Source organism: Streptopelia decaocto (genome assembly GCF_964273445.1).
Source record: "Streptopelia decaocto genome assembly, chromosome: 19".
NCBI lineage: Eukaryota > Metazoa > Chordata > Aves > Columbiformes > Columbidae > Streptopelia > Streptopelia decaocto.
The window spans coordinates 6,713,565-6,785,210 of NC_138674.1; the positions used below are offsets into that span (position 1 = coordinate 6,713,565).

The following is a 71,646-nucleotide window of genomic DNA, read 5'->3' on the forward strand; positions in this document are numbered from 1 at the left end:
CTCTCCACAAACCAGGAGGGAAGAAATAAATGTAAATAAAGCTCATTTTATATCCCATACAGTAACAAACCTGAATGCCTCTGCTTTTCCCCAGCAAAATATTGTGCCTGCTTTTACAGTCTATGACACAGAATTGGTCACCGTTTCTTTTTAAGTACTGAGCTCAGTTTTATCTTGCAAAGTGTAACTTTAGCGAGCTCTGAGCCTGAGGCTTTTCAGTTTGGCTGAACAGTAGTTCTATGGGTGTTGAGAAAGGAAGCGACATTGTATGTTCCTTACACTTTGCAAATTTTTCCGTGCTTCTCCGCTCTAAACACAGCGGGAATATTTTCTGTTCCGCAAGGATGACAATGCAAAAGGAAGCTACAGAACACACCGTGCAGAAGAAAACACCCCTGAGAATGCCGTGAGCTGCAACGGCAAAGCAGCATTTCGTAATTCTGCCTTCGGCTTTTAGCAAGGGAACAATTAGAGAAGAAGAGAGGAGAGGAAGTGAAAGAGGGGGAAAAAGTGGAGAAGAGACGGGAAGGGAGAGGGGAAGGGAGAGGAAAAAGGAAAAGAGAGGGAAAATAAAAGGGGAGAGAGGAGAGGCAAAAGGGAAAGAAGGGGGGGGATGTAAAAATAGAAAGAAGAAAAGTGAAAATAGACAGAAACCCAAGGCAGACCGGAGAAGAACGGGCGGTGACGGGCGGCGCAGCCGCAGCGCTCCCGGCCCCACTGCGGCCGCCCCCCGCCCCGCCCCCACCCCGGCACGCGCTGCCCGAGCCCCGCGCCAGCAGCGCGCGCAGCCCCGGCCCCGCGGGTCGTGCGGAGCTTTCGCTGGCGCGGAACCGCCGCTCCGCTCCCGGGGCCGCTCCGCTCCGCTCCCGGGGCCGCTCCGCTCCGCTCCCGGGGCCGCTCCGCTCCGCTCCCGGGGCCGATCCGCTCCGCTCCCGGGGCCGCTCCGCTCCCGGGGCCGCTCCGCTCCGCTCCCGGGGCCGCTCCGCTCCGCTCCCGGGGCCGCTCCGCTCCCGGGGCCGCTCCGCTCCGCTCCCGGGGCCGCTCCGCTCCCGGGGCCGCTCCACTCCCGGGGCCGCTCCCGGGGCCCCTGCGCTCCCGGGGCCGCTCCGCTCCCGGGGCCGCTCCGCTCCCGGGGCCGCTCAGCTCCGCTCCCCGGGCCGCTCAGCTCCGCTCCCCGGGCCGCTCCGCTCCCCGCCGCCACCAGCACCGCCCGCGGCCGGGCCGGGCAGCGCAGAGACACCGGTCTGAGAGCCGACTAACGGCGGCCACAACGGCACTACCGAGAGCGGGGCGGGCGGGGGGGGAGAGAAGGAGCAGCGTGTGCCCCGCGCCCCTGCCCTTCTCCTAAAACCCTCAGCCGCCCCCTGCCCTGCGCGCCGCCGGCTTCCGCACACAGCAGGAGTTTAGAATAGAGCGCGCTCCTCAATTAGCTTTACCATAAATCTTTTAGGCTCTTAAATAAATAAATAAATAGCATTGCTGCCTTTCGCCCTCCTTGTGTTTTTGTTTTTTTTTTTTTTTTAGCGTGCAATTCTTCATCAGTTTCATTCCATCAGACTTTCCCGACAGCACTAAGAGACCCGTTGAGTCCGGATTCTGTTTTTTTTTTTTTGTTTTGCTTGTTGTTGGTTGGTTGGTTGTTGGGGGGGTAGTGGTGTTGCTTTGGTTTTATTTTGGGTTGGTTTGTTTGTTTGGGGTTTTTTTTCATCTCAGCAGCAGGCGACTTTCAAACTTTGTGCAAGGCTTTGGGTTTGTTTTTCCTGCTTTCAAATGGCGTTATGATTTTAATCAAAATGGACGGGTTTCTGGAGAAAGCCAGAACAGAGACGCAGGTAATGGAGAAAACAGCCCCAAATCTGTATTACTATTGCCTAAACAGCTTGATGTTGTCAGGGGCGAGCAAAAGAAATACAAGTGACAACCGAGTATGAGAAACAAACATCCTAACAGGTTTTCCGGCTTAAGGAGCCCTCCTGCCCCTGCAATTTTCCCCAAGCGTGGGGCAGCATCACGGCCCCCAAGCCCATACAAGAGGACTCCCCCAAGCAAGGACACAGCCCCCTGGGTGCTGACTGGGGCTCCTGCACACCAAAACCTCAGAGGAACCACGGACACCAAGGTTTAGTGTTTTGTTATTCAAATATTTCACTTGTAAATCCTGAGGGGGAAAAAAATGGAAAATTGTGGAGAACTAGACAAGGTTGCAGGATTGGGCCATTTAGGACAAATAAGACAGTGAATTCGCCCAGGGTCAGCGTTATCCGAGCGAGGGCACCGGTACGTGTCCGTGCTCCTCTGGCCGTTCCACGGGCTGTGATTGCAGCGAGGAGCCCCGTGCAGAGCCAGCGGGGCCGACTGCGTACGGGACCTTCCCCAGCAGGGACAGGCGGCACCTTGAGCCTCCGCTCTGCAGGCGCAAAGCCAGGAGCAGCCCCAGCTCTGCCGTGCCGCACAGAGGGACACTGCAGTGACAGACAAGCTCCTGCCAGGAGGAAGGGATGCACACACTTACTGAAAAGTACAAATTAAAGTCCCTCTCCTTGGCTTCAGCCTGTCCCACTTCTTTTCCACACCACCTACCTGCACTAAAACACATCAGCAACCGGACGCTGCTGGAGAAGGGGCCAAACTTGAACACAAGCCCTATGGGGAGAGGCTGAGGGAGCTGGGCTTGTTTAGTCTGGAGAAGAGGAGGCTCAGAGCTGAGCTCAGCACTCTCTAGAACTACCTGAAGGGCAGTTCTAGCCAGGTGGGATTGGTCTTTTCTCCCAGGCATCAGCAATAGGACAAGGGGCCATGGGCTTCAACTCTGCCAGGGGAAATTGAGGCTGGAGATTAGAAAGCAATTCTGTGCAGAGAGAGTGGTCAGGATTGGAATGGCTGCCCAGGGAGGTGCTGGACTCACCGGCCCTGGAGGTTTTTAAACTGAGATTGGACATGGCACTTAGTGCCCTGATCTAGTAAACGGACTGGAGTTGGACCAAGGGTTGGACTGGATGATCTCTGATGGCTTTTCCAACCCAGTCCATTCTGTGATTCTGAAACCATGAACCTCGAGATTGCTCACCACGTGAACAACTCACCGAGGTGAGAAAGGGCTCCTGGAGCAAAGTCCAAACCTGCGTCTGGTCCAGGGTGGGAAGAAAAGTGAGGCGGCAACTGCCAAAAATGCGGCTGGATCCTGGCAGCGTTTCCAGCGCAGGCTGGCACAGGGAGCTCCGCAGAGGGAACATCGCGCTCCTCCCCAAGTCTTTCTGCTGGCCCTTGAGGGCCAAGCAAGCCGAGCACAGAGCTGAGGTTGGGGCGCTGGTGGCAGACGCCTTTGGGAGCTCTCACGGCCAGGGAGACCCCTCCGGGCATGGAGAGACACCACACGATTGTTCTCAGCATCAGAGCCGTGCTCCCTCTGCCTTTGTCCCCTCCTCACTGCAGCATGGGAGCAGCACATTAAAACAAAAAATCAAAGGGAAAACATAATAAATAATAATCATCTGCAGTTTTAATGATAAGCTATTTAATGAATTATAAAGTACCTATAACTCAAAGTATGAGACTGTGCATTGTCAAAACTGGCATTAAAGTGTATGGAGATAATTAAGCAATAATGACCTCCACAGAGGGCTTTTCCTGGCAATTAATGGCCAGTCAGGAGGAGCTGATGGCTCAAGGCACAAGCAGGGGCCATTAACCCCAGTTGGTCATTAATACCCAGGAAATGCCTGGCACTGAGGTCATTATTGTGAGTATACGATAAAGTAAAGGGGGAGCAGTTATTAATACCTGGATGAGGAGGCTGCTCGGAGAGGTGATGTTTGCAGGTACTCAGGTTCATGCCCGACCAGCAACCACCTCCAGAGCTCCCAGAACCAGCCGAACCAGGAACACGCCCCCGACACAAACCCACTCTGGACCCCTGACACCAGCATTGGGGGCTCTGCCAGCACAACCAGAGCCCTCAAGACATCTTTGCAACCAAAGAGAGTAAAAGCAAAACATCCTGCCAGCAATGCCAAATCAGAGGGTTTGTTTCAAACCAAATTTTGGATATTGAATCCTTATGCTTCTCGCAGCTTCAGATCCCGAGTCTCAGGCTCATCTGTCTATGGGGCGCACAAGTCACACTTTTGGGACCATGACAGCCAAAGCCAGGCCCTGGTACAGCCCTGGCCACTGTTCGCAGTGGGAGCCCCCCAGGCTCCACTAACAACAGAAGAGCAGAACAGGCTCCTTCCAGCCCAAAGCTGCAGACATCTCTCCCCAACCCCATCATGACTGCAGGGGGATGTAGAGGAAGAGAAGTGTCACCTCCTGGTGGGGCACGAGGAAAGCTGACACAGAGCTGGCCCTGCAGCATGGACCCGCATCCTTCCTGCAGCACCAGCTGGCACCGGCTCAGCCCCTCACCGAGGGGTCAAAGCAGAGCCCAAGGCCAAATCGCTACCTGTCTCCCACCCTTAGGAAGGCATGGAAGGATTTGGGGAAACAGTCCCCTGGGATAGATGCCCCAACACTGCCCCCCATTCTAACCAGAGGGAGGAATTAACCTGAGCTGGTTTGCTGGGACAGTGACCCCCAGCTGCCCGCTGCTCCCAGCCCCACGTTTCCACTGGTCTCCCCGCCCCCCTCTCTGATACCCACGGAGGAGCCTCTGGAAGCCCAGAGTCACCGTTATGGTCTCCCTGGCTGGGGGAGCGCGGGGTGTCTGACCCCCAGCCCCGCACACGGGGAGGTGGGAGCACAACACCCCCCCAGCTGCAATGATCCAGCCCTGTTCTAAATGAACCCGCGAGGGAGCGAGGGGACTTGGATTTTCCACTATGGCCTCTCTGGTCGTTTATTTACCCCAGTGCCATATTCTTGCACTGAAAACGCATAAATGTACTTGGAGGTGAGAATCGCAGAACATTTTGCCCTGTAGGATCAGAGCGTATGTAAATTTTCACCTACACAAACAAATCCATGATGGTTGTAAATATTGCCAAATTATTCTGTGTAGCGATCGGCGCTAATCACGCTGTCTGTGAGAACATAACAGCGATGTTTGTTGGCAAAATAAAGGATCCCTTGTAGTTTCCATTAATTAAGAAATGGTCTGCTGGTGAGAGGGGCGAAACAAAGCTCTGAAGAGAGGGAGATGAATGAAAAGCAGTGGGAACCTGGCAAACACAGGCCAGATGGGGATGTTTTCAAAATCAGTGTATTCAATAGATGTCAACATCCAGAGAGGCTGGACGGGCCCCCAGATGTACTGATGGGAAATGGCTCATTGGGCCAGTGGGAGCCAGACACCAGGGACCACCACTAGTCCCATGTTCTTGGGATCCCTTGCATTGTCCTGTTGGGTTTTTGTACACTCAAGACCTTTGCAAGCAAAAATACAGTTTCTGAATTCTTTCGGTGCTATTTAGGAGCTTATGAAACAGAAAACATTAAAGGAGTACATATAAAATGTGCGGCTGTCAGTGTACCATGTGTGTGTTTGAGCCGGGCATCGTCTCCGTGGGACGGGAGCAGGTGCGGCTGGGCCGGCGATGCTCCCTGAGGGCGCTCGGTGAGGGACACCCAAGTGCCCCATAGCGACCCACAAGTTCCCCATAAGTGCCCCATAAGTGCCTGTGAGTGACCCCCAAGTGCCCCATAGCGACCCACTTCGTTATGGTGTGTGTGGTGTTTAATGCAGGTTAGTGTGGAAGGAAACATTTCATCTAAAAACCTGCAGGAGTGAACTTGCTGGCCATTAAATACAGGAGAACAACCATGCTGGTGGTCAGCGGCACGGTGTGTCAAAGTTGGCTATCAAATACAGGAGAAGAACCTCACTGGTGGTCAGCGGCATGGTGTGTCGAAGCTGCGCTGCCCTGGCTGAAGGCAGAAATGTGCAGCAGCCAACGCTCCCAGAACAGCAGGTCGGTGCAGAGAGGGCTGATCCAGAGTTCTGGTCCAGCAAAGCGTGGCTTTGTCTTAGTACAAACCTTCAGCGTGCTCAGCAGGATCCCAAACCCCACAACGCTGTGATCGCTGCAGCCGCGGTATCGCTAACCGAGGTATTACCAAGCAGGTTTTCTTGATTTGTGAGCAGCAAGCCCAGCAGGTTCTGGTTGGCACATCTAACTTCTGTGTGAGGAAGCCGTCCACTATGTTCCAAGAACCTGATGGGTGAAGTGAGCTGCTATGTTGTTCTTCCAGCACACGTCTGGGTAGCTGAAGTCGCCCATCAGAACCAGCTTGTGTTGCCCCAAAGCTTGCCCAGGTGACTCAAACGTCGCTTCGTCAGCCTTTATCGTCTTGGTTTGGAGGTTGGTAGCAGATGTCTACTGTGAGATCACACTTGGAGATGACCCCTTGGATCTTAACCCAGAGACACTCAATACAGCTTCCACAATTGCCACAGTCGTCTTCTATACATTCCAGGTTCTGCTGAACATAGAGTGTGACGACTCCTCCTCTTGTTCCCTGCCTGTCCTTATGAAGCAGGTTATCACCATCCATCGTGATCCTATAATCATATGAGTCATCCCACCCTGTTCCAGTTATTCCTATAATGTCATAACTTTCTGACTGTGCACAGAGCTCCAGTTCCTCCTGTTTTTTTCCCCAGGCTGTGTGTGTTTCTATACGTACACTTAAGGTGGTTGATCTCCTGGTTCTCCTCGTGGGAGGCAGCTGAGGAACATCTGTCCCTGCTCTGGTTGGCCTGGCCTGTTCCCCAGTTGGCTGCAATCTCTGAAAAATACCCATTGCTGGGCTTAGTGCAGGATAAGCTGGTGGCTTTTGGCCTGGCTGACTTGTTAGGAGCTCATACTAATCCATGGTCTGTTTGAGCCCTAAAATCAGTTGCTAACGAGGAGCAGGTTAACACGGGTGCAGTGAGGGGGTGGGTTGCTCAGTGAGAGCGGTGCTGCAATCCTGCCCTCTGGTTTGTGCTCAGCATTCTCAATGACAGCAGAAAGGTCTGGAGGGCAGGGAGGCAGAACTGACATGTTATACAAGCGCTGGAGAAAATACTTGATCTATAAAGGGTGCAAAACATTAATTTTTAAAGAGCTGTAGAGACATCTTCATTGCAGGGTGGAGTTCTCGGGAGGAAACATCTGATGCTGAGGATCATTGTAGTGCCCTTGAGAAGGATGAATTTGAATGAACAGAAAATGAAGCCAGACATATTCTGATTAGAAATAGAAGCCTTATTCTGAATAATGAGAATAATTAACTGCTGCGAGGAGCTCATGAGAGCAACAGCAGGTTTTCCAACAGTGACTACACCCGTATAGAAGTGTGCCCATGTGGAGGATGGAAGTTATTTGGTACAAAGTTGTTTTCTCAGTGAAATATTTGGGTTCCAGAGTGGTGCAGGACCAAGAAGCACCTGCACGACTGTTTCAGCCTCCAGGTCTACGTGGGAGGTGTCACGGCCCAACCTGACAGTGTTCAAGGAGAGACTGGACACCGTCCTCAGACACACGGGGTGAGCTGTGGGGTGTCCTGTGCAGGGACGGGAGCTGGAAACGATGATCCTGTGGGTCCTTCCAGCTCAGGACATTCCATGATTCTGTGATTCTAAAATGCCCCAAGTTGTGTCAGTCTGACCTGGGGGGCCTCAACGTGCTCCTCCCCAAATCCTGTTGGGAAGGACTCTGACCCTGCGAACTGGGAAACATTAAAAATAAAATTTCCTGTATCTTCTAGTATAGGGGTATATGTACATGTGAACTCTGTCTAAAGGGACGTAGAATGCTGTCGTTACACTCTGGCAGTGTTTAAATCCTACTCAAATTACCACGTTGTGTTTTTCGTGTCCAGAGGAAAAGGAGTTAGGGAGGCAAACAGAAGTTCTGGTGAATAATGAGCTGGGTAACCAGGAGCGTTTTGGGCTCTCAGAGCGTCATTCACCAAACAAAGTGCAAGTATTTTAGCAGCATGTTTGGAGCCATTTCTGCGTGGTGACAGAAAATACGGTGAAGGGATCAGGGGCACAAGGAGTGTTCTCCTCGACCCTTCCAGCTGCAGGGAGTGAAGAGGCAAACACAGGAGAACCCGGCAGATCAATATGTGGCTGGGAGACCAGTGTCACCAGCAGAATTGGGTTTGGTTTTGTTTATTTTTGGCTCACGGGTCAGTTTCCATCACACCGGGGCTGCTGGTGACGAAGGGGACGCAGCCCTGAGGGACACCACTTGTCACCGGTGTCCATCCAGACCTTGAGCCGCTGACCACGACCCTCCGGATGTTGTTATCCAACCAGTTCCTCATCCCCCAAACAGTCCACCCATCAAATCCATCTCTCTCCAGTTTAAGGAGAAGGATGTCGTGGGGGGCTGTGTCAGAGCCCACGCAGATGACACCCGCAGCCACCATGGTTGATGCTGTTTGTGGACTCTGGGTGATGCCAGAAACTCTGCAGATATCGCAGGCACCAGCTCTGGGTCCGGCAAATCGCCCCATTGGTATGAACGATGTCTGAGGGGGAACAGCAGCCTCTAAACACGCTGTAACTGCTGCATGTGCTTCCTGGGACAGTCTCCAATCCTCACAAGCTCCAGAAATCAAATTCCAGGAAGAATTATGACCATCCTTAGTGGGGAAGGAAGTGTCAGCGTGATTGGGAGGCGGGGTAACTCCTGCGGGGAGTTCCCATGTGGTGTGATGAGCTGACATGCAATAAGCACTCTGCAACTGGAGCAGGAGGTTTGTGATTAAAAGAGAAACTTTTGTAGTTTCAAAAATGCATGTCGACATCAAATAACCTGAAAGCTTTGAGGAAAAGGCCAAACAAATGAAGCTGTTCCAGTATGCACCTGGATTTTTGTATTGGCTCCATGAAAGTCAGCTTTGAATTTTGCAGGTGCAGAAGTTCAGCACCACCCTGGGACTGTGAGAATTTTTTCCGAGCATCACATAAGAAATAAAGCATGGGATGCTAAGACAAATTTACCTCCTTTGGTCTTTGTTTTGAAACAAACATCAACTTTCTCAGCTGGGCGAGGGAGAGGTTTGTTGTGGTAATGGAACTGTAGGCTGTTTGCTCTGTGCACATGGAATTAAATTTAATGGCATCCACAAGAATGGTGCAAAGCGTATCGAAATGGGCATAGGTTGAGTAACCCTTACCTGGGCACATCTGCACGGGGGCAACCCTGGGGTTAAAAATGGGTGGGGGGATTGAGAGCAGCAGGACTTGTGGTGCTGGGGTGAGAGATGGGCCGTGACCGGCCACGTGCACTGGCAGCCCAGAAACCACCCGTGTCCTGGGCTGCATCCCCACCCCGCAGGCAGCAGGTTTGGGGGATCCTGCCCCTCTGCCCCACTCTGTGAGACCCCTGCAGTGCTGGGCCAGCTCTGGGTCCTCAGCACAGACACACATGGAGCTGCTGGAGAGGGGCCAGAGGAGCCCAGGAATGATCCGAGGCTGGAACAGCTCTGCTGGGGACAGGTGAGAGAGCTGGGGTGTTCAGCTGAGAAGAGAAGCTCCAGGGAGACCTTAGTGCAGCCTTTCCAGACTTAAAAGGGGCCAATGAGAAAGATGGGACAGACTTCTGAGCAGGGCCTGTTGTGACAGGACAAGGGGCGATGGTTTTAAACTAAAGGAGGGAGATTCAGGCTGGACATGAGGAAGGAATTGTTGCCCTGAGGGTGGTGAGAGCCTGGCCCAGGTTGGCCAGAGAGGTGGTGGATGAACCATCCCTGGAGACATCCCAGGCCAGGCTGGACGGGGCTCTGAGCACCCTGAGCTGGTGCAGATGTCCCTGCTCATGGCAGGGGGGCACTGGGGAGCTGGGAAGGTCCTTCAGCCCAAACCCGTCTGTAATTTCGTGATTCTAGGGCTGACCCTGTGCATGGGTTGCGCTGGCAGCAAACCCACAGTGGGACCCAAAGACTGGGGGTCAGTGTGACAGTTCGAGGTGCTTCGTGTTCCTGCAGCACCTGGCAGGAGGGGGTGTTTGCTGGAACAGGGGAGCAAGCTCCGGAGCCGGGAGGGCGGGTGCTCGGGAGCTTCGCCCTGGGTTTGGCGATGCTGACCGGCCGGTCATGTGGAATGGAAATGGTCCTGGAGCCCCTGAGACTGGGGTCCCCATGGTGTGGTTTTCTGTTGGAGCGATAAAGGACTCAGCAAACACTTCGATTCAATGTGAATCACGCTAAAGCCATTTATTACAGAAACAAGCCTCCTTATATATGCAACTATATTCTAATCACGCGTCCACGCTCCAAGCATGGATTCGCTAAATGAGTATCGTGGGCTGTCCGTGCGCTGGAGTCTCACTGATGATACGTCCGATGGTTCACGCCACGCCAGGACCCGCTGGTTGAGGACGCCCCTCTTTCTCACAGCAGGTTCTGTTCTCAGCTTCCCCAAGCGGCCTTGAGATTCCTTTGAGCCGGACTAATTCAGCAACAGATCTTGATCCATCAAAACCCCGCCACAGTTTTCCTTGTGTCCTGGGGACTTGGTTGGGGACCATGGGGGCGCGGAAGCCTGAGCTCAGCTCTGACATCACTGCTCACTCTGATATCAATTGTGCTGTCACAGCACAGTGCCGCTGCATGGGCATTCTATACGGCAGGAGGCTGCAGTGGGACGGGGAACACGGGGGGACTGCACGGGTGGTGAGCAACTGAGCAGCCGTGCAACATCTGCAGAGGGAGGTGGTCCTTGTCCCCTGTCACTGCTCCCTCCTGCCATCTGTCACCATAGCAGGGGTAACCGCCACCCCCCGTTTCCACTGCAGCTGTCACCCCCTGTCACCTCCTGCCAGCACCGCTGCTTTTCAACAGAGCGACGCGCAGCCCTGGTCTCGGAGTCACCGTGCCCAGAAGCAAAGGGGCAGCAGAGACTGGTCAGCCTGTTGTCACCATGGATGCCTCAAATATCATCAAGGTTACTGTGAAGACGCTCAAACAGGAGGAGAAGTTTGAGGTTGCTCAGAGCAGCACCATCCAGGAGTTTAAGAAAGAAGTTGCCAAACGTTTCAAAACATCCCCTGATCTGCTGGTCCTGGTATTTGCTGGGAAAGTCCTCAAGGATCAAGACACTTTGAGCCAGCATGGAGTTCACAGTGGGGTCAACATCCACGTTGTCATCAGGTCCCAGCAGAAACCACAGGATGGCCTGGCAGATCAAGAAAGAGCGATCGCCCTCATGCGACCTCCCAGCTGCAGCAATTCCAACTTATTCTGCTTGGGAAGCACGGGTCATCTGCAAAACCCAAGCTTAATCCATCACGACTTGTCTGAGCTGTTGACCTCCAGCCAGGAGACAGTGGCACAGACCATGGCGGAGCTCTTGTCCAGGATCCCTGCGTCAGGCCTGGGTCTGAACACCGTCAACAACAACACATTTCTGCTGGGCTTCCTCCTCGGGGTGACGGGCGTATTTCTCCTGGGCCTGGACTCCACAGACACGCTGGACTTGGAGAGCAGCATTCCAGAAGAAGAGGTGCCCCTGCACAGCTTGCAAAGGGAGATGCGGACTGCTTTGGGGCAGGATGTCCTCGACAACGCCGACGTTGTCAGGGACCTCCTCATGTCCAGCCCTCGGATGCAGCAGCTGGCTGAAGAAAATCCCGAGATTGGCCACATTCTCAGCGACCCCCAGACTATCAGAGAAATGCTGGAGGCCTCCAGCAGCCCTGCCGTAAGGCAGGAGATGATAAGGAACCATGATGTGGCCATGAAGAACCTGGAAAGCATCCCTGGAGGGTTCAGCGCTCTGGAGCAGCTGTACAGGGAGGTTCAGGAGCCCATCTTGGATGCTGTGCAGATGGGAAACAGCCCCTTTGCTCCCCAGGACAGTGACCCACCCGTGACGGGAGCCAGGCTACCAGCCCACACCGAAAACCGGAGGCCATTACCCAACCCTTGGGCTCCGCGGTCCAGCGGGGTCAGTGGTGACGCAGGGGACTGCGATGGCCCGTTCGCCATCAGCAGCACAGGTGACAGTGTCACCTCGCTGAGCTCGGGTCCCGCGGCAGGACCGGTGGTGCCCAACTCGGGGCAGGTTCAGACCACGGCTGAGCAGCTGACAGGAGACCCAGAGCTCACGCACAGCCTGGGGGGCGCGGTAACACACCCCGGCAGCCCCGCACAGGCGCTGCTGAACGGCGCCGAGACACCGCGTGACGGGAACTCTCCACGTGCAGAGCAGCAGGTGCAGCAGCTGCCACCGGAGCTGCAGGACGCCGAGATTTCGCCCCTGAGGAGCCCGCGGGCGCTGCAGGCGCTGCTGCAGATCCAGCGCGGATTGCAGACCCTCTCGACAGAGGTACCGGGTTTCATACTGAGTTTGCAGGACCCAAGTGTGCAGCTGGATCTGGAAAGCAATGGACGACTCGTCACAAAGCAGCGAGTCTGAGGACAGCGGAGATTTCGAGTCAGATGGGGAGCAAGGAGAACATCAGATGGAGATGGATGAGGAGGTGCCACAGGCCAGATTTGGGAGACAAATGGAGCAGCTCAGGGCCATGGGCTTCCAGGACCAGAGGGCAAACCTGGAGGCGCTGATTGATGCGGAAGGAGACGTCGGTGCAGCAGCGGAGATACTGGCGAAAGCACCGTCATCGGACAAGAGACCATAACTGGTTTGTCCAAATGAACCGGTTACAGCACCTCCTCTGCCAATGGCTGCATTTCAGTCTCACCCCACACTAAAAGCAGCAGGGTGCATGCTCACAAGTTGTGTGCTGTAGCGTTCTTCCATCCATGACAATTGATTTCCCCTGGTCCGCAAGGGTTTCTGGCACCCAAAGGCAATAGACTGAAGAGCTTTCTGTGCTGCCTGAGCGCGGTGCTGCCCCTTTGCAGATGCACTGTGGTCCATGTCTGTGTGTGGGTAAAAACACACCAAGAAGAGATTCTGAAAGTGAAAACGTGCACTTTTGCAGGTCAGGCACTGATACTCAGCGATGCTGCAGACCAGATGGTAAATGAGCTGGAGAGCTTTCTGTGCTGCTGTCACTGCCGCATCAGCCTTTCCTCAAGGGAGCAAATGCTGTTATGAAAGTCAATGTGTCACTTCTGCCGCTGCGTCTCCTGTGCTGTCCGTGAGGGTTATCGGAACAGTCGGTGGTGGCTGTAGGTCACGTTTACATCCCAAATGTACGCACAGTGGGCTTTTACCCACCTGTTGTTCACGGAAGGATTGAACTTCATGCAGCAGTTCAGAGCTCGGCGTTCCGGGAGCGGCGCGTCCGGGGCCACCAAGCGCTGGTTACTAGAGGGCGCTGGGCCGGTGCTGGAGCGAGCTGAGAGAAGGGACGGAGCTGGGGAGGGGGTGTCTGGCCCCGTTGGTGGGGATTTGGGGATGCCGGGGGGGTAAGGAAGGGGCGCCACCGGCTGAGCCCCACTCTGTTGTCTCTGAATCGCTGCCTATTTGTTTGTATTTGAGCAGGTTTGGAGCAAAACTGGGAAACGGGGGGTGTGTGGGGGCAAACACAGCTGAGCGCGACTGGCTCGGAGCTGGATCGGCCCCAGCCCAGCACCACGAGTCACCACCGGGTGTTTTGGAAAACACACGTTTTCCCCCTGCTCAAGAATTTAGATACCAAAAGATCCCAAGAAAAACAATAATGCTGTTTACGTCTAGAATTGTCTTAAATACACGTCCTTCTACGCATGTTATAGAACACTGTAACCCTGCTTTGTGTATTAACATGTAATACACGACACTAAAACCGTTTCAATTAACTGACCAGACAAAGTTTTCCTCTGGAAAATGCTGCCGTTTTGGAAGATTTCTGACCCACTGAAGCCAGAACTACACACTGTGGGTTAAGAACAAACAAGTCATTATTGAAACAATAACTCATCCAAACCAGACTGGGACTCGCTGCCACCAGTTACGAGGCTGAAAGTGCTTCTTGGGAACACCTGGGAAATGCGCAGAACAAAACTGATCTGCCCAGGCGCCTGTATTTTAAAAACCTATTGCCTGAAAAAGAACAAAGCATTTGTCATTGAAGCAGCTGTTTCTTCTGGACATCTGAACTCTTACAAAAACCTCCTTTCCTCTTTTAGTGCAAAATCATTTCCACTGTATCATTCAATAGTAAGCCCACAGAAACAGAAGATTATGCTTTCAGGAAGAGAAAATAAACAGAGGGAGGTGAGCTCTGCACAGTGTACCACGCTCCGGAACAGACCTTACTTTTAGTACTTGTGTTAAATTATTTCGTATTAAAAATAGAGAAGGAGAGTCAGTGCATTCTTAATGTTAATGTAAAGTCCACTCTCCAAGTACCTCAGGAGAAACGCGGACGCACGTCCCAGCCGCACCTTGTACGGGCAGAGCACTCCGGGTTCCGTCTGTCTGTCCTGCGCTTCTGTAGCAGAGACGGGGCAGCCGCAGCGAGACGGCGGCAGCGGAGACCCAGCTGAGAGAGGAAAAACCCTCAGAACAGAGCTGGAGAGGAACCTGACTCTTCCTTTTCTCTTGCGAAGGCCACAGCTGAGTGGAGGAAAAGGTACTTTGTACCATCTTTAGTACAGTTGTTGATGGGGGCACTGGAGCCTTTGCGTTTTTTAGACAACCAGGCCGTTTTTTGCCTCATTGGCAGCCTGAGTTCCCTAGAACGCACTTTCCCAGATACACACAGGACGCAGACACAGATATCGCCCAAGTACAGCCAAGATTTCCTTCCTCGCCCGGAGTGTTGGTATTGAAGAGTCCAGCAGCCCATCCGTCCTTGTGAACTGCCACTGGAAAAACAACAAAACACAAAACACAAAACACAAACCTTTTCAGGCCGTTTCTTCAAACGGTAAAGATATTTTAAAATTGCAGTTATCTTTTCCAACCAAAGTGATGTTGTGATTCCTTTGAAAAGGAGGGTAAGGAGCAGATCAGCTTGCCAGAGAAAGACAGGGACAGGGAGCAAGACAAGTGAACACAGAGGGAAAGGCAAAAGGACAGGGAGGCAGCACAAAGGGAAGGAAATGTTAATGAAATAGAACAAGGGCAAGTGCAGAGTCTGACATCTGGGCAGGAACAACCCCAGGGTCCAGTGTAAGTTGGGGAATGACCTATTAGAGAGCAGTGTAGGGGAAAGGGACCTGGGGGTCCTGGGGACAGCAGGGTGACCATGAGCCAGCACTGGGCCCTTGTGGCCAGGAAGGCCAATGGGACCTGGGGTGGGTTAGAAGGGGGTGGTCAGTAGGTCAGAGAGGTTCTCCTGCCCCTCTGCTCTGCCCTGGGGAGACCACACCTGGAATCTTGTGTCCAGTTGTGGCCCCTCAGTTCCAGCAGGACAGGGAACTGCTGCAGAGAGTCCAGCGCAGCCACCAAGATGCTGCAGGGAGTGGAGCATCTCCCGTGTGAGGAAAGGCTGAGGGAGCTGGGGCTCTGGAGCTGGACAAGAGGACACTGAGGGGGGACTCATTCCTGGGGATCAATATGGAAAGGGGGAGTGTCAGGAGGATGGAGCCAGGCTCTTCTCGGTGACAGCCAGTGATAGGACAAGGGGCAATGGGTTCAAACTGGAACACAGGAGGTTCCACTTAAATCTGAGAAGAAACTTGTTCCCGGCGAGGGTGCCAGAGCCTGGCTGTCGAGGGTTAAGATTGCGGGGTGACAATCAAACCCTGGCAGATGTATTGTTAACCTCCTCTCCCCCCCCTCAACTTCCCCCTTTTTGCCCCTCCCTCTCCCCCTTCCCACTCAGCACAGGCGATCGGGAGGGAAAGAAGGACAGAGAGAAGAGAGTTGGAAAAAATTAAAGATGTTTTACTAATGTTACTAATAAGAATAGAGAAAATAATACAAAATATACAAAACCAATCTTGAAAGTCTCAGCAACTGCAGAGCCGGCACCTGAAGTCCTGGACTGGACTCCGCAGCCAACCGGAGCTGGATTCAGTCTGTCACTGGCCTCAGTTCGCAGGGATGAGTAGCAAGGTCCTCTCCTAATGTCAGCCATAAGGAAAAAGGAAAGGAAGGGACGAGATCCTCGTGGTCTCCCACTTTTATATGAAGTATTCACGTGAATGGAATGTTATACACAGTTGTTCAGTTTCTTAGTCACTTGTTTCTCGTCACCCCTCTCGCGAGATGTCCATCCATACTTATCAATAAGTTTGCATTCCATTGCTAGGTTTACCAAAACATGTGTCTGGTTCTCCAGGAAAATGCAGTTAATATGAAGGCTTTAGCTGACAGGCAAAATTCACTGAAAGAGAAACTTGTTTTTAACAAAACCAGGACACTGGCCCAGGCTGCCCAGGGGGGTTGTGGAGTCTCCTTCTCTGCAGACATTCCAACCCCTGGACACCTTCCTGTGTAACCTCATCTGGGTGTTCCTGCTCCATGGGGGGATTGCACTGGATGAGCTTTCCAGGGCCCTTCAACCCCTGACACTCTGGGATTCTCTGAGCTGGCCCAGACATTTGCTTTGCTGCATGTACAGCTTGGTCCTCAGGCCATTGTTGTGCTGTGCACACCCACTGGCTGCAGGATGAGCTTTGACAGTTGAATCTAACAGTATTGCCTGCAATTAGCTACCACTTGGTACCTGTTATTACTCCCCTTGTGTGTCTTTACCTAAAGGTGCAGCATGAACTTCATATGTGAACATCCTTTCTGTTGGACAGTAAGAATCCTGGATGGAATTGTTCCCTTTTAAGAGAACAATTGTGCCCTGTAATAGCTTGAGTGACTGAAAGCGGGTAACATTTGCAGAGACAGATCTGCGCAGCAAACTGACCCTTGACCAAAGGTCTGTTTGATGCTGCACAACTCAGGGTTCCCAGCATCCGAAAGGATGTAAAATCATCCATACTATCCTGGTTTTTGTTAGTGTTAGCTCCAATAGGTGGCATTTTAAGTGATACCTATAGTGTGTGAGTGCCTTTCTTACTGGTGTTGTGAAGAACCAGCACCTTCAGGTGCTAAACAGAGGTGGCACAAGTATGATAAACAGAAATTAGCAACTCCTATCAAAAAAATGTATCAACTTCAACTTCTGAAATTTAGTTTCTGGATTAAAAAAAATTTCTGGATATGTTCACCTCTCCCTGTTACACTGTGGTTCACAACACTGAATGGCAGGAAGATTCACTGTGGTCAAATTGCCCCATAACTGATCAAAGATGCAGTCCCTGAAAGCACATACGCATACCTTATCACTCATTAAGGCAAACAGACTGGATATATAATGCTGTGTGTCACAAGGTGAAAGGGATAAGGTGCAATTTGAGATACACTGGGATTTTCTAGTCCTCCATTTGCCACATCAGAAGAGTGTAAGTCTCCCATAGATACTGTGTTCTATCTTCCAGACCTCTGAGACACACTAGAATATCTCAAATTATATGTAAAATATGTGTTTAAACACGAGTGATGTTATAAGATTCAGCTTCAGATGTCTTAAATTTAAGTTGCTAAGATACAAAGTAAATATACTGATGAACAACTTAATTACCTAGAGATCAGTATCTAGTGCCATTTGAGATACCCCACGGTGTCTTCTCTGGCCTCCAGCTGTAACTACAGAAGGTTCTGGATGCTTCTCAGGTGTTGAGTCACATCTGTTGGCATGTGCAATGGCTTCAGATACTGTAAGATACACTGGAGGACACTACCTGCTGGTCTCTACCTACTGGGCCCTAAATGTCTAAACTGCCGTACGGCAGATGATGGGATCAGATCAGCGCAGTCAGCAGCGTGCAGTGAAATCCAGTGACCAGTGACCAGCGCTGTCCCCAGGGGTCAATCCAGTGGCAGTTCTGGTCAATGTATTTATCAGATGATGGGATCAGATCAGCGCAGTCAGCAGAGTGCAGTGAAATCCAGTGACCAGCGCTGTCCCCAGGGGTCAATCCAGTGGGAGTTCTGGTCAATGTATTTATCAGTGATCTAGTGCTGGAGCTGAATGCAGAGGTAGCAAATTTGCTGATGATACTTGCAATAAATTTTGACTCGAAATTAACTTGAATAACAGAAATTTATTCCCGATGGATTCCAACGCAATGAGCAGAGACAGCGCGGGCGGCCACGGGATTGGCTGCTCCAGTGGCGCGCGCGGGAAAAACTCCTTCCGGCCTTTCAGAGGGTCCCGGCTCGTGCTCAGGGTGCGCGTCACTCGTTCTTTCTGCGCATGCGTCCGCTGTTGCCAGGCAGTTCATCTCCCGTCTCCTCACGTGCCCCTGCCCCCCCACCTTCAGAGGATCGAACGTTTAAGGCAATTGCATAACAAAGGGCAGGGGCTGCCCGCCTTGCACAATAACCCCTGAGCGTTTCCTTTTAAGCAGCTTTAATGAACAAACATCTCTAACTCTTAGAATTGTTTATTACAACACTGAAATAGGAGCTTTAGTGTTGACTCGCTCAAGGGACAAGGCCTTGCAGAGGGATGTGGATCAGAGCACTGGGGGCTCATCAGTGACATGAAATGTAACAAGTCCCAGTGCTGGGTTCTGCACCCAGGACGGAGCAGCAAGAGGCACAAGTGTAAAGCAGGAGTGGGGGGAGAGCAGCCCTGCAGGAGGGACCTGGGGCGCTGGTCTGACCGCTCTGCAGCCGCGAGGAGCCGCCCTGGAGCAGGGGACGTGACCCGCAGGGAGCGATGATCCCGTGGGAAGCCCACACTGCAGGGCCTTCAGCACAGGCTGCAGCGGGATCTCCGCTGCGGTGTCTGGAGCTCTTCTCCCCTCCTTCTTCACTGTTGGTGTCTGCACAGTTGTTTCTCTCACATACTCCTCTCAGCTGCTGTTGCAGTTCTTACCCTTTCTTAAACACAGCAGCATAGAATCATAGAATGTCCCGAGTTGGAAGGGACCCACAAGGATTATTGATTCCAACTCCTGTCCCTGCACATGACAACCACAAAATTCACACTGTGTGTCTGAGGACGTTGTCCAGTTGCTTCTTGAACACTGTCAGGCTTGGGGCCGTGACCCCTCCCCGGGGAGCCTGTTCCAGAGCTTCACCAACCCCTGGGTGAAGAACCTTTTCCTAATGCCCAACCTAAACCTCCCCTGGCACATCTTCTGCCATTCCCTGGGTTCTGTCACTGGTGGCCAGAGAGAAGAGTTCAGCACCTGCCCCTCCTGCTCGCCTGGTGGGGAAACTGTAGACTGCAATGAGGTCTCCTCCAGGCTGAACAGACCCAGTGACTTTAGCTACTCCTCACACAGATACTGCTCTAAACCCTTCAACTAGGTCATAGCCCCCCAGTAGCTTTATCTCCTTTTCTCCCGTGTCCCCAGCCCTGCACACAGTGAATGCTCCAGGTGAGGCCGCCCCAGGCAGAGCAGAGCGGGACAATCCCCCTGCCCGGCTGGCAATGCCCGGACATGCTTGGCCTTTCAGCTGCCAGGGACTCTGTTGGCTCATGTTCAACTGGCCATCGACCAGCACCCCCAGATCCCTCTCTATGGAGCTGCTCTCCAGCATCTCGTCCCCCGGTCTGTCTGTACAGCCAGGGTTGCAGTGTCCCAGGTGCAAAATCTGGCACTTGCTCTTGTTAAACTTTATGCAACTGGTGATTGCCCAGTTCTCCAGTTTGTCTGGATCCCTCTGCAGGGCCTCTCTGCCCTCAAGAGTTTCAACAGCTCCTCCCAATCTTGTGTCATCAGCAAACTTAATTATTCCCTCAAGTCCTGAGTCTAAGTCATTTGTAAAGACATTGAAGAGCGTTGGCTCTAAGATGGATCCCTGCAGAACCCGCAAGTGACCGGTTTCCAGCCCGACATAACCCCACTTACTAGAACCCTTTGAGTCCAGCCCATTAGCCAATTGCTCACCCACTGCACTGTGTGTTTATCCGGCTGTATAGAATCATAGAATCACCACAGTTGGAAGAGACCCTCAGGATCATCAAGTCCAGCCATAACCCAACTCTAGCACTAAACCGACTGAGGGTCCCACCCCTCCTGCCCCCCCAGCTGGTGGAGGTGAAGTCACCCTGCCCGGGGTAGGGGAGGACGTGACTGTGAGCGCCTTGGTACCACCCTCGGTGTGTACGTGGGGACAGGCACAGTGGGGCACAGAAGGTGCTAAGGAGCCATCAGCTGCCCCGTTGAAGGCTCCGGATCATGGGGGGATGTGCAACTGCCACCGTGGGGCATTGTGACGTCACTGGTGACGTCACAAAGGGCCCCGCCCAGGCACCCCTATAAAAGCGGGGTCGGGGTGCAGAGCTGCATCCTCTGGCAGGACAGGGCGGCGGCCACCCCACCACGGCCCCGTACCGGAGAAGCAGGAGCCGCAGACGGAGCGGCAGCCGCCGCCGCGGCCGGCACCACTACCGGAGCCACTCTGGCCGCTGCTATGGGTGGAGCTGATGCTGGTGGTACAGGTGGAGCCGACACCAGCGGTACAGGAGGAGCCGCTGAGCCGACCCCAGCACTGGCGTGTGTGGAACCGGCAGAGCCTTGGCCACTGCCGCCGCCACGCCAGTGCACCACCACGGCTTCAGCAATAAAACTGGAATGATGCACAATGTGTGTTTGTTTCTCTGGTGTCCCTGTGGGCCGGTTGTGTGTCCCATGAGTGAGTGTCTGTGCTGGGCACATGTATCCCATGGCTGGCGTGGCCAGGGCAAGCACATGTTTCCCTGCTCCTGTGCTGAAATGAAATTTAACAAGGGCAAGTGTAGAGTCCTGCATCTGGGCAGGAACAACCCCAGGTTCCAGTATAGGTTGGGAGATTACATATTAGAGAGCAGTGTAGGGGAAAGGGACCTGGGGGTCCTGGTGGACAACAGGATGACCATGAGCCAGCACTGGGCCCTTGTGGCCAGGAAGGCCAATGGCATCCTGGGGTGTATTAGAAGGGGGGTGGTTAGTAGATCGAGAGAGGTCCTCCTTCCCCTCTACTCCGCCCTGGTGAGACCACATCTGGAATATTGTGTCCAGTTCTGGGCCCCTCAGTTCAAGAAGGACAGGGAACTGCTGGAGAGGGTCCAGCGTAGGGCAACAAAGATGATTAAGGGAGTGGAGCACCTCCCTTATGAAGAAAGGCTGAGGGAGCTGGGTCTCTTTAGTTTGGAGAAGAGGAGACTAAGGGGGGGACCTTATTAATGTTTATAAATATATAAAGGGTGAGTGCCATGGGGATGGAGCCAGGCTCTTCTCGGTGGCAAACAATGATAGGACAAGGGGTAATGGGATCAAGCTGGAACACAAGGGGTTCCACTTAAATTTGAGAAGAAACTTCTTCTCAGTAAGGGTGACAGAGCACTGGAACAGGCTGCCCAGGGAAGTTGTGGAGTCTCCTTCTCTGGAGACATTCAAAACCCGCCTGGACATGTTCCTGTGCGACCTCACCTAGGTGTTCCTGCTCCAGCAGGGGGATTGGACTAGATGATCTTTTGAGGTCCCTTCCAATCCCAAACATACTGTGATACTGTGATACCCAGCCCGTCTCTGTGTCCCAGGCCATTTATGTCCCAGCCCATCTCTATGTCCCAGCCCACCTCCTTGTCCCAGTCCATCTCCACATCCCACCACATCTCCACGTCCCAGCCAGTGTCTGTGTCCCCAGCCTGTCTCCATTTCCCTGCCCACCTGCCAGTGATGCCCTGACCACTCAGGACAAGGATCCTGGACCTTCCTGCGTTCCCAGGGGGGCGCCCCCCGCAGTGCCCCAGGAGGGAGGGGCTGCAGCTTTTGTTGACCATCACCAGCCAGCAAAGCCGGGCAGGAGCCCAGGAGGCAGCTGCGGGCTGGCCGTGCCCCTCTGGCCAGGCAGGATCAACAGCAGCTCCTCCGTGGGCTCCTGCTTGCGTCGCTTCTTCCGCGGCTTTCTCAGGCTGGTGTCCAGAAGGAAAGCTGCGTGCCCGCTGCGCTGTCACCCCCGTGACCGTGTGCTCCACTCTGCACGAGAGGACGGCAGCAAAGAGGAGCACGGATTCAGCCCCTCTGCCCACTGCCAGGAGAACGGTTCCAGGGAGAGGCCCAGGAGCAGATCCCCGCACTGGGGCAACAATCTCCGCAGCTGGGTTGTGGACACCGCGGACTACGAACACTCAGACCGGAGGAGGGGGAGAACCAGTCCCTTGAGCTGTGACCCCACTCACAGGGATGAGGCAGCTCCAAGACCCTCCAGCAGCAGCTCCCAGCCTGCACCAGCACCTCCAGTGCCCTCCAGCAGCAGCTCCCAGCCTGCACCAGCACCTCCAGTGCCCTCCAGCAGCAGCTCCCAGCCTGCACCAGCACCTCCAGTGCCCTCCAGCAGCAGCTCCCAGTCTGCACCAGCACCTCCAGTGCCCTCCAGCAGCAGCTCCCAGTCTGCACCAGCACCTCCAGTGCCCTCCAGCAGCAGCTCCCAGTCTGCTCCTGCCCCCAGAGCTGCTCAGGAGCAAACCCGGCCAAGGCGGAGAGATCGGAGCAGATCCCCGCGGCGGGACTATGATCTCCGCAGCCGGTTTCTGGAGATCACAGACCAGCATCGCTCAGCAAGGAGGACAAGGAGCTGGAGAACAAGTCCTCCACGGTCTGACCGAGCCCTAAGGATGATGCGGCTCCAGGGCCCTCCAGCGGCAGCTCCTGGTGTCCTTCTGCACCCAAAGCTGCTCGGGAGCAGACCCAGCTTAGGCAGAGGGAGCGGAGCAGATCCCAGCGGCGCCGCTATGATCTCCACAGGCAGTTTGTGGAGGTCATGGACTGTGACCCCTCAGCACAGAGGAGGAGGATGAGCAGGAAGGCTTCAGAGTCCTGGAGATGCAGATGAGGAAAACAGTCGGTGGTGACGGGGGCAGATTGCAGCCTGGATGAGGGAGGACACAGCATCTGACGCCTGTGATGCTGGAGAGGAGGAAGAGGAGGAGGAAGAGTCCAGGAAGCAGCAAAGCTGCCCCAGCAGGGACCAAGCTGCCCCAAGGGCACCAGCAGCCAGTGCTGCCTGTGGCAGGAAGAGCTCAGAGAGCCCTTCCAGAGCCACGGGCAGCTCTGCCGCCGGCCCGCCTGCCCATGGCCCCTGGAGGAAGAGCTGAACCTGCGTGCCACGGCTGGATCGTGCTCAGAAACACTCACTGGGCACCAGCGGGCAAAACAGCCAAAGCCACGATTAAAAACAAACTCTTGTTGGCCTCGTGTGTGTCATTTATGGGGTGTTTGCTTCTCTGTGGGTTTTGAGGCAACTGGAGAAATCCCCATTCTGAGAAGTCTCTGCGGTGGGTTTTGGGAGCTGTGTGTTGTGTGTGCCCATCTTGCCGTCTCTTCTGTTTCAATGTGGCGTTGTAAGGAGCCATTGGAAGGGGGAATGTTGTTTTTGGAACTGATGTGGCACCTGACCCCAGCAGGGGAAGGACTCAGAGACATCAGCCTACGAATCCTTAACGTAAAACAAAGTCCATTTGAAATAATCCCGGAATCCATACTGATTACTGTATTTAAAAAGTTAATCTAGGGGGAAGGGTAACCAAAGAGCCAGGAATCCATATTTTGAATAAATCAGTAAGGTTAGAGGGTTGTCAGAATTAGATGAATGAGACAGGTAGACTGAGGCAAGCAGTGGGTGGTCTGTAACCCTGCAGCGCCAGCGATGGGAGCAGGGGAGGGATGTGCAGCTGGATCGGTGGGTATGTAACCGGGGGGTTTTGTCCTATTCCTGGTGCCTGTCTTTGGGTAGAACACCTGGTCTTGCCAAATGGTTTATAAAATACGCTTTGCTGAGATGCTGCCCGGGCTGATCTCTTGGCGAGGCGATTGTTTCCTACAGCAGATTTGCAGCAGAAGGTTGGCAGGACAAGAGGCCCCTGCGGTCAGACAGCACAGCAGACACTGGGACGGGGGGTCACGGGCACCAACCCAGCTCGGGCGGGAACCAAGAGGGTCCCCTCGTGGTCAGGCCCAAAGCGCCATCTGTAGCATCTGCCCGTCCTTCTGAGTGCCCAGAGCCTCCTTCCTGGGGCCAAATCCTCATGTTTAGGGTCCCCATGTGTCTTTCATCACCCACGGCCTTTGCTCAGGGCCCACAGCTTCATTTTCAGGTGGAGCTCGCTGCCTGGCAACAACTGCCCGGAAGTCTGGGGCCAGTCAGGGGATGAAATGCAGCCAATCGCATTTGAGGAGGTGGGGCAAGTCATGTGATTGAAATGTAAGCAGCCAATCAAGCTTTGAGACCTGCAGGACAGTTGGCGACAGTGGAACAAACTGGGCAGCGTTCAGGGGCGGGCTGTGTTGGCTCCACCAATCACACCTGGTGGGAGTGCAGCACATGGATGATTGACAAACAGTCTGACCAATCATGTCGTGGGCGGAGCAAGAGGGAAATCCCAGACAGCCAATCAGAGGAAAGAGTGCCTCAGGGAAGGCGGACACTGTGGAGGGAGTGACCCCTCAGGCAGCCAATCAGAGAGAGCATTGCCTCAGGTCAGGGTGGGCCCCAAACCAGGGCAGAGTCACAGCCCAGGCAGCCAATCAGCTGCAGGATCAGCTCAGGGGAGGAGACTGACAGCTCTCCTGACCAATGGTGACGCAGCCCAGGCTGAGCAGGCGGTTGCTCTGCAGGCGGCCAGGGTGAGTTTTGCCATGGCGCCCCTGGAGCTGCCCCAAGGCTGAGCAGCCCCGGCCCAGCCCTGGGGCCCTGGGGATGCTGTTGCTGCCTCTGGCTCAGGTGTGCGTGGGCTGCTCTGGCCTCGTTCTCCTGGGCGGGGGAGGGGCAGGGGGTGCTTGCTGGAGAGGAGCTGCTTCCTGCGGCCCCGGGGGCGCCCCCCGCAGTGCCCCAGGACGGGGGGCTGCAGCTTTTGGTGACTTTCGTTCACTTTTGAGAGAGACCTTTGGGCGAGTTTTAGGAACAAATACCCAAGTATTTAAGGACAAGAAAAGGAATCATTTAGCTGCACAGAAGTGCCCTCCAAACATGTGGGATGGATTGGTTTGGGTATTTCTTTGAACCCCCAAGTCACAAGTAAGAAACAGCACCAAGTTTAACAATAACGGTTTCTCAGTGGTTTTTGATCACTTTTTCAAAAACCATTAGGCAAAAAAAAGCATTGAAAGACAAGAGCTGAGTGACACAATGTGAAAATGGCAAAAACTACACTCCAAACAATTTTTATTGCAAGAAACAGAAACCACACAGCGAGCCATACAAACACACGTTACCGTTTCTAGACAGACAGATGCAGCCCATGGCAGCACGTTCAGCTGTGCAGACCTTGACCCGCGTGATCTACAAACCATCTGATGTTATCTGTACCACACAAAGTCATACCGGAAATATTCTGGTACATTCAGTATGAAATACAACGTGTTGCTGGGCACAAACACCAATATTCACATCAGAACTGTGCAAACCATGGCATTACTCACTTTGGATTTACAACACAGCCTATGTTTTACTGGAAAATACATTATGTTAATGTTTGGAAAATTAATACAAGGCTACATTGTTTAGAATTCAGTGTAGTGTTGTCACGGATGAACCCGAGGTTCGTTTAAGGGACAAGACGGTCCAAAACAACTTCCATTAACTGGTGAGAAACAGGGTTTAGCACTGCAAAAGTGACTTGAATACAGGTTCCGATATCAGTTGAGGAAAATTATGAAGGGGCAGCAACTAATACAACAGGAGTTCCACAGTGTGTATGCACGTGGCTTCACCAAACAATGCCGGAGCCAGCCCTGAGTCCGGGAAGAGAACACACTGCATGAACAGTGTGGGGTTATTGTAAAGGGATACACGTACTCGTATTGAGTATGGAAAGTGTACACTCGCGATTCTGCGAGGGGAAATTTATAATACACTCGCAATCCTGCGAGGGGAAATTTATAATACACTCGCAATCCTGCGAGGGGAAATACACGTGCAAATGTGCACGGAAAGTTACACGTGCTTATGTGGAAGCACGGGAGGAAAACACACTCGTGATTCTGCGAGGATTAATTTTACACTTGCTCATATTGAGCACGGAAAGTATGCGTGTATATGTGCATGGAAAGTATAAATACACTTGCAAACCTGCGAGGGTTAATTTTACTCACACCCGTGGCAGCACGGCAAGCGCAGTCTCCATCCCGGGGGCTCTCGGCGGCAGCATCTCGCTCGTGCTCCACGAGACCCGCGACAATGGGCGGAGTCTCGACGAGAATCCCGTTTTTATAGCCTGATCAGATGTGACTGTGGGCATTCCAGAAGCTTCTCTGCACCCCCACCCTGGCTGTGGGTGCCCCTGAAGCCTCCAAACACCCCCACACTGGCTGTGGGTGCCCAGCGGCTCCTGGCGCCTCGGCGCTCCCTTCTCCTGACGGCCCTGGGCGGGGGCTCTGGGGCCAAACAAAAGAAGCCACAGTACTTGAGTTTCTAGGAAACAACAGTGACAGTCTCGACACTTCAACGTGCACATTAGTGCTCTGAGAAAGAAATAACCAAAACACCTTTAGAACAGTGTTTAGTTGTGGAAGCTCAAGTGCCGTGTTCAGATGTCGTGGGACGACGTGGAGAATGCAAGATTGCCAGCAGGACCTCTTTGAGCACGACGGGCGGGCCGGCGAGAGTAATGAATCTAATTCAATATGAATTTACCATCAATACCCTTTAATGAACTCTTAACAACACTGAATATCAATGTCCCCCAGACCACGTTTTTCCAACCCTTATATACTCTATACCCAAAAGGCCATGGGGCAAGCACGGGCTACAATTGGTTACACTTGCAGTCACTCTTCCCTCACCACGATGGTGATTGGCTGCAGGGCACTGTCCACATGCGCAGCGACAATGACGGCGCCCTCCTGCAGCCTGGGTCGAGGGCAGACCAGCTTCTGTTTACTTCCGCATGGTCCTAGTGCACCCCAGCCACATCAAGCCCTGGCTTGTTCACACCATACAGCCCAACACTCTCCACAAATTCCTCTTTTTTTTTTTTTTAGACAAGCCAGGCTTGATTAGCTATGCATTCTAATTCCTCTTTGATACGTGATAGAAGACATCTTATACATATCAATTACAACAACAATCAACATAAACAATGCACTTTGCAATAAACTCTTAATCCACCCCCCTAGGCCAAGCCAATTTGTTAAACTTTTTAAACCAAAAATCCTACGTCTTTCTTTTTTCTTTTTATAAAAATACAATAAGAGGTGTTCAAAGAATGAATCAGTATGATTTCCTGTGGCTCTGGCCCTATGGGAAGGCGATCATTGCAACTGTCATGGTTGTCAAACCATGCACTAATATTTTTCTTCTTAGTAAACTTGAGGTATTCCATTGCCGTTTAAATATCACAATGGATTGGTTAAACAAATTCCAAGAACTTTGGTTTAAAGGTACTCCTACTTAACATGTAACAAACGATGTGCTGGGTGTTGATAAACTTACTCAGAAAGTAGTGGTGTTTAAAGGCCTACTTATATAACTATATTACACATACATAGCACAGCTAAATTAATGCAAAGGTTACGCCTCACTCTGTGTCCTCCGAAGATTCTGTTGCAGGGAGTTGATTCAGTTGAATCAATTCTCCAACTGCTTCTGGTCTTGTTTGAATGCTGAATTTTGGTTGGACACTAAGAAAAAACCATTCTAATAATCGTACATCATTTTCTGTTTTCAATCTGACAGTGGCACAAAAGGAAGAATCGGTAGCAAGATCTATGGGGAATTCCCCGTCTTTGTTTTGCCACTGGCAGATGATTGCACATGGATGTTCTAGATTGCTAATAAGAAGAGAAACTGGTTGATCAGAAAGTCTTCGGCTAGACCAATTTGTCTGTACCTTTTGTATAGTATCAGAAAGACATTTGAGATGCACGGACTCTAAGCTTATTTTCTTAGCTGGATCACCTCCTTTTAGAAGTGAAGTAAGAGGTGCTATATCATTGTTAGTAATGCCTACGCAATTTCTAATCCATTGTATGTCCCCTAACAATTTTTGGACATCATTTAATGTCTGTAAATCAGTATGTAATTCGATTTTTTGTGGACAAATCTGTGCATCACAAATGGACCAACCAAGGTATTTCCAAGGTGCGGACCTTTGAACTTCCTCTGGAGCTATGATCAGTCCCTTTTCTTTGAGTTTGATTGTAATTTGGACTATGGAACTTTCTGTGAACTCAGCTTGTTGACAAAACAGAATATCATCCATATAATGATAAATAATTGTTTGTTTCCATGATGCACAAATAGGTTGAAGTGCCCATGCAACATACATTTGGCACAGTATAGGAGAATTTTTCATACCTTGCGGTAGCACTACCACTCATACCTTTTAGCTGGTTCCGCTTTGTTTACAGAAGGCAGTGTAAATGCAAAACGCTGTGTATCTTGTTCATGTAAAGGAATGGTAAAGAAACAATCCTTTAAATCCACAATTAGAATATGCCAATTTTCTGGTAACATTACAGGTGATGGTAATCCAGGCTGTAATGCACCCATGGCTTGCATTTGATCATTTACCTTTCGCAAGTCATGTAATAATCGCCACTTTCCACTCTTTTTTGGTATTACAAAAATCGGGGTATTCCATGGACTAGTAGAAGGCTTGATATGGCCTGCAACTAATTGCTCTTCTACTAATTCATGTGCCTTTTGCAGTCGCTCTTGTGTTAACGGCCACTGGTCAACCCAAACTGGGCTATCTGTTAACCAGGTCAATGGAGGGTTGGGCGACTGCTTTCCAGTGACCACTAATGAAAAGGTGAAGTAGTTAACACAGCACCAAGTTGCCCCAAGACGTCACGTCCAATAAGCGCCTCAAGGCTGCTTGGCAATTCCATCACACATACACCCTAAGGGTTACACATTGACCTTCAGGGAAACTAATGGAAATGGGATCAACACTTATATTTGGAATAGTTTGATCCCCTACTCCAGCTACAGTGGAAGAGATTTATTTTTGAAGTTTCCATTTTCGTGGCCATTTGAATTGACTAATGATGGAGACATCAGCTCCAGTATCAAGCATTGCATTTACATCTACAATGACAGTAGAATCAGATTGAAATAGTTGTACACATAACATGGGACGTTGAGTCATTGATGAGGTGAAGCAAACTGCAGGACCTGTCGATCCAAATCCTTTATCACGCCTTTCTATTGAGGATGCTGGAGGAACTCCTGGAAGTGTTGGTAGGCAGTTTTCCAATGCTACTACCTGAGCTATTTTACTCCCAGAAGGAATAAAAATTGGCGGATGCAGAGTGTAGGCCAGGATTTGAACAGTTCCTGTAAAATCTGCATCAATTATCCCTGGTATTACTATAAGACCCTTGATACTAGCAGAAGAACGGCCAATCAATAGGCCTCCAATGAGACTATCTTGTCGAAATAAAGGTCCTTTAGCATTTGTTGGTATTCTATGAACTGCAGTATTTGTCTGGTCGCTTCTGAACATATACCATAGTTGATGATTGTTTGTTTTGCTTGCTGTAAAATTTTCCATTCATGTGGTTCCCATACCGCTGTCTGGGTGTTCATATTCTGAATTACCGGTAGGGCTAATTTTGCTGGAGACCAATAACCTTCTAGGATGGCATCTCTGATGACCCCTGACCATCTGCCAGGTCGGGGCTGTGGTTGGTCAGTAGAATCTATAGGTACTCTTGGTTGCATTGTTTGAGGAAGGCAAGCTGGTTTTTGAAAATCTATTTGTCTTTTATTTTTCTCTACATCTGACATTCGCAGGTCAAGTTGTTCAAGCTTACTGGTAATCTCTTGCAGTAACTGCTCTACTACTTGGGGTGAGCGCAATGATGTAGAAGGAGGCTCACAAGAAACTTCCACAGGTGTTTGTGGAGGCTCGTCGTGGGGCGGCCCCGGCCCGCGCGGCCCGGCTGACCGATGGTCTGAGAGGGGGGCGTGTCTGGCTCGGGGCAGGGCAGAGCTGGAGCTGTAGGCGGAGGGCGGCACTCAGGGCCTGCCTCATCCGGACAGTCCCCTCGTTGCATTTCCGTTTTTTTGTCACATTGCCCCAGAGACTCAGAAAAGGAAACTTCCGGTTCTTTGTTTACGGGCGGCAAAGTTTCCAACTCCCGCCGCAGATCGGATTGCGAGAGTATGGGCTGAGCCGGGACCCCTCGGCCACCCCGAACGGCAGGCAGACCCCACAGAGCAGCCCACAGGCCCCTCTTCTCTTTTGGCCGACAAGTTTTATCAGTCCAGGTCTGTTCTGGGACAAGCGCCCTCGCGGCTCTCAGGGCAGCGCTTTGTTCAGACTTCATAACTTCTAATGATTCTAACACGTTTTTCCACAAATTTCTCAGAACTTTAATTTCTTTCTCTTCTTCCCCTCTGATAAAACTTATGCCACATGTCCCACTCCGTTGGGGAAAACGAAAGTGGAATTTCTGCAAAGTGTCCCCACTTCTGAGCTAAAAAAATCAATGTGACTAGGTTTTCCTGTGACGATTTAATACCTCTCTTAGAGAGTATACTCGTCGACAGTGCCGCTATTGCCTCGAGCTCCAAATTTTGTGCTTTTAGGCAAACGGTCTTAAAGTAGAAGGCGAGTGGCCAGCTCGTCTGGTGCTTGTCTTTTGATACCGGACAAAGCACACTCTCCTACCACCCGGCTTGGCTCCGTCTTTAGGAATGCTGCTTACCGCAGTAATTGTGCTCCGGAGATCCCGCTTTGCAAACCATCCTCTGCTACCATTTGTTGTGGGACGACGTGGAGAATGCAAGATTGCCGGCAGGACCTCTTTGAGCACGACGGGCGGGCCGGCGAGAGTAATGAATCTAATTCAATATGAATTTACCATCAATACCCTTTAATGAACTCTTAACAACACTGAATATCAATGTCCCCCAGACCACGTTTTTCCAACCCTTATATACTCTATACCCAAAAGGCCATGGGGCAAGCACGGGCTACAATTGGTTACACTTGCAGTCACTCTTCCCTCACCACGATGGTGATTGGCTGCAGGGCACTGTCCACATGCGCAGGGACGACGACGGCGCCCTCCTGCAGCCTGGGTCGAGGGCAGACCAGCTTCTGTTTACTTCCGCATGGTCCTAGTGCACCCCAGCCACATCAAGCCCTGGCTTGTTCACACCATACAGCCCAAAACTCTCCACATTCAGATATCTACCATGTTTAGCCATGAAAGTGCTGAGATACAAAATATGTTACAAATACTGTGGTGACTAAAAATAGGGGTAGAAATGTCACTTGAAAGGAGTCCCAAGGGTCTGTGGCCACAGAACTTGTGATACCTCGATGGTATTGGACTAGAGGAGCTTTGAAGGTCCCTCCAACTCAAGCTATTCTGTGATTTGATAACTCTATGACAGGGAAGCCCTGTGTGTGTGTGTCTGTGTCCATGTTGCCACTGCTGTGCCAGCACCTGTGCACTTGCATCTTCTCTGGCCACACCACGGCCATGAGCAGAGTGTCTGAGGGAGCCTGGACACCCCAGGTGTCACTGTAAAGAACATCTCCTTCCCACCTGCGGTGTGCCCACAGATATGGGCAGATTAGGGGGAAGTGGAGTGTTCCCCCATGAGGCTGCAGGAGGGGAAGGGCAGATGGTGCCAGCCCTTGGGGTACATTGTGTTTTGGAGGCACCACAGGAAACAGATTCTTTGTGGGGCTCTGGTGAGAACCATCCCCCAAGGAGCACAGTCTGATGTTGGGGCAGGGAGGAGCACAGACAGACAGCATGGACCCCTGGGTCCTCTGCCCAGCTCGGGGAGGGGTGGTTGTTCCCCAGACGATGGGCTCAAGCACTCATGGGCTCACAGGACACGTCAGAGCCCCATGCTGGGCCTAGTGCCTTCCTGGACCCCAGCACACACCCCTCTCTGGAGTACATGTCGTCACCAACTAGGAAGGCATATTGGGGCCTCAGACACTGCAGAGAATCCCCAGGGACGTGTGGCCCAGCTCCATCACCGTGGGAGTGGGAGAACCCGGTTCTCTGGCATGAGCCTCTGTGGGTCTTCTCTGGTGAGGACCTCTGTCCTTGTCTCTGGCTGCACTCGTCCCTCCTCTCCAAAGCCCTCACACTGCTGATGGCTGAATTCAACCTCTCACCGGAAATCTATGGCAGTCCGCAAAGCTCCAAGGGAGCTTTCTGTGCTGAAGATTCTCATTATCTTGTCCACTCAAGGATGCTGCTGGATGCTGCAGAGCCTCTTATCTCTGCGGTGTTTGCTCTCTTCAGTAAGGCCCTGTTTCTAATACAACAGGTAAAGCTCTAAGCTGGGCACTTGCTACGTGTTTAACCCTTTAGGTGTTATTTCCCTCTATCAACACAGTCAGTGATCGTGACACGTCCAGCGATTGGGACACGGTGTCCTCGTTCCTTCGTCACCTCACTCGCTGGCTGCAGCAGCACTAAGGGCCTGTGGATTCCAAACCCGGAGTGTTCTGTCCTGTCACAGAGGAAAAGTCTTGGCTGCTGAGAACAGGTTCCATTTTAAAGTCGCTGAAGAGAAGTTTCCCCTTCCTGGAATCTCAAAACAGCAGCAGCTCCAATGAACGTGACAGACCATGGGCCACGGGAGTTTCTCAATATCTGTTCTGATTGGTTTTATCTGGTCATTATTAATGCCAGAAAGAGGTGGAAAGATAAAGATGATGGGTTGTGCTGGACAGAATTACATCATTTTTGCCAAATAAAGAACTGTAGCATAGTATATGCTGAGAGAAGAGCTATTGGTAACAACACTGCAGAAATGGTCTGGGGATTGTAGGTGACTGTGGGCTAAACATGAGTCAATATCAGCATGTTTTGTTCTTTGTGAAATTAAAAAAAAAAAAAAAAAAAGGTGAATCACTGCAGACTGTGCCACAATTGTGTCAGTACAAGATCTGCGAGATATTCAACGCGTGATACTCGGTGCTGGTGATATCGCAGTGGAAGCGTCTGCCCAGCTGGTGGCACCGAAGTGTCGGGCAGGAGGATCAGAGCCCAGCAAGAGGTGCCCAAGAGAGCAGCGTCAGACAGGAACCGTCTGCTACAGACACCAGAGCCAGCCCTGGGCTTGATCTCTGTTTGCTACAGGGCTTCTTCCTGAGAGTTCAAAAGCTCCAAAACTATCAGGGCAAGAATTCGAAGGAGTTACCACATCAGAAAAACAAAACCACACCACTGAATTTATCTCTCTGCTGCAGCTTTAGTTTTTGGTCTAATGCAAAGAGGTTTTTGTGCAAGAATTTGCCTGATTTGAGTACCCTTCCCTTAAATTCAAGGATTATTTCTCTCATCCTCAAAACTTTTTAAAAGACATGTACATCATGGTTTCAAATAAGTAGTGGTTTGATTATTTTACGAACAACGTATGCATTGCTAAAGAGATCACACTCCCTCGTTTACTTACCTGGTAGATTTTCGCATCTCTTGTTAGTTTTTCTCCAAGACATTCAGTATTAAATCCCTTTCCTCCAGAAACCTGCACTGTGTCTGCAGCACCTGGTTTGCGCTGTGGCCAGCGAAGGCGACAATGGAGCTCAGCAGGGGCTCCTTGGCAGCGCCCACCACCCGGGCAACTCTTTGGGAGCCGTCCTGGCCAGTTCTAGCTCCAGCTCCAGCTCCAGCTCCAGCGCCATCCCGTCCGCAGGAAAGACCCCGCCTGGAGCCACGAGCGGTGCCCAATCCAGGTTAGTGCTGCCTGCTTACAATGCTGTGACATGCGAGAAGAACACGCTCTTATTAGTTTCTGGATGTGCAAATTCAGCATCCTCAGGAAATGGTACTTGGGGAGTTGTACAGGATTTGGATCAGGCTTTCACAGCTGTATGTTGAATCAGACTTTTCAGTTTTTAATTCTAAAATCCACTTAGTCACAGGGATTACGTATTGAATTGTGAAGCTCTGCTTTACTTTTCATGAGACCTGTATTTAGCTTGCTGTTTATTCAAATGTCTTTAACCATGGCAAGCAGTGTGATCGGCAATGTATTCCATGAGTGCTGATACTCTGAGTCTTGTTTCACGAACCTCAGGGAGGTTTTTTCCTTCCCTGAAAATCCCTGTTCATTAGAACTGAAGAATTTAAGTTTGTCCAGACAGCACGTGAGTTTCAGGGTTTGGGGCAGAGTTTTCTTTGTGATTTTACTGTGATCACCAGCAAGGGATTGAAGAATCCCAGGAGTTGCTGCGTAGCTGGATGTATTTAGTGCTGACCTACATACTTCACAACCCAAGCAATTGGAGAGATATAATAAATCGCAGGTCCTGAATATCAAGGAACAACCTTGGAAATTCACTCATAATCCATCTGGTACGAAAACATAGCTTTTTGTTATATTTATATGTTTAACTTCAGTAATTGGTTTCCTGAAGGTTTTTCTTTCCAAATCACAATTCATAGCTTCATCGAGTGCTCTTTTTGCCAACCCAACAGCACCAGCCTCTACCTGAGTTAAACAAAGCAGAGCAGAGCAGAGAATGAAAATCAGAGGTGGAAAGATAAAGACGACGGGTTGTGCTGCACAGAATTACATCATTTTTGCCAAATAAAGAACTGAAATAAATAACTTATGCTTTTTCTATGGATAAACAACGTTTAATCCCATTCCTTAATTGTATTCCTTAAACACGTGTTCATTAGAGCAAAAGCAAAACAGCGCTGGGTGCGCGGGGGATTCGCTCCGCCCAACACGCACACCTTTAAACAATAAGAGGTGTGCTTAAATACAGTGAGGTGTTACATATTCATAATGACCCCAGGAATGCCTCTACATATGGTGAAGCACGTGAAGCATCTAACCCCAAAACTTAACTCTACCCCTAAGACAACTCCGGAACTCCTAACACTAACCCATATCCAACCATTACCCTAAACCAAATCCTAAAACTTAAGCCTAAATGTAAACCTAAATACTAATCCTAAATCTACTCCTAAAATTTAAGACAAACCCCTAACTCTAACCCTAAGACCCCTTCCTTACTGGGCAATGATGGGCGTGGTGTTATGAGGTAATTTGTGTCTCAGAAACTCATAATCCAGTAAAAAGCCTGTGGCTGAGGAGGGGACCATGGGGTCAGTTCTGACTGTGGAGGTGACAGACCAGCAGCAGGGACATGGCTGGGAAGGAACCTCTGCACTAGGACAGGCCCTGTCCACGAAGAGGACTTGTAGATGGGTTGTCATGTCCATTCTGCCTGAGCACGTGACAGGACAGCAGCTGGTATACGGTCATGTCTACCAGAGAAGCTGAAAGGCACTCATGGGTTTTACAAGATCACGGTGAGGTTGCTTCTGTGTGGTGAGGTGAAAGACCACGAGAAGCCTGACAGGTTGGGTTCCCTGCTTGAAGGGCAGTTTCTGAGATAGTCGAGCTTTCCATGGTAGTGGGAAAATGCAGGAGAGGGAGAAAAAAAGGCAAGAAGAGCAACTTGGAAGATAGAGACTGAATATCAGGAGGAAGAAATGTCACTGGAAGGGCAGTGCTGTGGGGCAAGAGGTCGCCCAGAGGTAGTCTGGATCAGCCCATGGTTTGTGTTCCAAAGAGCAGCCAGTGAGGGTGCAGACACAGCAGTGAAGGTGCAGAAATGCTGGGGTGAGAGCAGGTGGGGAAGCGAGATGGGTGTCTGCAGCCTGCAGGGAAAGAGGGGCAGGGGTAGCACCGTGTAGAACAGCCTGTGGTGGAGATGGCAAAGGGCGCTGTAAGGCTGGAAGGGACCCACAGAACCCAGGTCTGTGTCCCCTTGGCCATGGCAGTTGTCTCTGCCACTGAGGCCCAGGAGAAGACATGTTGTCCTCATGGCACTGGGGCCTCGCTGCCTCCTTGCAGCCCCATGGGGAAGCTGGAAGTTGTTGTACCAGTGTTGTCCTTCCCTGAGCCTTGCACACCCACATCCCACGGTCCCAGGAAGAGCCCTGAGCCGTGTGTGAGGGACAGGATCCCCCTTCCCATTGCCTGGAGCTCATGGCTTCTCCTTTTTGCTTCAGAAAGCAAACCAAGGGGTTTCTGAGCATCAGAGCTGAAGAAAAGACTCAAAGGAGACCTCATGGTGGCTACAGCGTCCTCACAAGAGGAGAAGGAAGGGAAGGTACTGATCTCTTCCCTCTGGTGATCAATGACAGAACCCAAGGCAATGGCAGAAGATGTGCCAGGGGAGGTTTCGGTGGGACATTAATAAAATGTTCTTCACCCAGAGGTGCTGGACACTGAACAGGCTCCCCGGGGAGGTGTCACAGCCCCAAGCCTGACAGGTTCACTAAGAGACTGGACAGCGTCCTCAGACACACGGGGTGACTTCTGGGGTGTCCTGTGCAGGGACAGGAGTTGGACTTGATGATCCTTGTGGGTCCCTCCCAACTCGTGACATTCTATGATTTTATGATTCTATGAAATATTAGGTCACCAGTCCATGTTTTCATTGTGCAGATGAGTTGTAAACATACACATCATGTGCATGTCCATTGTGTGTATGTGGTGAGATGAACCCAAGGGAGCACAAATGCTGTCAGCTATTCCTTGGGCTGCCATAAAGGTCAGTGGGACAGAGGTGGTGTTCAGGGGTCTCTTCCAACCTGCGTTATTGTAGGATTCCATGAATCTTTTCCTTGGAGAGCTGTTTCACGTCAGAATAGACAGAGGAAGGAGAAGAAAAAATCAGAGGCAGAAGCAGAGATATAATATGTCCCAGAGTAAATACAGCAGCTCCTTTGAGGAACGTTTCTCCACTCAAACCGTTGATGGGAAATCTATCAGATACATTTGATGAAAGCAGCTCAGTTTGATCTGCTCACACACTGGACCACAAGGAGGGTGATGGTGGTACGATGTCGTGTGGTCACTTGTGTCTCAGGAACTCATCGTCCAGTAGGAACCAATGGGTGTGGAGGGCACTGTGAGGTCACTTCTGCCTCTGCAGGGGATTGGCCAACAGCAGGAACACGGCTGGGAAAGGACTGTGAGGTCACACACACGAGACGAGCAATCGGGCCCAATCAGCATGGCTGGATGAAAGGCAGGTCCTGCTTGACCAGCCTGATCTCCTTCTGTGACAAGGTGACCGGCTGAGCAGATGAGGGAAAGTCTGTCGTGGGGAGTGAATCCACCACACAGGCTGTGGGTGTTGTGTCCTTAGACTGCAGTAAAGCCTTTGACACCGTGTCCCACAGCATCTCCTGGAGAAGCTGCAGCTCGTGGCCTGGATGGTGTATCTGCGATGGGTAAAGAACTGGCTGGAGGGGAGATCTTTTAGCTCTCTACAGCTATCTGAAAAGAGGTTGTTGCATGGAGGATGTTGGTCTTCTCCTGAGTAGCAAGTGATAGGATGAGAGGAAATGGCCTCAGCTTCTGCCAGAGAAGGTTCAGAATTGATATTAGGAAACATTTCTTCATGGAACAGGTTGTGAAGCAGCCGAACAGGCTGCCCAGGGACATGGTTGAGTGGTTTAGACACCTGGAGGTGTCTAAAATATGTACAGATGAGGTTCTTAGGGACATGGTTTAGTGCTAGAGTTATGGTTGGACTCAATGATCTTATTGGTCTCTTCCAACTCAAATGATTCTATGATTCTATGACTCCATGCTTGAAGGGTTATTTCCCAGACTGTGGAGTTTTCGTTGGAGGTAGGAATCATAGAATCATAGAGTGTTGGAAGGGAGCTTCAAGGTCATCTAGTCCAACCCCCTGCAATGAGCAGGGACATCAACCAGCTCAGGTTGTTTGGAGTCCCATCCAGCCTGGGCTGGGATGTCTCCAGGGACAGGGCATCCACCACTTCTTGGGGCAACCAGTGGTCATGTTTAATCACCCACATTGTAAAAAATGTCTTCCACATGTCTGGCCTGAACCTCCCGTCTTCTAGTTCAAAGCCATCACCCCTTGTCCTATCACAACAGGCCCTGCTATGAAGTCTGTCTCCATCTTGCTTGTCGGTCTCTTTTAAGTACAGAAAGGCCGCAATAAGGTGTCCCTGCAGCCTTCTCCTCTCCAGGCTTAACATCCACAACTCTCCCAGCCTGTCCCCCCAGCAGAGCAGTTCCATCCCTCTGATCATCTTGGTGACCCTGCTCTGGACCCTCTCCAACAGGTCCATGTCTTTCCTGACCTGAGGGCTCCAGAGCTGGACGCAGGACTCCAGGTGGGGTCTCAGCAGAGTGGAGCAGAGGGGCAGAATCCCCTCCCTTGACCTGCCTGTCATGCTCCTTTGGATGCAGCCCAAGATGTGTTTGGCCTTCTGGGCTGCAAGCACACATTGCCGGCTCCAGTCCAGTCTTTCACCCACCAGTATCCCCAAGTCTTTCTCGTCAGGGCTGCTCTCAATCCCTTCATCCCCCAGGCTGTACTGATACCTGGGGTTGCCCCAACCCAGGTGCAGGACCTTGAGTTTGGCCTTGTTGAAACTCAGGAGATTCATATGGGTCCACATCTCGAGCTTATCCAGGTCCCTCTGGATGGCCTTCTGTCCCTCAGGTGTATCAACAACACCACTCAGATTGGCGTCATCTGCAAACTTGCTGAGGGTTCACGTGAACCCACTGTGTCATTGATGAAGATATTAAACAGTACTGACCCCAGTGTGGACCCCTGAGGGACACCACTTGTCACCAGTGGCCATCCAGACATTGTGCCATTGACCACCACTCTCTGGTGCGACCATTGAGCCAGTTCCTCACCCACCAAACAGTCCAGCCATCAAATCCATATCTCTCCAATTCAGAGAGAGGATGTTGTGAGGGACCATGTCAAAGGCTTTACAAAAGTTCATATAGATGACATCCATGGCCCTTCCTTTGTCCACTGATGTAGTTACTCCATTGTAGAAGGCCACTCGGTTACTCAGGCAGGACTTGCCCTTGGTTGAAGCCGTGCTGTCTGTCTCAAATCACCTCCCTGTCCCCCTTGTGCCTTAGCACAGCTTCTAGGAGGATCTGAGCCATGATCTTCCAGGCACAGGTAAGAGGCTGACAGGTCAGTAGTTTTCAGGGTCCCCCTCTCTACAGCAGAAACACTGACACACAGAGCAGGCTGGAACATGGAGACTGGACATGAGGAGGAAGAAATGTCACTCAAAGGGCAGTGCTGTGGTAAAAGAAAACATCCAGAAGGAGCATGAGATCAGTCCATGTCCTTGTGTTTCAAGGAACAGAGCATGAGATCGGAGACGCATCAGTCAATGTATAGAAATACCAGGGTGAGAGCAAGGGGAGGAAGCGAGATGGGTGTCTACAGCCTGCAGGGAAACAGCAGCAGCTGAGGGACAGTGTAGGACAACCTGTGGTGGAGATGGCAAAGGGCACTGGCAAGGCTGGATGTCACCAAGAGAACCCAAGTCTTTGTCCCCTTGGCTATGGCCATCGCCTCTGCCACCAAGGCCTGTGAGGAGACGTGTTGTCCTCAGGCACTGGGGCACCTCATGGCCTCCTGCACACCCCAGTAAGGCTGGGAACTGTCACCCCATTGTCCTTCACTCACACCACACAGCCCACATCCCCTGCCCCAGGAAGAGCCCTGAGCAATGTGTGAGGGACAGGATCTGCCTTCCCAGGGGCTGGGGGTCAGGCCTTGGCCTCTCTGCTTCATCCAACTAAACCAGGGTTTTCTCAGCACCTCAGCTGCCTGCACGTTTCCCTTTGTTCATCTGCCATCATGGCCTCCAATTCTCTGCCGTAGCGAGTCCCTGGGGAGGCTTTGCTGGTACTTGCCCTCAGTGGAACTCATTAATACTTCAAGGAACTTAGTACTTTTTTCTTCTGGCTTTGACTTCTGGAAAGGTTTGTGCAGTCTCCTCTCAGCACCTGAGCAATGTTCAAGGACTCAGCACCAAATGCACCATGGGGCTCATTACACTCAAGAAAGCTCTAACAAACCATGTCTCTTCTTGTAATTTCCTTCCAATCTTGTATAGTTAATTAGAGAGTTTTCTTTGTGTAATTATGGAGAAAGACTTCAAAAAGCTTCTGATAAAAAAGTCTTTCTATTGTAAAGGGTGTATTTTATTACTTTTCAGTTTGGAGAAGATGTGATTGCAGCATTGTCTGATGTTGATCCGGGGTCTTTCCTAAGGAGGTCTGGACTGGCTGGAGAAGCTGTCCCTTGAGGTCTCACACCGTGTGGACAATCTTGCTCCTCACCTCCCCAACCCCATCGTTTCTCTCATTGGCCCCCTAGGCCTTGCATCCCTTTTCCTCACCCCAGACTTCACTGCATCTGCAGCTGGATGTGCCAGCTCCTTTGCACCAGCTCCCACCTGCTCTCCTTGCAGACCCAAGTGCACACAGGAAACAGGGACTTTGCTTTACCCTTGAACAAACAAAATAACACTGATGAGAGTCATGATTAAAAGAAAACACACTCCTCAACTGTACGCCAAGGACAAGCTGCCACCACTGAGGTTCACATTCTCCAAGGCAGAACCATGCAAGAAATGTTGTAGACAGAAAGGAAATCATAAAATAAACACAAGAAAGGAGTTGGCTAAAGACAGAATAGACAGACTACTGAAAGACAAGGAAGCTTTTAACTCCTTGAAGCTGAAAGCAGCAACTGGGTTGTTGACGAGTGTCTGAGTGATCAAACAGTAAGAGGAAGGGAAACCCAGAGAGCAATGGCAAGTGTTGTGTGCAGATCAGCTGCTGGAAATGGGACTTCAGACATGGTCAGTTTAGTCAGGGCAGGAGGAAATACCTGGAGGATGAGGGAGATGAGATGCACAGATAACAGAGAGAGTGCTGAGAAGGCAAATCTAGTGCAGGGTCAGGAGTTCTCTTGTTCTTAATGCACATCCTGAAAAGTGTCATTTTGATCTCATGGGAAAACACTGATATTGAAAGTATTCAAAATAAAGAAAGGAGAATTACAACACCAACAACGTTTGATGTTTAAAGTTGCAAGAACTTCAATTTCCTTCACTCTATATCTTTCAACTGGTTTCTTTTTCCGTACATTTTTAAGAAATGTTCTCTAGATTTCTATCCTACCAAACCCTACAGCATTAAAAAAGATAATCCTGGTGTCTTGCACAGAGTTGAAGGCACCAAAGAATGCACAGCCATGGGCTGTCAGTGCCACTTTTTACCCTTGGCACACAGTGAGTCATGCTGGAAGCTGTTGGCCACTCTTGACTGATGGAGGAAAGAGGGATAAAAAGGTTAACTGAGCTGCTCTCTTTTTAGATGGCCATGTTGACAGTGATCTCAACAGATCTGTGTTGTCTGTCTTTCTGTGTGATCGTAAGGAAAAAATTATATTTATGTGTTGGTAAATATATAGTAAAATGTATAAGTGTGTCCAGTTATATTTTCTACCAGCACTCTCCAAGGAAGAATCTTTCTTCAGAGAAATTGTTGTTTTGATATTGTCTTTGTCACCCGTCCCCTGCCCCACTGGCCACTGGGACCAGGGTGCCCTCAGCCGCCTTCCTTGTGCTGCCCATATCTTTGGAGAAGCCCTCCTGGGTGCCCTCCCCTTGCACGGCCTCTTCAGCCACTGTTCAGCGTTGGCTTTGCTGGCTCCATCCCTGCACCCCCAGGCCAGGTGCCTGTCTGTCTGTCTGTCCCTGGGCAGCCTGTTCCCCTCCAGCCTCCCTGCACGTCCCTCTGCTGTTTGATGTCCTAAGTCAGGGGGTCCCTGTTCATCCATGCTGACCTCTTGCCAGGCCCTGCTGGACTCCCTGGCCATCAGGTTGGTTTCTTCCTGGGCTCTGAGGACATCGCCCCTGAACAGGGACTCACAGCCTGTTTGTTCTCCAGGACAGCCAAAGCAGATCCTCCAGTAATGAAATCAGCTCTCCTGCAGGACTGCACTCTTGTTCTGCAGTTGTCCTGCTTCTCCACCATCTCATGGTCACTGCAGCCATGGCCGCTCTCATCCTTCAGATCCCCAGCCTGATCCACCATGTCTGTCAGTAGGAGACCAGCCCTGGTCAGCTCGTCTATGTTTGTCTCAAAATGCTGTATTCCACACCTGCAGGAACCTCCTGGGTTGCTTGTGCCAAGTGCTGCTGCCCTCCCAGCAGACCAAGCCATGGTCCAACTTGCCATGTACTCGAGGACCTGTGACCATGAAGCTTCCTCCAAGGCAAGACTCTGTGCACACCAGGCTCCCCTCTGCACAGAGCTCATCTCCAGCTCCTCATCCACCCGCCTGCCTTCCCGAGGAGCCCTGAGTACCCCTGGCTGCCCTCCCACCACTGAGCTGTCCCACCAGGGCTCTGCAGTCCCCATGGGGAGCACGGTGCTGCCTGCCCAGCAGAAATGACAGTGTTGGTGGGAAAAAGGAGAGGCAGGTGCCGGGGAAGTGTCTGGAGGTTGGCTGTGAGGTGACCCCTGGTGCCAGAAGAGGATGATGCAAGGTGAGGCGTCATGGGAGGGAGGGAGATTTTGAAGTCACATCTTTGAGAACAACCCAACTGGGCACGTGGTGAGTCAGGCCTAGTGATGTCACCTGGATGCTGGAGAACACACCCAGCAGTGCTGAGAGCCTGGGAGACGGGAGACGCAGGAGAAGGGGAAGATGACACAGCTGGAAGTGGGTTGTGATGCCACTTCTATTGCAGATACATGGGGTAGATGTAGGCCAAGCAAACATGGCGGGATTATCACTTGTGAGGTCACCTCATGACAGCAATGTGATTGGCCAGAGGTAGGCGGGTATGATGAGGTCATCAAGGATGCCAGATGACACAGCTAGAGGTGGGTTGTGATGCCACTTCTGTTGTGGTGACCTGGGGGTACATGTAGGCAAAGCCAACATGGATGCATTATTACTTGTGAGGTCACCTCATGACAGCAATGTGATTGGCCAGAGGTAGGCAGGTATCATGAAGTCATCAAGGGTACCAGATGGGAAGGCTGCAGACAAATGACTGTGCCCCTGGTGAGGCCCTGCCCTGGGTGAAGCCACCTGTACGTGTCATGGGAAACTGTGGGATGTGCATGAGAAAGTGAGGGATGTGAGAAGGGACCAGAGGACCAAGGCAATGGAATCCAAACTATCAAATTTGAGTGCAAGTGGAGGAAACCTGAGCCCATTGGGGAAAAAGTAACTGATGATGGTTATGAATTGGTGAGGAGACTGGGGCAGAGAAAGGGAGGGATCAAGGTGGATCGTGGAAGAAGCAGCTTGTGGAAGAGCGGGGAGGAGAGGGATTCAAGTGACCAGCTGCCCGAGGGGAGGTGGCTGGTCAGTGCTGCTCTGGCCAACCCCCCTGCCTGATCACCATGGTCTGTCCTACTTATTAGACTGGTTTCAGCTGGGGTAGAGTTAATTATCTTCATAGCAACTTGTATGAGGCTGTGTTTTCAATCTGTGATGGAGACAGTGTTGATCACACCCCATGTTTCAGTCAGTGCTGGGCGGTGCTTGCACAGTCAAGGCCTTTTCTGCTTCTCACGCTGAGAAGTGAGAGCAGGCTGGGGGTGCCCAAGAAATGGAGAGGAGACACAGCTGGGACAGCTGAGCCCAGCTGACCAAAGGGATCTTCTGTACCACATGAAGTCATGCTCAGCAACAAAGTCTGGGAGAGAAAGTGAGGGGGGAACACTCAGAGTGATGGCGTTTGTCTTCCCAAGTAACTGCTCTGTGTGATGGAGCCCTGATTTTCTGGAGATGGCTGAACACCCACCTGCCAATGCAAAGCAGGGGATAGATTCCTTATTTTTCTTTGATTGCGCACCCAGCTTTTGCTTTGCCTATTAAACTGTCTTTATCTCAACCCTCAAGTTTTCTTTTACTTTTAAGATCTTCCCCTCATCCTGCCACAGCAACAGAGTGGTGCTGAGCTGATGACCAGGGTTAAACTACAATATTTCTTAAACTCCATTCCTGGGTATTTACTGTGTGAGTGGGTTCACTGTTGTGTGTGTGTTTGGGTGTAAATGTATGCACACGCTTTCTTGGTCAGGTCTAAGTGAGGCTCACAAGGAAGAGTAGACACCAGGATATGAAGAGACCTGGGGCTGGAATGGCCAAGTGGGCAATGTCTCTGAGTCTGCATTGACCCAAACCCCAGGTCCACACTGGAGGGACCACAGGGGTGTGTGAAACTGCAGGTAAGTTCTACCCGGGATGTGCAGACAACTCGTGCAACCTTCACACCAGCTCAGTCTGAGAGGAGGAACAGGGCACCGTCAGTACTGTTGCTCATGGTTATGTAAAAGTGCTACTGCTGGTGTGGTGACTGTGAAGGTGCTGCCATCCAGCGGGACCTGGACAGGCTGGAGAGTTGGGCGAGGAATAACCTGATGAAATTTTACAAGGGAAAGTGTAGAGTCCTGCATCTGGGCAGGAACAACCCCACGTTCCAGTATAGGTTGGGAAATTACATATTAGAGAGCAGTGTAGGGGAAAGGGACCTGGGGGTCCTGGTGGACAACAGGATGACCATGAGCCAGCACTGGGCTCTTGTGGCCAGGAAGGCCAATGGCATCCTGGGGTGTATTACAAGGGGTGTGGTTAGTAGATCGAGAGAGGTTCTCCTTCCCCTCTACTCCGCCCTGGTGAGACCACATCTGGAATATTGTGTCCAGTTCTGGGCCCCTCAGTTCCAGCAGGACAGGGAACTGCTGAAGAGGGTCCAGCGTAGGGCAACCAAGATGATTAAGGGAGTGGAGCATCTCCCTTATGAAGAAAGGCTGAGGGAGCTGGGGCTCTTTAGTTTGGAGGAGACTGAGAGGTGACCTTATTAATGTTTATAAATATATAAAGGGTGAGTGCCATGAGGATGGAGCCAGGCTCTTCTGGATGGCAAACAATGATAGGACAAGGGGTAATGGGATCAAGCTGGAACACAAGAAATTCCACTTAAATTTGAGAAAAAACTTCTTCTCAGTAAGGGTGACAGACACTGGAACAGGCTGCCCAGGGAGGTTGTGGAGTCTCCTTCTCTGCAGACATTCAAAACCCGCCTGGACATGTTCCTGTGCGACCTCACCTGGGCGTTCCTGCTCCATGGGGGGATTGGACTGGATGAGCTTTTGACGTCCCTTCCAATCCCAAACATACTGTGATACTGTGATACTGTGCTGTTCCCTGTTGGAACGGGTCTGTGTGGGGCGGGCTGTTTCAATTTTTGTTTCCCTGCAGATACCTGGATTTAGTGCTTTGCCATTAGCTGACTCCACATTGGGCCATGACTCACTCTGTGGGCTCCAGTCACTGCCCACCTCAGGCACATAGGTACATGTGTATCTCATGGGCTCTCCGGGCAGCTCCAGATTCCTCTCCTGGACGATTGTCCTCTGCCCCATCATGCTCTGGGACAGCCCAGTCTGACTGTATGTCATGACCACTCCCCTTCTCCACTGTCAACAGACAACAAGGGTTGTGTCTTAAACCACAACTCAGTTGTCTGTCAGCTACCAACGTGACAATGAGCTTTGACCTCAGGCCCTTTCGGGTGAAATTCCTAGGCCTGTTGTTGAGATCAGCTTTAGAACAACAGCCAAATATTGAGGAACTGCACAGAGGAGATGTCATTTTATTACGGAGATGCTATGGGAGACCAAGCTCTGACACAGTGTTAGGAAAACATTTATACAAGTTTTACGTGTTTTAAAAATATTAATAATGGGTACATTTTTCAGGATAGTGAGCTAAACACAAACAATTATAGACGAACATAAAAAGCATAAATAGCAATATGGGTAATGCTAACAAAGTAAAAGGGATAAAACAAGGTACAGGCCTGCATTGGGATACAAATACACATCATCTGTGGGCAGAGATGGAAAGCTGATCAGTATTGACAAACACCAATGAAATCACTTTCCTAATGGACTCCTTGAGCTCCTGGTTCCTCATGCTGTAGATGAGGGGGTTCACTGCTGGAGGCACCACTGAGTACAGAACAGACACCACCAGGTCAAGAGATGGGGAGGAGATGGACGGGGGCTTCAGGTGGGCAAACATGGCAGTGCTGATGAACAGAGAGACCACGGCCAGGTGAGGGAGGCAGGTGGAAAAGGCTTTGTGCCGTCCCTGCTCAGAGGGGATCCTCAGCACGGCCCTCAAGATCTGCACATAGGACACCACAATGAAAACAAAACAGCCAAACGCTACTAGTACACCAACCACAAGCAACCCAATTTCCCTGAGGTAGGAGTGTGAGCAGGAGAGCTTGAGGATCTGGGGGATTTCGCAGAAGAACTGGCCCAGGGCATTGCCCTTGCACAGGGGCAGTGAAAATGTATTGGCCGTGTGCAGCAGAGCAGTGAGAAACCCAGTGGCCCAGGCAGCTGCTGCCATGTGGACACAAGCTCTGCTGCCCAGGAGGGTCCCGTAGTGCAGGGGTTTGCAGATGGCAACGTAGCGGTCGTAGGACATGACGGTGAGGAGAGAATACTCTGCTGTGATCAAGAAGAGAAACAAAAAGAGCTGTGTCACACATCCCAAGTATGAGATGGCCCTGGAATCCCAGAGGGAATTGGCCATGGACTTGGGGACAATGGTGGAGATGGAGCCCAGGTCGAGGAGGGCGAGGTTGAGCAGGAAGAAGTACATGGGGGTGTGGAGGTGCTGGTCCCAGGCTATGGTGGTGATGATGAGGCCGTTGCCCAGGAGGGCAGCCAGGTAGATGCCCAGGAAGAGGCAGAAGTGCAAGAGCTGCAGCTCCCGTGTGTCTGTGAAGGGCAGGAGGAGGAACTGGGTGATGGAGCTGATGTTGGACATTGGCTGCCTGTGGGCATGAGGACCTGTGCAAGGAGGAAAGGACAGTGACAATTTAGGGGAGACTTCTCTGAGAAAAATAAACACGCTGTTTCTCATGGAAAACCCCCTCCCTGATGGAGGCATGTATCCACTCATTCTCTCTTTCTACCAATTGAGAAAAACAGTTCATCACAGTTTAAAATGTAGCTTGGGCATCTGGTTCCATGAACACATCTGTGAGGCACGATCCACTGAACTGGTGTCAGAACAAAAACTGACCCACACTCCCACCCCAACCCCAGAGAGCAAGAGCACCAGGGACAGGTGGAGAAACAGGGAAGGACACTGCAGTGCTACCAGAAAATAAAGCAAGGACAGAAAGGCAGACGGGCATGCTGTGGAACCTTCTCCTGACCCAGCTGTGCTGCTGCCACTCACATAATGACACTGTAGAGCAGGTACTTTTAGCACCTTATTTGTGTACCCCGTTGCAGGAACCCTTCACCTGGAGGTCCAGCTGCTGAGGTGGAGACTTGTGACCTGGACCCCATGGCTTTGGGGCAGAGGGTCTGCTGGGGAGGAGAGGAGACCAGGGGTTGCACTGGGAAATGTGTCTGTGCTGCAGGGGGTTCCTGAATCCCCTCCCCAGCATTTCTGGTCACAGCTCCTTCTCCCTGCCCATGTCTGTGCTGCCTGCAGCTGTGTCTCTGTCCCTGGGTCTGCTCCCTGTCAGTGTCACAGACCCCGTCCCACCCGCTGTGTGCTCAGCTCTGTCCTGCTCACACCTCCTGGCACTGCCCAGGGGCAGCTCTGTTTGCAGGTTGGAAAACAGGACAGGTCAGACTAAGGCTGACGGGTCCAGCCAAGGTGATGCAGGTGCTGTGCACAGGCAGAGGGGTGGGGAAGGGATGGCATGAGCCTTCTGGCAGATGTACTGATCACTCACAGTTGCAGTTCAGGAGTCTCAGTGACTTGTTTAAGCATGAGAGCTCATTTTCATTTTATCCTTTCCTGCACCCCCCACCCCTTGGGAGAGGAAACTCTAAAGACAGGCTCAGGAAAGCTCCTTATCTCTCTGCTAATCCTTGCACTGATCTCCTCCTTGAGGCATCCCCTTGGAAAAATCCAGGGGGTGATCTGGATGTGTGAGCAGCCCTGACCCACACAGCACCCTCTCCACAGCAGAAGCACCTTTCCTGCCCAATAGGGTTTGCTCCTTCCATCGACATCTTCTCCCCTCAGTGTAGCTGGGATCTCCCAGGCAGGCTGAGCGCTGACCCTGGCAGGCGGCAGAGTCCCTGCCCGGCACAGCCCTGGGGTGCAGGGACCCTGCTCTGCAGAACAGCCCTGGGCACCCCTGGGTGCTCACCCGGCTTCACAGCTGTTCAACATGGCCTGACAAGAGCCCCGTCCTTACAGATCCCACCAGCTGTGCCTGTGCGAGTTTTAGGAGGTGCCTCCAGGAGCTACAGCTGCACTGCCCTGCACCAGAGAGTTACCATGGCAAGGGCTGCAAAGGTTTCTCCTCCAGTGAGCTCTCAGTCATCCTGCCAGTCCTGACCACCTTTAATCTCTCTCTGCCTTGCTCGTCTGCTGAGATCCCCAGGCAGAGCCCTCAGCCCTGCTGCGTGTGCAGAGGAGCTGCTCCTGGGCAGAGCTGTCTCTCTGCAGCGCTGCCGCTGCCATGAGCTCCCTGTGTCCCAGGAGCCCAGCCCAGCTCAGCAGCACAGGAGCAGCCCAAGGCACTTTAATGACCCCTCTGGTGGCTTTGGTGCTGAGTCCATGGACATCAGACCCTGAGGGGAACGTGAAGAAACTTCTCAAGAAGTCAAAGTCAGATTCAAACTCCAAAGTTTCCTGTACTATAAACGGGTCCCACTGAGGGACACAACTGAAGAACTGACCCCAGAGTTTAGTTAGAGCAGAAAACTGGAGGCAGTGATGACAGGTCAGGAAAAGCAATGTAGAGGTCTCTCTGATGCTGAGTAAACCTGGTTGTGTTTCATTAACCAAAGAACTAAGCCCTGACCCCCAGCCCTGGGAAGTCAGATCCTGTCCCTCCCACGTTGCCCAGGGCCCTTCCTGGGACAGTGTGATGTGGGGCTGTGCAAGGCCAAGGGCAGGACTATGGTCCCACACCTCCCAGGTTCCTGGCTGGGGACAAGGAGCCATGAGGCCCCTGTGCTGCAAGGACAAGGTGTCTCCTCACAGGCATCAGAGGTGCAGACAACAGCCACAGCCAAGGGGAGAAGGAGCTCATGTCTGGTGGGGCTTCAGCCTCTTTACATCCCGTGATCATCTCCACGACAGCCTGTCCTGTGCTGGGGCATCCCCTGCACCTCTGTCCCTGCAGGCTGGAGACATCCCCCCTGCTGCCCCACCTTGCTCCTGTCTGAGCATCTTCCTTCCTTTGCTGAGCTCTCTCCATCCTCCCCAGCTGGTCCTTGAAGCACAAAGCCTTGGGCTGATGCAGACTCCCTCTGCTGACCTGCTCCACCACAGCACTGCCCTTCCATCACATTCCTTTCTGCTCATGTCCAGCCTGGACCTCCCCAGCTGCGCTTTGGCCATTATTTCTTTCTCATGCTCTTTCCCACTATGCAGAAACCTCCACCATCTCTGAAACTGCCCTTCAAGCCCTCTCAGGCTACTCCTGCACTGCTGCAGCCTCCCCAGCGCTGCTGGGCCAAAGCAGCCCAGGTCCCTCAGCACCCCACACCATGTGCACAAGGTGCTGAACCTGCCTTGGCACAGCCCTGCACTCTCCAGTTCCTCCCTGCTGCTCCAAACTGGGAAGCCGCACACTGGCACACACCCGTGTGTGTGGGTCACACCAGTGCTGAACCGAATGGGATGAGAACTGCAGGTGTCTGGGTCCCCACGCTCCTCCTCATGCAGCCCCGTGTGCAGCTGCCTTGTTCATGGTGAGCGTGCACCACGGGCTGGTGTGGGGACCTTGGAGTGCCCAGGCCCTTCTCCTCAGGGTCACTGCTCAGCGTGTCAGCTCCCGCCCTGTCCTGATGGATGGGGTTGTTCTCCCTCCCTGATACAGAACTGGGCACTTCATCTTGTCAAAATTCAGCACTTTCTGTTGGGTGAATGCCAGATTTTCTCAAGGTCTGGACTCTCCCTGGCCTGAATCTCCATTTGCTCACCTGTTAATGTTTGCATGCAGTCGGCTTATCCTGATAAGGATTTCTCTCCCAAGATAACAGTATGAGGAGTTACAGGACACTGCAAATACTACCTTCCTGAGAAACTGTGGGGTCTTGTGCATCTGATACTCATAATGTCAGAGGTCTGTAGTAAGAGGAGAAGTTTCTCTTCAAGTGGTAGAGCAGCAGGAATGCGTGGAGCTCTGCCTGGGGCCATGTCCTCATGGCAGACCTGAGATATCCCAATATCTGCAAGGAACTGGCCATCCAGGAGGGTTTGGAACCCATTGACAACATCTTCCTGACACGGGTGACTGAGGAGTCAGTGGGGTGAGGTGCCCTGTGGGACTTCACACTTACAAACCAGAAAGAGCTGGTCAGGATGGAACAGTCAGGGATGGGAAAGTGGAGCTGAGGCTCCTGGGAGATGAGAACAAGGCCAAGAGCAGGATTTCAGGAGAGCAGGATTTGGCTGCTGAGGGACCTGCTTGGGTCCTGTGCGATATGACCTTGGTCTCTGCACAGCTTTTCTCTCCCATTTCCTCCCTCCTCTCTCCCACCTGCTGTTGTGCAGCGCTTTTTACCCTTTCTCAAATACAATATCCCAGAGGTGCTGCCAACGTCACTGAATGGCTCAGATTTGGCAAGGACTGGGTCCATCTTGGAACAGCTGAAATCAGCTCTGTCTGATGTTGGTCAAACTCCTGTTGTCTTCTCAGAGCGGTGACAACTGTAGCACAACCACACTCAACCCCAGTTCCAAGACTTTGCCATGTAAGCCCAATACAGGGTGACAACATGTTGTGTGCTACATATTACTTGATGATGGAGAAGAAATGGATCTTCTGTCAGCAACTCGAGCAACTCACCAGTGAATGAGTACGTTCCTATGGGGAACTGTAATTGCCCTGACATTCACTGGTCAGGCAGAGCTGCAGCTGCCAACATTCACTGGTCAGGCAGAGCTGCAGCTGCCAACAGTCCAAAGGATCTTGGGCCAACTGCTTAACATGTCTGCCTGATGGGCCAACAAGGGTGATGCTCACCTGGATCTGGAACTGGCAAACAAGGAAACCCAGGTGAGGGATGTGAACATCAGTGTCCACCTTGGCTGTCATAAGCAGGACACAGAGGGGTCCCAGGCACCAGAGGGGAGGGAGGAAGGCCAGCAGCAGAGCACAGGCTGGTGGGCTCCAGAGGAGAAGACTTTGACATACTGGGGGATGGTGGGCAAAGTGGTTACATCGAAGTAGATCTGAAGGGTGAAGGAGCTCAGGAAATCTGATAATCCTTACAGGACAGGCTGCTCCAAGCACAAGAATGATCTCTCCAAGTACCCATGAACAGAAGCATTTATCTCGTTAGGCTGCTCCTCTGCACTGATGGAGCTGCAGGGCACAAAGGCAGCACACAGGAGGTGGGAGCAGGGGAAGCTGCAAAGGAGGAATTTAGAAACCTTGTCCATGGATGTGGGGATGATGCCAAAGCTGCCCTGGACTTGATACCTGCACGGGAAGGGCAGCAAGATGAGCTGGCAGAGCTTCACTTGCAGTAAAAGAATAGACAGGATGAACGTGGGACTGCTGCTGAATTTCATAAGAGTAGAATCAGACAGGACTGAGGTTCTTCATGGCTTCTTTGCCTCCATCTTCACCAGCAAGGTCTCCTGGGACTTTGTTCCTGAAGGCAGGAGTCTGGAGAACACCCAACAGTGGATGGGGCTCAAGTCAGGGGTGACCTGAGCAAACTCAGACACCGTTACAGAACAGGAGATGGGTCACTTGACCAGCTCCTGAACACAAGTATCACTGTGCTGTGGCACCTGAGATTGCCAGGAACACCCACGTCTTGGTCCAGAGGAGTGTGACTCCTCTTGAGGTGTCCTGGCCTGTCTCCTCACTCACATGGTGATTTAGTTACGCACTTTTCTGACATGTTCAGTCTTTATCAGGAGATGCAACACATCAGTATGAACTGGAGGCTGCTGATGCCACCTGTTCTGGAAAGGGAGGGAAGGGTGAGCAGGGAAGGGAATAGAAGAAATTTGGCTTTATTGCTATTTATTGTGGAAATGCTTTCCGTTTGGCTGTTCCTGAAATCTCTCTAATCATCCACACCAGCCTTGAAGCCTTTAGGAAAATGATGCACAGAGCATTGGCTTGTAAGAGCATTTTAGATGTTAGTGAGCCCTCTGCTGCCATGATCCTGAACTGCAGATACTGAAACAATGAACAAACCTCTAATGAAGTGAAAGGCAGAAGCAAACCCCAAGTTTCTGTTATGTCAGCCCTTGATGCTTGTTCATCACCAGAATGACTGAGCCCTGACCCCTGGGACCTGGTAGATTTTTCTCCAATGTTTTTCAAGGCTTTTCCTGTGGTCAGTGTCAGTGTTTTGTGTTTTGGTTGTGGGTCTTATGTCAAGTGCTGTTGCTTTAACTGCAAGGCTCTGGATTTCTGTGGAGTTGGAAATGCCTGTGAGTTCCTCACAACTCATCCAGCTTCTTTCATACACCTGGCAATGGTCACCAGTCACCTCAATGTCCCAGTCCAACACTTGCTCGAATCCTCTATTTGGATCCATACCCATCACTCCAGGAGGTTCATGCATCCACCAGGGTCATGGATGATTCCTGAGGACCATCCAAGTGTGGGCAGTGTAAGAGAGGAGCAGAGCAGGGTCAGCTCATGGGCCATGACTGAGCACAGCCACCCCAGCAGCAGCCGTTCCCCATCTCCCAGGCACAGCCATGCCCACAGCATGCAAATGGCACTGCCATACATGATTAGCCCAAGAGAGTCCTTTCTTCCTTTCATATTCCCAGGAAAACCTTCCTCCTGTTCCTCCTCCACCTGCAGACATCAACTGTTTTCCATTTCTGGGCTCAGACATGGCTGGAAGGGTTCACTGAAGCCATCAGCCATCTCATTGCTTCTCCCTGGCATGCCCTGACCCTCTCCCACACCTACAATGGCCAATCACGGCTGCTCAGGCCTCCCGCTCTTCAGAAGAGGCCTTGAGCTTCTTGGTTCTTCCTGGTGCTTATTATGAACTTCCTCGCTCCCTCCAGAGTTCACGGTGAGCTTTCTTGTCCATAACAGCCCCTTTATGACCATGTCTCACTAAATGGTTGTGTTTTTATGATCATTTGTGCAGAAAGGGCAGTCACAGGACAGCACCCAATATGTCAAAACTGATGCCGAGTGAAATGCCGTAAAGCCCCAATGAGTTCCCCTGTGTCTGTGTCTGTCCTGGAAGGAGTCTGTCCCGAGAAGGGGATCCAGCTCCTGCCACTCTCTGCAGAGGCACATGAGCAGTGTCCATCACCTGGGGACACAAAGGGTGACGTTTGCCAGACCACCCTTCATCTGAACCACTTAGATGTGTGCTTGTGGATGAGGTATGGAGCCTTATAGTGCAAATACCTATTTGATTGCCATTGCCAGAGAGGCTACCACAGATGCAGTTTAATATTTTAGAAATATGTAAATATAAGCATATACGACTGACATTCCTAGACAAATTACACAAACACTTGAAGGATTATTCATGCCTTTTAACATGATTATCCTTAGAAGGCCACCAGCTTTGCATCTCAGGAAATGGGATCCAGAGTCCAAGGGCAGGATGGTTTGGGCTCTGTGCTGGGATCTGGAAACTGAAAGGTGCTCCCATCTCCCAGCCCCCTGCCCTCCTCAGTGAGGGTGTGAGACATTCTGCAGCGAGGGCTGAACTCACAGCCATGACCAGTATCTTATGTCCAACTGCAGCCAATGGTGTCCTGCCAGCTCAGGATTGGAGCTTCCATTGCTGGAGGTGTTTAAAAGACATGGAGATGTGGCACTTAGATATATGGTTTAGTGGTGGACTGGGCAGTGTTTGATTTATGGTTGGACTCCAGGTTCTTAAGGGTGTTTTCCAGCCTAAATGATTCTCTGATTCTCTGATTTGGGTTGAAACCATTTCAATCCCATCACCTCCAGCTTCCCCCAGAGGCAGCTGTTGTGTGGCACAACTGTCCTGGCTCTCCAGGCAGGTTGGGCACTGGGTTGGTGCCTGCATTGGCAGTTTTCCCCTTCCTGGGGTAAAAGGCTGTTGAGCAGAGACAGTTGTAGAGATTTGGGTCACAGGGGTTTGCAGCAATCCTGTCAAACTCTGAGCAGGCTGAGCTTTGGAGCCCAGGAAAAATGGAGATGCTCTGAAGGGTGTTTGTGAACAGTGGTGCTGTCACTAGTAACAGTAACAGGGAACTCCTTATTCTCACTGATGATGATGATGACTTAAATCTCTTTAATTTCAGTCCTAACAGTCATTCTTGCTTTTCCAATCATCTACTACACCTCAGCAGTTTTGTCTTGAAAGAATTTCTTAGAACAATGCTTTTTCTCTCACTTCTTTTTGTTTTAATCATTTAAAGAGTACACCTGTTGGACAGAATTACCCCCAAATTGTGCTTCTTTCATCATTTTTCTACCTTTCAATTATTTCTATTGTGGTGTGATGTGGAGGTTGCATAGGAAAATAGTCTCTTTCTGAGACAAAGAAGGCCAAGGAATAGATCCCAGGTCAGTGCAAAGGCCCAAAGGAAGCCAGAATCTTTATGTGTGTGCACTGACACACACTGTCACCTGCATTTCCAGTCTCTGCAGTCCCCACCGTGCAGCAGAGTCTGAGTTCTGAGCTCCCTTCATCTGCCCCGTGTGACACGTGTAAAATGGATCTACCCCAGTCCAATGGCTGGTTTGGATTCTCTTCACAGCCTGAAGCACCACATGGGTCAGGAGACAAGCCAGGATACCCAACCAGGACTCACATATCCTTCACATAGATTTTAGGTGTTCCCTGGCATCTCAGCAGACATGTCACGCTGATATCTGGGTGCAAGGAGCTGGTCAAGTGCCTCGTTTTCATTTCTATAATGATGGATTTGTGTCTGGCTGATGTGCAGACTCTGTACATGGATGCTGACACCTCTTGAACAACCTGCTCTGATAGGGTTAACAACACAGGCTGTTCTTCCTGGAGAGGCATTATGACAGCAAAAAAGATCTTGGCTCAGGGCAAAAGATGGAAATGGATGGAAAAGTTGTGGTCAGGACTGTTTGGGGTACTTGTAAAGCAACCCTGCACCTCATGTGAATTACTTCTGTGGTCTGGGAGAACCTGAGAGCTTTCCCTAAATTGAAAACATGAAGGGGAAGGAAGGACAGTGTCATTCAGGCTCAAAGGGACCTCAGGAGGTGTCTTGACCAACCTCCTGCTCAAAGCAGGGTCAGACCAGATTACTCAGCGCTTTATCCAAACACATCTTGGTCACTTTCTGGGACAGAGTGGGTGCGCACTCCTGGGAAACAGCTTCCAGTGCTGGACTGTCCTCAAGACTGGAAAGTTTCTCCCTTTCTACAGCACCTTTCCAAGCCCAACCATCCAGATTGTTTTCACCCATCTACTTACACACTAACACAGACCATAATATCCTACCTTGGGCACAAGAATATTGTGGGGAATGATGCCAAATGCCTTGCTGACCTCCAGGTAACAGACCGTCAATGTTTTCCCAATGTCCATAACCCTGTCCTTTCCTCACAGAAAGCAAAGAGGATGGACAGGCACAACCTGCCCTGGGCAAACCCTGTCACCTTCTCTTCCAGACACCCAGAAATGGGGTCCCAGTGGCCATGCTCTGGGGCACAGCCCTTAGTTCCCCTGCTCACCCATTGGCCATTTTGAAAAGTGCACACACTGTGTGAGAGCTGCCAGTGGTCAGGGAGTCCCCCCAGTCTCCATGAGCTTTCCAAGATGGTGGAGAGTGGCCTCACTGTGACATGGTCCTGCTGTCCCATCTCCTGGGATGCTGCCCCTGCTGTCCCATAGACTGGAGAGGATTGTGTTAGTTCCAGTGACCCTGACTTGATCCCCATCCACTGCTGGTTGTTCTGACTCCAGTCAAAGAGGCCTGGGAGACCTTGCTGCAAGAGGGCACAAGTATTTTCACCTCTTTCTCTTATTAAGTTCATCAGTGACCACACAGTATCTTTGTCCTTTAACTGTTTCTGCAGTAGTAGCAGCTCACTATGGGGCCCTTGAATTTCCTTCCAGGTCTAGACTGAGTTCTGATCTGGACTGTGTCTGTGCTTGGCGGCTGCTGTCCTTGCAGACCAGATGAACTCACTCCTGCCACCCTGCCTGGCAGTTCATTCCATCCGTGTCACAGCTCTGTCTGCAGCACTGACAGCCCCAGCTCCCCAGTCAGGTCCCTGGCTGAGGACATTGCCTCACATCTGGGCTGAGCCACCCCAGCTGTGGCACCAGCCCAGCTCTGACCTGCCACAAGAAACCTGGTACCAAGTGTCCAAGAGCCCATGTGTGCAAAGGATTTGCTGCAGAGTGCAGACATGACATGGCCAAAGACTGATGAATGTCTCTCTAGACCGAGGAGTATAAAACCAGAACAAAATGCCTAAAGTCATTCAACTGACGATATTCCTCCCCTTGTTTGGAGAAATTAGATAGTTTGCTGTAATATTCCTGGTGTCCTGTCTAATGATGGGACAAGAAAATATGATTCTCATACCGATTTATTTTTTAAAATGAAAAATACAATGTGGGAAGAAGTGTCTCTGAAGAAGAGAGTGAATCAACATCACTGATTACTTCAACTTCGAAGTTGTGCCTCTGGAGACCCAGGGACACCTGGAGGAGCCCAGAGGGGACAGAGAAAGGGACATCATGGGCTGCTCCTGTGCTGCTGAGCTGGGCTGGGCTCCTGGGACACAGGGAGCTCACGGCAGCGGCAGCGCTGCAGAGAGACAGCTCTGCCCAGGAGCAGCTCCTCTGCACACGCAGCAGGGCTGGGGGCTCTGCCTGCAGCACCGAGGGCACAGGAGCCAGGCACAGAGAGATTAAAGGCAATGTGGGGTGGTTGGTTGCTGAGGATTCAATGAGACAAATCACAGTTCTAACAAGGTAAGTCTCTGGGTGTAGGACAATGCAGCTGCATTTCCTGGAGGGAGACCCTAAGCTGGTACATTCTATGATTTACAGGATCTGTCAGGTCTCTCTCACAGTATCTCTGTTGTAGAGAAGAACACACTCCAGAGCAGGGCTTCCCTGCTGCACTGTCAGAGGGACAGGGAATGATGACAACTTCTGCTGAGGGTGACTGCAGGGGGAGCACCCAGGGGTGCCCAGGGCTGTCCTGCAGAGCAGGGTCCCTGCACCCCAGGGCTGTGCCGGGCAGGGACTCTGCCGCCTGCAGGGTCAGCGCTCAGCCTGCCCGGGAGAGCCCAACAACACTGAGGGGAGAAGATGTGGTGGAAGGAGCAAACCCTATCGGGCAGGAAAGGTCCTTCTGCTGTGCAGAGGGTGCTGTGTGGGTCAGGGCTGCTCACAGCTCCAGATCAACCCCGGAATATTTACAACAAGAGGTTTCAAGGAGAAAATCAAGAGAAGGAGTATTTTAAAGTCAAGGAACTTCCCTGAGTCCTTGTTTTCAGTCTCCTACTCTTGGGGAATGTTTGGGGATAAATGCAAAAGGAGTTGTTATTTTTAAACAAATGTTTGAAAACTGCAACTGTGTGATCAGTAGGGCTTCAAGAGAATCCTCTCATGCCTTCAGCCACTCCTCCTATGCAGGAACAGCATCACCTTTGCTGGACACCTTATACTTAGTCTGACCTGTCCTGTTTTCCAGCCTGCAAACAGGAAGATGCCCCCAGGCAGTGCCCTGTGAACAGGCAGGATCTGTAGGGCCAGGGGGAGGGCACAGAGATGGTCTGTGAGCACTGACAGGGAAGAGACATGGACAGGGAAACACCTCCCAGGGGGAGAAACTCCAGGCAGCAGGGAAATGATTAGAAATGAGAGGAAATTGAACCCGGAATGGTTATGGGAGGGAGAACAGAGAAAAGTCCCTGTGACCCCCTGCAGGTCAGATCCCTCCTGTGAGCAGCCCCCTGGCCTCCTCTCCCCCCCAGCAAAGCCTCTGCCCTCAGGGCCGGGGGCTCCAAGGCATGAAGCAGCTCCTGTGCAGCCAGAGCTCCAGTTCCTCTGCAGAGCACAGGGGCTGAGAGCAGCTGCCCGGCAGTGTTGGTGTCTGGGAGGTGGCTGCACAGCTGGGGAAGGGTGACGCTGTCTGAGTGCCCGGCTGCCTCTGCCCTGGCCTCTCTCACACCCACCCTCACCGCATTGTCCTTCTTGCTCCCCTGCTCTGGGTCACTGCTGTTGGGATCTTGTTCTTGCTGTCAGGCTCTCTGGGGATGGCAGTTTCAGCTGCAGAGTCACAGCCTGATCTTGTGGGTCCTTTCCTGCAGGTGTGTCCATGGGCACACGTGTCCCAGCTTTGCTCTGACCTGTGGGCTGTGGGCAATGCAGTCTCTGGGGCTGGGGAATGAGCTGAGTCTCCCGGAATCAAATGCCATCAGCTGTCTTTACTATTGCCTTGAGGTTTCCTTCCAAGCTCTGAGCTTCCCTCCTGGATGCAAACTTGTCTTACAGCATCTTTGTTTTATCTGAAAGCCCCATGGAGAAGCAAAGAGATGCTGTGCAGAGAAAATAAAGTTGGGTAAAGCTGGGTAAAGCTCCTGTGCTTTAGGAGTCTTGGCTGTCCTTGGCCAAACATGGGGTGCTCAGTCCTTAGGAAAGGTGATACATGTTGTGGCTCCATCTGAAAAGCTGAACCCCAGTTCTGTCCCCTGCCCCCTGTTCCCATGCCCCCTGCTGCAGAGCAGGGCTGACTCCTCGGCAGCCAGCAGGCACAGGCCCTGCTCCTCACGGCACCTCCAGCCAGCACCACCCAGACACCGAGCTGGAGGAAGGTCTGGAAAAGGACAAGAAGGTGTTGTAGAGGGGAGGGTGTGTGAGAAATGGCTTTGATTTTGCTCAGAGAAGTCACTGATAACTTGTCACTGTCTTTTCCTCCTATGACAGGTTTCCCATGACCATCAGCAGCAAATGTCCAACAGCAGCTCCATCACCCAGTTCCTCCTCCTGCCGTTCACAGACACACGGGAGCTGCAGCTCTTGCACTTCTGGCTCTTCCTGGGCATCTACCTGGCTGCCCTCCTGGGCAACGGCCTCATCATCACCACCATAGCCTGGGACCAGCACCTGCACACCCCCATGTACTTCTTCCTGCTCAACCTCGCCCTCCTCGACCTGGGCTGCATCTCCACCACTGTCCCCAAATCCATGGGCAACTCCCTCTGGGACAACAGGGTCATTTCATACTCAGGATGTGCTGCACAGCTCTTTTCCTTTGCCTTCTTGATCACAGCAGAGTATTCTCTCCTCATCGTCATGTCGTACGACCGCTACGTTGCCATCTGCAAACCCCTGCACTACGGGACCCTCCTGGGCAGCAGAGCTTGTGTCCACATGGCAGCAGCTGCCTGGGCCACTGGGTTTCTCACTGCTCTGCTGCACACGGCCAATACATTTTCACTGCCCCTGTGCAAGGGCAATGCCCTGGGCCAGTTCTTCTGCGAAATCCCCCAGATCCTCAAGCTCTCCTGCTCACACTCCTACCTCAGGGAACTTGGGTTGCTTGTGGTTGTTGTATTAGTAGCGTTTGGCTGCTTTGTGTTCATTGTGGTGTCCTATGTGCAGATCTTGAGGGCCGTGCTGAGGATCCCCTCTGAGCAGGGACGGCACAAAGCCTTTTCCACCTGCCTCCCTCACCTGGCCGTGGTGTCCTTGTTTTTGACCACTGCAATATTTAACAATCTGAAACCCCCGTCCATCTCCTCCCCATCCCTGGACCTGGTGGTGTCTGTTCTGTACTCAGTGGTGCCTCCAGCAGTGAACCCCCTCATCTACAGCATGAGGAACCAGGAGCTCAAGGAGTCCATTAGGAAAGTGATTTCATGGGTGTTTGTCAATACTGATCAGCTTTCCATCACTGTCCACAAATGATGTGTATTTGTATCCCAATGCAGGCCTGTACCTTATTTTATCCCTTTTACTTTGTTAGCATTATCCATATTGTTATTTATGGTTTTTATGTTTGTATATAATTTTTTGTGTTTAGCTGACTATTCTGTAAAATGTACCCATTATTAATATTTTTAAAACACGTGAAACCTGTATAACTGTTTTCCTAACACTGTGTCAGAGCTTGGTCTCCCATAGCATCTCCGTAATAAAATGACATCTCCTCTGTGCAGTTCCTCAATATTTGGTTGTTGTTCTAAAGCTGATCTCAACAACAGACCCAGGAATTTCACTCAAAAGGGCCTGATGTCAAAGCTCGTTGTCACATTGGTAGCCGATAGACAACTGAGTTGTGGTTTAAGACACAACCCTTGTTGTCTGTTGACAGTGGAGAAGGGGAGTGGTCATGACATACAGTCAGACTGGGCTGTCCCAGAGCATGATGGGGCAGAGGACAATCCTCCAGGAGAGGAATCTGGAGCTGCCCGGAGAGCCCATGAGATACACATGTACCTATGTGCCTGAGGTGGGCAGTGACTGGAGCCCACAGAGTGAGACATGGCCCAAGGTGGACTCAACCCATGGCAAAGCACTAAATCCAGGTATCTGCAGGGAAACAAAGATGGAAACAACCCGCCCCACACAGACCCATTCCAACAGGCAACAGCACCTTCACAGTCACCACACCAACAGCAGCACTTACACAACCATGAGCAACAGTACTGACCGTGCCCTGTTCCTCCTCTCAGACTGAGCTGGTATGGAGGTTGCACGAGTTGTCTGCACATCCTGGGTAGAACTTACCTGCAGTTTCACACACCCCTGTGGTCCCTCCAGTGTGGACCTGGGGTTTGGGTCAATGCAGACTCAGAGACATTGCCCACTTGGCCATTCCAGCCTCAGGTCTCTTCATATCCTGGTGTCTACTCTTCCTTGCGAGCCTCACTTAGACCTGACCAAGAGAGCGTGTGCATACATTTACACCCAAACACACACACAACAGTGAACCCACTCACACAGTAAATAGCCAGGAACAGAGTTTAAGAAATATTGTAGTTTAACCCTGGTCATCAGCTCAGCACCACACTGTTGCTGTGGCAGGATGAGGGGAAGATCTTAAAAGTAAAAGAAAACTTGAGGGTTGAGATAAAGACAGTTTAATAGGCAAAGCAAAAGCTGGGTGCGCAATCAAAGAAAAATAAGGAATCTATCCCCTGCTTTGCATTGGCAGGTGGGTGTTCAGCCATCTCCAGAAAATCAGGGCTCCATCACACAGAGCAGTTACTTGGGAAGACAAACGCCATCACTCTGAGTGTTCCCCCCTCACTTTCTCTCCCAGACTTTGTTGCTGAGCATGACTTCATGTGGTACAGAAGATCCCTTTGGTCAGCTGGGGACTCTATGGTCTCCATAGAGACCCATAGAGATCTATAGAGTCCCATAGAGATCATAGGGACCATAGAGACCCATAGAGACCATAGAGACCCACAGAGACCCACAGAGACCATAGAGACCCAGAGAGACCATAGAGACCCAGAGAGACCATAGAGACCATAGTGACCCATAGAGACCACAGAGACCATAGAGTCCCATAGAGAAAACAGAGACCCATAGAGATCCACAGAGTCCATAGAGACCCATAGAGACCACAGAGACCATAGAGTCCCCAGCTGTCTGCTCTCAGTTTCTTGGGCCCCCCCAGCCTACTCTCACCTCTCAGCATGAGAAGCAGAAAAGGCCTTGACTGTGCAAGCACCGCCCAGCACTGACTGAAACATGGGGTGTGATCAACACTGTTTCCATCACAGATTTAAAACACAGCCTCATACAAGTTGCTATGAAGATAATTAACTCTACCCCAGCTGAAACCAGTCTAACAAGCAGGACAGACCATGGTGATCAGGCAGGGGGGTTGGCCAGAGCAGCACTGACCAGCCACCTCCCCTCGGGCAGCTGGTCACTTGAATCCCTCTCCTCCCTGCTCTTCCACAAGCTGCTTCTTCCACGATCCACCTTGATCCCTCCCTTTCTCTGCTCCAGTCTCCTCACCAATTCATAACCATCATCAGTTACTTTTTCCCCAATGGGCTCAGGTTTCCTCCACTTGCACTCAAATTTGATAGTTTGGATTCCATTGCCTTGGTCCTCTGGTCCCTTCTCACGTCCCTCACTTTCTCATGCACGTCCCACAGTTTCCCATGACACGTACAGGTGGCTTCACCCAGGGCAGGGCCTCACCAGGGGCACAGTCATTTGTCTGCAGCCTTCCCATCTGGCATCCTTGATGACTTCATGATACCTGCCTACCTCTGGCCAATCACCTTGCTGTCATGAGGTGACCTCACAAGTAATAATGCATCCATGTTGGCTTTGCCTACATGTACCCCCAGGTCACCACAACAGAAGTGGCATCACAACCCACCTCTAGCTGTGTCATCTGGCATCCTTGATGACCTCATCATACCCGCCTACCTCTGGCCAATCACATTGCTGTCATGAGGTGACCTCACAAGTAATAATGCATCCATGTTTGCTTGGCCTACATCTACCCCATGTATCTGCAATAGAAGTGGCATCACAACCCACTTCCAGCTGTGTCATCTTCCCCTTCTCCTGCGTCTCCCGTCTCCCAGGCTCTCAGCACTGCTGGGTGTGTTCTCCAGCATCCAGGTGACATCACTAGGCCTGACTCACCACGTGCCCAGTTGGGTTGTTCTCAAAGATGTGACTTCAAAATCTCCCTCCCTCCCATGACGCCTCACCTTGCATCATCCTCTTCTGGCACCAGGGGTCACCTCACAGCCAACCTCCAGACACTTCCCCGGCACCTGCCTCTCCTTTTTCCCACCAACACTGTCATTTCTGCTGGGCAGGCAGCACCGTGCTCCCCATGGGGACTGCAGAGCCCTGGTGGAACAGCTCAGTGGTGGGAGGGCAGCCAGGGGTACTCAGGGCTCCTCGGGAAGGCAGGCGGGTGGATGAGGAGCTGGAGATGAGCTCTGTGCAGAGGGGAGCCTGGTGTGCACAGAGTCTTGCCTTGGAGGAAGCTTCATGGTCACAGGTCCTCGAGTACATGGCAAGTTGGACCATGGCTTGGTCTGCTGGGAGGGCAGCAGCACTTGGCACAAGCAACCCAGGAGGTTCCTGCAGGTGTGGAATACAGCATTTTGAGACAAACATAGACGAGCTGACCAGGGCTGGTCTCCTACTGACAGACATGGTGGATCAGGCTGGGGATCTGAAGGATGAGAGCGGCCATGGCTGCAGTGACCATGAGATGGTGGAGAAGCAGGACAACTGCAGAACAAGAGTGCAGTCCTGCAGGAGAGCTGATTTCATTACTGGAGGATCTGCTTTGGCTGTCCTGGAGAACAAACAGGCTGTGAGTCCCTGTTCAGGGGCGATGTCCTCAGAGCCCAGGAAGAAACCAACCTGATGGCCAGGGAGTCCAGCAGGGCCTGGCAAGAGGTCAGCATGGATGAACAGGGACCCCCTGACTTAGGACATCAAACAGCAGAGGGACGTGCAGGGAGGCTGGAGGGGAACAGGCTGCCCAGGGACAGACAGACAGACAGGCACCTGGCCTGGGGGTGCAGGGATGGAGCCAGCAAAGCCAACGCTGAACAGTGGCTGAAGAGGCCGTGCAAGGGGAGGGCACCCAGGAGGGCTTCTCCAAAGATATGGGCAGCACAAGGAAGGCGGCTGAGGGCACCCTGGTCCCAGTGGCCAGTGGGGCAGGGGACGGGTGACAAAGACAATATCAAAACAACAATTTCTCTGAAGAAAGATTCTTCCTTGGAGAGTGCTGGTAGAAAATATAACTGGACACACTTATACATTTTACTATATATTTACCAACACATAAATATAATTTTTTCCTTACGATCACACAGAAAGACAGACAACACAGGTCTGTTGAGATCACTGTCAACATGGCCATCTAAAAAGAGAGCAGCTCAGTTAACCTTTTTATCCCTCTTTCCTCCATCAGTCAAGAGTGGCCAACAGCTTCCAGCATGACTCACTGTGTGCCAAGGGTAAAAAGTGGCACTGACAGCCCATGGCTGTGCATTCTTTGGTGCCTTCGACTCTGTGCAAGACACCAGGATTATCTTTTTTAATGCTGTAGGGTTTGGTAGGATAGAAATCTAGAGAACATTTCTTAAAAATGTACGGAAAAAGAAACCAGTTGAAAGATATAGAGTGAAGGAAATTGAAGTTCTTGCAACTTTAAACATCAAACGTTGTTGGTGTTGTAATTCTCCTTTCTTTATTTTGAATACTTTCAATATCAGTGTTTTCCCATGAGATCAAAATGACACTTTTCAGGATGTGCATTAAGAACAAGAGAACTCCTGACCCTGCACTAGATTTGCCTTCTCAGCACTCTCTCTGTTATCTGTGCATCTCATCTCCCTCGTCCTCCAGGTATTTCCTCCTGCCCTGACTAAACTGACCATGTCTGAAGTCCCATTTCCAGCAGCTGATCTGCACACAACACTTGCCATTGCTCTCTGGGTTTCCCTTCCTCTTACTGTTTGATCACTCAGACACTCGTCAACAACCCAGTTGCTGCTTTCAGCTTCAAGGAGTTAAAAGCTTCCTTGTCTTTCAGTAGTCTGTCTATTCTGTCTTTAGCCAACTCCTTTCTTGTGTTTATTTTATGATTTCCTTTCTGTCTACAACATTTCTTGCATGGTTCTGCCTTGGAGAATGTGAACCTCAGTGGTGGCAGCTTGTCCTTGGTGTACAGTTGAGGAGTGTGTTTTCTTTTAATCATGACTCTCATCAGTGTTATTTTGTTTGTTCAAGGGTAAAGCAAAGTCCCTGTTTCCTGTGTGCACTTGGGTCTGCAAGGAGAGCAGGTGGGAGCTGGTGCAAAGGAGCTGGCACATCCAGCTGCAGATGCAGTGAAGTCTGGTGTGAGGAAAAGGGATGCAAGGCCCAGGGGGCCAATGAGAGAAATGATGGGGTTGGGGAGGTGAGGAGCAAGATTGTCCACACGGTGTGAGACCTCAAGGGACAGCTTCTCCAGCCAGTCCAGACCTCCTTAGGAAAGACCCCGGATCAACATCAGACAATGCTGCAATCACATCTTCTCCAAACTGAAAAGTAATAAAATACACCCTTTACAATAGAAAGACTTTTTTATCAGAAGCTTTTTGAAGTCTTTCTCCATAATTACACAAAGAAAACTCTCTAATTAACTATACAAGATTGGAAGGAAATTACAAGAAGAGACATGGTTTGTTAGAGCTTTCTTGAGTGTAATGAGCCCCATGGTGCATTTGGTGCTGAGTCCTTGAACATTGCTCAGGTGCTGAGAGGAGACTGCACAAACCTTTCCAGAAGTCAAAGCCAGAAGAAAAAAGTACTAAGTTCCTTGAAGTATTAATGAGTTCCACTGAGGGCAAGTACCAGCAAAGCCTCCCCAGGGACTCGCTAGAGCAGAGAATTGGAGGCCATGATGGCAGATAAACAAAGGGAAACGTGCAGGCAGCTGAGGTGCTGAGCAAACCCTGGTTTAGTTGGGTGAAGCAGAGAGGCCAAGGCCTGACCCCCAGCCCCTGGGAAGGCAGATCCTGTCCCTCACACATTGCTCAGGGCTCTTCCTGGGGCAGGGGATGTGGGCTGTGTGGTGTGAGTGAAGGACAATGGGGTGACAGTTCCCAGCCTTACTGGGGTGCAAGGAGGCCATGAGGTGCCCCAGTGCCTGAGGACAACACGTCTCCTCACAGGCCTTGGTGGCAGAGGCGATGGCCATAGCCAAGGGGACAAAGACTTGGGTTCTCTTGGTGACATCCAGCCTTGCCAGTGCCCTTTGCCATCTCCACCACAGGTTGTCCTACACTGTCCCACAGCTGCTGCTGTTTCCCTGCAGGCTGTAGACACCCATCTTGCTTCCTCCCCTTGCTCTCACCCTGGTATTTCCATACATTGACTGATGTGTCTCCACTCTCATGCTGTTCCTGGAAACACAATTACATGGACTGATCTCCTGCTCCTTCTGGATGATTTCTCGTACCACAGCACTGCCCTTTGAGTGACATTTCCTCCTCCTCATGTCCAGTCTCCACCTGTTAGTAACAGAACCAGTTTTACAAAATGTTCCTGGAAGGATGAATCAGTTTTGTAAACTGTCCCTGAGAGGATGTTCAAGCATATCGTGTTCGAGTACACTCCTATCTTAACAACCTAGCTTTTATCTTAGCCTAAATACGTATAGAGTGAGGACACTGCACATGATCAAAATAGTTCCAAGATGTAGCAATTGATGTTATAATCAATATTGAGTAACCATTACGTATCTTAATGAATATATGAATATGTATGTGAATGGACTGTATAAATACTGTGTAACTTAGACTGACCAGCGAAGCCAGCTTTGGGTGCGAACCCCTGGTTTCCCAGCGCTGAAATAAAGCACCGCATATAACTACGCCCGTGGTTATGTGTCCTGATTGCTAACATTTTGGCGACCCAGATGGGACATCGTGGGCTGCGAGGCGGATCGCGTCTCGATCCTGCTCCAGCTAGCACCGAGGTATTCTTGGGGAGTGCATCGGACGCAACCGACCCTCTGCTGCTCACAACGGACCTCTGACTGGTAAGAAGGTGCTTTATCTGGATTAGTGGGTACCCACCTGGTCTGGTAGCCTGCTGGTCAGGCATCTGGTAGCCTGCCGGTCAGACGCGGCGAAAGCCACGCTCGGTTGGGCAGGGAGCTCCCGGGGTATTGCCTGGGCAGCCGTCCGTCAGACAGAGGGAAACCTCTGCAGGCTCGGCATCTGGTCTGGTTATTTGTGCGCACCTGGTCTGGTTATTTGTGCTGCTCAGCACCTGGTCTGTAGTTCTGGTGATTTAATCTGTATTTACTGTTGAAACCGGTGATTTATTTGATCCTGTTTACTGTTGTTCTGGTAAAGTTACCTGTGTTATCTTTCTGTGTTAGTTATCTGTATCCTTCTGTGTTTATATGTCCAATTCAAACGTATCGCCATCAAATTGCTTTCTGAAACATTAGAAGGAGGCTGGGTTTGGACAGTTTATGCATAAAAAGAAGTGTAATTGTGATCTGTTTGCATATTTGAACTCGGTATTTGGTTTGTGTGTCTGAGCTCAGTATTTTAGTTTGTATGTTTATATTTGGTACCAAAAGAATTTGTTTGGGGAAATAATTACAAAATAAGAACCGGTTCCGTTACTAAAGTGCCACCTTGCTCCCCTTCAGATGCATCTGTACACATGAAAGTAAATTGAGTTAGCTGTATTGCAGTTAGTGTTGTTCTGTGGATAGACTGATTTGGATCTAAAATTAATGTCAGGGATTGATGCTTAATATGCTGTTTATTGACATCTGTAAGAAGTTACAAAAGGTAGGAGATGAGAGATGTAACTATTGTTCAGCTAACTGGAATTACATATAAAGTTTATAATCGCAGGAATTAAATGAAGAGAGAAAAGGGCAAAAGGAGTCTAAACCTGTGCCCGGCAGCTTCTCCTTGATAAACTGCGGAGGAAAAAAAAAAAAAAAATGGTGAAAAGCTGACTGTCTGCTAAAGCAGTGAAAAGGGGGGGGAGCGGCGGCTGCTAGAGTTGGAGCTACAGCTCCTCTCCTCCGGGCTTGCCGCCCGCGGGGGATGAAGCAGGGGCGGGATCACCAAACGTAACAGCACCCCTGCGGCAGGCAGTAGGTGTGGGGGTAACCAGTCTATGTAAAAGTTCCGTTTTCGCCAGGGGATTTAGTAATCTGAAAACAATCGGCTGGTCCTTATTGGGAAAATCCAGATAAGGTTGCAATAATTAAGATGATAATTAAAATGCAGAATCCTGATTGGGATGATTTACAAGTGATTTTGGATACATTAATGGACCCTACAGAAAAGATATGGTTATAGAGGTTGCGAGGGATAAAGTGAGATAAGATATTCGGAATGGGAAAGTAGAGGCTAACGTTGATGAGAACTTTCCAAAAGAAGATCCCTGATGGAATTATAATACAGGAGGCGGGTTATGCCGTCTCCGGAGGTATCAGGATTGGTTATTGATTAGCGTTCAAACTGCTATGCCGAAGCAAATGAATTGATCAAAATTGTATAATGTGATGCAGGAAAAGAATGAGTCTCCCTCGGCCTTTTAGAAAGATTAAAAGAAGCTGCCAAAACCAGGATGTAAAATTTTTGGTAGACACAGGGGCTACGTAGTCTGTACTGAATTCCTTACAGGGGACGGTAGGTCACAGAGATACAACAACTGTTGGTGCCACAGGGAAGGAGGAAGTACGGCCATTCCTACAACCCTTGGATTTGTGTTTTGGAGAAAAGGAACTAACCCACAAGTTCTTATATGTTCCAGACTGTCCAGTTTGCCTCTTAGGACGGGAATTATTGACCAAATTGGATGCTGTAATAACATTTGAGGATGGAAACCTGGTAATGAAAATTCCGGAATCTAAGGTAGGACAAATTCTGTTATTAAAAGAAAACCTGGTAGTGAAAATACCGCAAGCAGTGGAGGAGGCTGTGATTCCTATGGTATGGGAGACTGACATACCTGGGAAATCAAAAACAGCCCAGCCTGTAAAAGTGGAACTGAAGGAAGATGCCAAGCCAGTACAGTTGAGGCAGTACCCACTGAAACTAGAAGCTAGGTTAGGAATAGTACCTCTAATTGAAAATTCTTGAAATATGGTATTCTAGAGGAATGTGAATCAGAATATAATACTCCAGTTTTTCCAGTAAAGAAACCTGATGGTAGTTATCGATTAGGCCAAGATTTGCGGGCTGTAAACCAGATCACTAAGGACATTTATCCGGTAGTTGCAAATCCATATACCTTGTTAACATCTGTGAAAGAGAAATATAAATGGTTTACTGTACTTGATCTAAAAGATGCCTTCTTCTGCATACCCCTTGACCATGAAAGCAAAAAGCTATTTGCCTTTGAATGGGAAAATCCACACAAGGGGAGGAAAACTCAGTTAACCTGGACACGCCTTCCACAGGGGTTCAAGAATAGCCCAACCATCTTTGGAAATCAACTAGCCAAGGAACTCGAGGAATGGACTACAAAAGGTCATATCATGATCCCTCGACAATGGTATTTGTTGCTACAATATGTAGATGATATTCTGATTGCGACTGAGACGCAAGGACTCTGCATCCAGGTAACAATTGAAATATTGAACCAATTGGGAATGAACGGTACAAAGTATCGAAAAATAAAGCTCAGATTGCATCCGAGACTGTGATCTATTTAGGATGCGAGCTCTCTCAAGGACAGCGAAGGCTAAGCCTGAACAGGATACATGGTATTTGTGCTATTCCAGAACCACAAAACTTACATGAGTTGAGATCTTTTTTAGGAATGACAGGATGGTGCAGACTCTGGATTATGGACCATGGGTTGATCGCCAAACCTTTGTATGAAGCACAAAGGAATAAAACATTCAAGTGGGGAAAGCCACAACGTGAGGCCTTCCAAAAGCTAAAACAGGCTTTGATGCAGGCACCTGCTTTGGGCCTGCCGGACTTGAGCAAAGACTTCCAGTTGTTTGTACACGAGTGACAAAGACTTGCCTTGGGAGTATTAACCCAACGACTAGGATCCTGGAAAAGACCTGTTGGCTATTTTTCCAAACAGCTAGATCCGGTAAGTGCTGGGTGGCCGGCATGCTTACGGGCGGTAGCTGCTACAGTAATGCTGATCCAGGAGGTCCAAAAACTAACTATGGGAAAAAGGATAGAAGTGTTTGTATCCCATATGGTGACAACAGTATTGGAACAAAAGGGTGGCCATTGGCTTTCCCCAAGCAGAATGATGAAATACCAGGTAATTCTGACAGAACAAGATGATGTTGTTCTAAAAACTACTAACCTAATGAATCCTGCTGAGTTTTTGGGTGCATGTACAGAAGAAGGAGACCTGGAACATGATTGTGTGGAAGTTATCGAATACACCCATACAAGTCATCCTGATTTGAGCGACACCCTGCTGGCAGATGCGTTCGGAGTTGTTCATGTGCATGGAGCCCTTTGGAAAGAGTGGGGACTGCTCTCTTCACAAGGAACAAACATTAAATACCAGAAGGAAATACTGAACTTGATTAATGCCATTCAGAAACCATCGCAAGTTGCTATAATGCACTGTAAAGCTCATCAAAGTGGAACATCGAAAATTATTGAGGGAAATCGGCTTGCTGATCAAACATCTCGGTCGGTGGCACGGCAAGTGAGAACAATGGTGGGTCTTGTCTCCCAGAAGGTAAGAGCAATTGATTTATTACCTTCATAGCCAGCAAGAATAATTCTGGGTGGTATGTAACCACCAATGGACAAGTTGTGGTGCCAACCAGTATTATGAGAGGAATACTTCAGACGGAACACCAGAAGTGTCACTGGGGTGCAGAAGCATTGGTAACTTATCTAAGAAAACAAATTATGTCGGTCCAGATGTTAACAATGGCAAAGTCCATTACAGCTAAGCGTGAAATTTGCTTGAAAAATAATCCTCTAGTAAAAAGAAAAATAGAAATGGGGAAAATTAAGACAGACATGCAACCCGGGGATTATTGGCAAATAGATTAGGCGGAACTCCCCAGAACTCGTGGATATAGATATCTACTTGTTGTGGTGGATACCTTTTCTGGATGGCCAGAAGCCTTCCCTTGTTGCACCAACCAAGCAAAAGAAACTGTGAAATGGTTATTAAAAGAAATAATCCCTAGATTTGGGATACCAATAGGAATATCATCTGATAGGGGGCCCCATTTTGTGGCACAACTGGTAAAGGAGGTTAGCAGATGTTTAGGGATCCAGTGGGATCTGCATACTCCCTGGAGGCCCCAGTCCAGTGGACAGGTAGAGAAAATGAACCAAACTTTAAAAAGACAACTTAGTAAGGTCTGCCAGGAGGCAAAGATTCAATGGCCGCAGGCCTTACCAATAGCATTGTTGTGTATCAGGATAAAACCTAAGGGCGGAATGTCAGTAAGTCCGTACGAAATTCTGTATGGCAAACCCTATGAAGCACCAAACCCAAATCCAGAGGTCCGCATAAAGGGTAATCAGGACCTGTACATTTGTGTGTTATCTCTTGGCAGGACACTGAATCAACTCCGATCTGCATTAGTGTGGAGTCGACCCCTGACACTTGAAAATCCAGTACATAATATAGAACCTGGGGAGACTGTGTATGTGAAAAACTAGAACGAAGAGCCTTTGAGAGAACGTTGGGACGGACCCTACCAAGTACTCTTGACCACGTTTACTGCAGTTAAAGTTGCCGGAGTAGACTCCTGGATACATTACACTCGTGTGAAGAAGGTTCCAAGAGCGTGGTCATCACATATCCTAGGTCCAACCACACTCAAGATTACATTGCAATAATGCCTGGTTTGCATTACCAAGCTTTGGTTTTGGTTATACCCCGAGTTTTTGTGCTTTTGAAAATTGGAGAGGGAAGTGCCACTCTATTCCACAAGGCCCCTGATAGACAGTGGGAAAGCTCGCCCGATGCATGGAAAATTTATAAATGCAAAAATGAGACTATTTGAATGGAATTGCAAATTAGGCCACGAAGAGCAGTAGATAGTAATGAAAGTACCCAGGTACCACAGGTAGTACAAAGTGCACAAAATCAGGCAGAGAACCTAATGATAGGATTAATCCGAGACTTTGCACAAACACAAAATATCAGTAGCATCACTGCCTGCCTTCCCATACCAAAATCAGCTGAGGACCCAGAACAGTGAGGAATAATCGCTACTACCTTACCAGAAATAAACAGAACTGGTAAGATAGCATGTGAATCCCACACTAGAATAGAAGAAGTTCCAACTGAACAAAGGATAAGAGAAGGACAAAAATGGAAAACGCCAGGACACAGGGCAGATTGCTTAAAATTACCTAAAGCAAGGTATATTACAATAGGACGATTCCACGATCTAGGATGATGCTTCTATGACAAGTGGACCACTAAAATAGTGAATCAAAAGGTTGAACAGACCTACTGGGAATGCAAAGATCAGGATAACAAAAACATAACTGAATTATGGAACAATATGTGGACATTAAGTATTGTACAACAATACCAATACAGTGAAGCAATTCCATGGTGCATACGGT

At 50.8% G+C, this 71,646-nt stretch overlaps 2 protein-coding genes across 2 annotated transcripts; one reads left to right on the forward strand and one right to left on the reverse strand.

Moving 5' to 3' along the window:
- Positions 1-45,497: 45,497 nt before the first annotated feature.
- LOC309447953 (olfactory receptor 14J1-like) lies at positions 45,498-46,457 on the reverse strand (the record flags this gene model as incomplete). Its single annotated transcript, XM_082069097.1, has 1 exon — positions 45,498-46,457. The coding sequence occupies one exon, from the start codon at positions 46,455-46,457 to the stop codon at positions 45,498-45,500; it is 960 nt and encodes a 319-aa protein (XP_081925223.1).
- A 12,086-nt stretch (positions 46,458-58,543) lies between these two features.
- On the forward strand, positions 58,544-59,503 carry LOC309447954 (olfactory receptor 14J1-like; the record flags this gene model as incomplete). Its single annotated transcript, XM_082069098.1, has 1 exon — positions 58,544-59,503. One exon carries the CDS (start codon positions 58,544-58,546, stop codon positions 59,501-59,503), a length of 960 nt encoding a protein of 319 aa, XP_081925224.1.
- Positions 59,504-71,646: the final 12,143 nt, after the last annotated feature.